The sequence below is a fragment of the Solanum dulcamara genome, chromosome 3 (assembly GCF_947179165.1).
Source record: "Solanum dulcamara chromosome 3, daSolDulc1.2, whole genome shotgun sequence".
NCBI classification, from domain to species: Eukaryota; Viridiplantae; Streptophyta; class Magnoliopsida; order Solanales; family Solanaceae; genus Solanum; species Solanum dulcamara.
The window spans coordinates 15,037,427-15,109,515 of NC_077239.1; the positions used below are offsets into that span (position 1 = coordinate 15,037,427).

The following is a 72,089-nucleotide window of genomic DNA, read 5'->3' on the forward strand; positions in this document are numbered from 1 at the left end:
ATAAGGTCACCATAAAGAACAAGTATCCAATTCCAAGGATAGATGACTTGTTTGATCAATTACAAAGAGCAAGCTACTTTTCTAAGATTGACCTCTATTTCGGTTATCATTAATTAAAGGTAAGGGAGTGTGATATTCCCAAAATGGCTTTTCGAACAAGGTATGGTCATTTTGAATTTTTAGTAATGTCGCTTAGTTTGACTAATGCTTCGGCGATATTCATGGATTAGATGAATCATTTTTTCAATCCATATTTAGACATATTTATAGTGGTGTTCATTGATGATATCTTGATTTATTCTCGGAATGAGAAAGATCATATGGGTTAGTTGAGGATTGTGTTATAAACATTGAGAAAGAAGCAATTATTTGCTAAATTTAGTAAGTGTGAAGTTTGGCTGAGGGAAGTTGCATTTCTTGGCCATGTGGTGTCGGTGATGGGATTAAAGTAGATCCAAGGAAAACGGAAGGGGTTAAGAATTAACCTAGACCATTATCCCCTTCGGACATTAGAAGATTTTTGGGCTTAGCCGGATACTATAGAATGTTTGTTGAAGGGTTTTATTCTATTGCTTTGCCTTTAACTAAGTTGACCCAAAAGAAGGTGAAATTATAATGGTCGGATGAATGTGAGAAAAATTTCCAAATATTGAAGGATCATCCCGCGTCGGCTCCTATTTTGATATTGCCTGAAGGTTCAGATAGGTTTGTTGTTTATTGTGATACTTCGTGTGTTGGTATGGGTTGTGTCTTGATGCAACATGGTAAGGTTATAGCCTATCCCTCCAGGAAACTTAAAGCGCATGAAAGGAACTACCCAACCCATGATCTTGAACTTGTGGCAGTTGTGTTTGCTTTAAAAATTTGGTGCCATTTTCTTTATGGGGTGCATGTTGATGTGTTTACCGACCACAAAAGCTTGCAATATGTGTTTAGTCAAATGGACTTGAACCTTAGGCAAAGAAGGTGGCTTTAACTCCTAAAAGACTATGATATGAGCATATTGTACCATCCGGGTAAGGCAAATGTTGTCCGATGCTCTTAGTCGGTTGTCTATGGATAGTGTTGCATATGTTGAGAAAGGTAAGAGGGAATTGGTTAAACAGGTCCATAGATTGACACGTTTAGGTGTGCATTTGGTTGATTCTAATGATGGAGGCATTCTTATACATAATGGTTTGGAATCATCTCTTGCTGCAAACGTTAAGGCAAAACAAGACAATGATTCGATTTTGGTCGAATTGAAGAAGTTGGTTGCAAAAAAGCCATTGAGACTTTCTTCTAGACGTCTCGAGTCCATTTTGGTATTTTGAAGGTCTAGGTTGGTTAATTGTGACTTTTCGAGTTTTGGGGTCAAGGAGACCTCGAATTCAAATTCTGATGGTTCCATCAACTTTAGAATGGACAAATTAGGCTAATAGCATTATTGGCATGACTATCGAGGCAATTGAGATGAGTTTTGGGCCATTCGACGCTTTTGACTTTGAAAGTTAGCCTATAGTTGACTTTGGTCAATATTCTTGAAAAACATTCTCGGATAAAAATTTTGACAACGCGGTTAGTTCTAGAATGTTGATTTTGTTCTAGAACAACCCTTCATTCACTTTTTGAGGCTTCCGATCAAATCCCGCGGTCCGTTGTGGAATGTGGATTAAAATGACACTTGAGTGTGGGATCCACCTTTTATTAAAATGACCTCGTATGATAATTGTTCATGCGCCATTGAGTCCAGAGCATCTAATTTAGTGGGGTAGCATATCTGGTTTATTTTTATCTGATGCAAAGGCAAGCCCTTTTTGTTTTTTTCACTCAACTTTAAAACCCATAACTTGAGTTCTAGAGCTTTATTTTAGGTGATTCGAAGACCAATGTGTTCGGTATGTTCGTGGATATGCATTAGAGTGCTTGGGGACTACTGGGTACTCTTCATTTGAGGTAATATTCATATTATAGCAGCTTCCCTTCCTTTTTTCAGAATTAATTTTTGAAGAATTTTGAGAATTTATTTCTTGGTCTACATAAATCCAATTTTGATGATTCAAGAGTTTAAGTTCAAGAAAATTTTGTGGGGAATCTGTTGGTGAGGTCAAAATCTCGAGGGAGGCTTAGTTTATGGTAAAAATTTGAATTTAGCAGTTGGTTGTTACATTTCTGAGTTAGAATTGTATTGATCTTTGAGGGGCTGGTTCTTGCTCGTTTTTACTCCCATTGTAGTGATTCTTTTGGCTAAATTGTGGTGTTTTCTGTAAGGATCATCGTGGTGCTATTAGTTTGGGTTGGGGGTTCATCATTAGTGGTAATTTTCTATTCCTAAAATGTTATCTTTTTCTATTGTCTTAGCTAGAACCCGAGTTTTGTTGCATGATAGTGTTGGGGCTATGATTATATGTGAATTATGTTCATGTTTTGAACACAAGCTGAGGATAGTAATTAGAACTTATTTTGGGGGTCAATTCTGGAATTTCGGATGTAGGTCTCACAATTCCCATTTTAGATGCCGAAATTGGTCCATCTCCAAAAATTATGAAATTAGTGTCTAAATGACTTTATTGATGTTGTGCTTATATTTTTGACAGTGTGGCAACATTCCGAGACCACTCGGAAAGGAAATGCTCCAGCACTGTGATTTGGACCTCACATGTTCAACCTGCAGTTAGGCTAGGACTTTCCTTTCTTTAGATTGAGATGGAATGTGTGAAAGCATGTTGAAATAGGTAGAATTTAGGTTGGGTAGTTTAATGGTATATCTTAGGTGTTAGAAATCATGCATTAGACTTGTTATCGGATTTTTTGGGTATTTAGAATCATGCGTGTCTTACCATTATTTGTTAGTATTATAAGAAGAGTTGAATGAGAATGTTTCTGATATTGTGGAGTATGTTGGCCTTAGTATATGTTGTAAACCTGCTTTAGTTGCCCCAGCGTCACTCCGATGAACTTAGATCCCTGTAGAATGATGTAGAGGGCTAGTGCTTGTAGTTGGCCTTATCTAGGCAATACTCTTGCTCTTAATAACACCCTCATCCATAACTCGGTATAACCATGACTTCGAGATGCATCGACAATAATAGATTTCATGACCATTTGGCTTCGGCTTCGGCTCAAGTTTTGGCGGAATATTAGTTGACACATTGGGGAGGAGATCCTCGGTACTGTTATAGCCTAGTGGGGAAGAAGATTATTTGGCACCATGGGATAAATTATCTATGAGTATCCGATTACCCAATCCCAGCCTCCGTTCTGACTTATCGGGGAGCATTCGGGTACTCAGCCCCGGCCTCTGTCGGCTTGCTTATATGACGAGCATCTAAGTACCAAGTCCTGGCCTCGATCATACTGATGCATTACAGTGAGGATCTGGGTACCCATTTCTGGCCTCGATTGCACTGATGTATTATAGTAAGCATCCGGGTACATAGTCCAGGCCTTGGCCATATTGGATATTCGGGCGAGCATCTGGGTCCCAGTCCCGACCTTGACTCCTAAGTCACCCCTTGTTCGTTGACTCTTGGAGATTCTAGGTTTGGAAATGATACAGTTCTTTGGTTTCTGACCTCGCAAATTCTTGGTTCCTAGCCTTGGTAGTTGTAGCTATTCTGTGTACTCGACGGGTTTATGAGGGTTCGTTTGGGTTTTCATTTAACTTGCACACGAGTGTCCTTTCTGGGCTTATGATGTCCCAGTTGGGCATAGTTAGCTGTAGCTCTAGTAGATTGTACTGTTTTCACTTTAGATGCTTATGTTGATTCCTATTTAGGCTTATTTATCTTTTTCATATTGTTTTCACCTTTTCTGCTCAGTTGACCTATGATTCCTACTGGGTACCTGTTGTCTTGGTACTCATACTACACTCTACATCTACTTTCGTGATGCAGGACTGAATACCAGCCACCGCCGTGGATAGATCAAGCCTGTTGAAGTTAACTTTAGAGACTAGGGTGAACACTTGGTGTTTTTGGATCATTTTTGTCTCCTACAGTATGGATGACCCATCTTTTGCCGTTTGAGACTAGCCAATTATTGTGTATATTTCTGATCCACTTTCGAGACTTGTACTCATCTCTTATTTTGTAGTAGCTCTATACTTGTGACTTCTAGGTTCTGGGAGGGATACTTAGTAGTTTATATCATATTTTGGTTTACTTCCTCTTATTCTTTTTGCTTATCTTTATAATTTGCAACTCTTGTTTAGTTTCTGCCCTCAAACTCATTACTTGATGTTCCGGGTTGACGGGTTGGCTTACCTATTGGTGGGTTATAGTAGGTGTCATCATGACCTAAGGAATCGAGTCATGACAAGTTGGTATTAGAGCCCCTGGTTCATTGGTCTCGCTTGTACAGAGCTAATGCCTAGTAGAGTCTCGTGGATGGGTGTGCAGACATCCATAAATTATCTTTGGGAGGCTACAAGATGTCATTAGGAACGTTCTCATAACCATTCTGACTCAATCTAGATCCACTTGTACCATCTGAGCCCTGGATAGTTGTCTGCACTAGTCTGCCTTCATAACCATGGGTATCTGAACCTGAATACTCTCTGCCCCTAGAGGGATGACCACTAAACTGACCCTGTCGACAGAACCTCTTGGCCCCGCCCTATTTAGAATGTCGAATGCTCTCTATCATCCTGGCGTGGTCAATAACACTCTAGAAGGTACCACCAAAAAGCACAAAAGAGGTTGTAGCCTCCTGAAGATAACCAATGAATCCATTCACTAGCTTGCGAATCCATTCAAACTCAGTGGGGATACTAGACAGAGCATAACCAGATAACTCATGAAAGCGAGCCTGATAATGGAGGCTATAAGGCACAAACCTCTTAAGAAATACCTTTGAAAACTTCTCCCAACTCATCATTTGGGAACCAGCATGCCGACGAGCAATAACCCATCTTCACTACTCTTTGGCGACCCTTTGTAAACTAATATGAAGTGTAAGCTACTCCATATGCCTCAAGAATGCCCTGGTTGAAAAACCTGTCCTGGCAATTAGTTAGAAAGTCACAGGCCTTCTCTCCGACTGTAACACCGAATTTGGGAGGTGCCAACCGAACAAATATCTCAAAGCTCTTCTACTCAGCTACCGACATGGAAGCACTAGCAAAAATTGGCAGGGCTATAAATCTAGGAGGTATGATAGAAGGAACAGAAGAAGAACTCAGAGTCTAAAATCCAACACTAAGCCCTGAACTGGTGGCATAATGCCAACTCTGATAGGAGATCCTGAAGTACTTGGGAGAACACCAGGAGTCGGAGCACTATCCAATCTATCCAACAGTCTCACTAGTAACTCCTGAAGCATCGTAGCTCTATTAGGAACCACAGGAGGCTGGGCTAGCCTATACTCCTCAGTCTGCAACTCATAATCATCCTTGTGCTAATACACCATCTTAGGTGATGACACTCTAGCTCGTCCACGAGTAGGTGGCGCTCCTCGCGCTCGGCCTCATCCGCTTACTCTACTACGTCCTCTACCTCAGCCGCAAACTAAGGCTCGGGCAGAATATGTAACATCACTCTCAATGACTCTGGCTCTAGTCCTAACAATCTGCACAGAAGGAATAGATTAGAAGTATACAACACTTGGTATGAATAATTCTCACAAAAAGAATCAAAAGAAGGATATTATCCTAATAAGTATCTTGTAGCCTCTCGAAGATAAGTACGAACATCTACGTACCGATCCGCAAAACTCTACTAGACACCCTGCACTTTAACTTATCTGACAGGTGAACCTAGCGCTCTAATACCAATTTTTCATGATCCAAAAATTGAGGTAATGATGGCACAAATCCCAATCCCATATCGATGTGTAACCCTAATAGTAAAACCATACAAGACTTCCAAAAGGAAGTCAGGCCACAAATAAACCTAATAAAAAGATAACAACAAAATTATCCCAAAACCTGGTATCATAAATTTAAGAGAATCTAAATACAAATCTAAGTCTGAATACATCATCTTTGATTATAGTAAAGACTGTGAATGAAAGAGGGACTAGCAGCGATCCGAATACAAAAATCTCACCACTCATCCGATGATGATGTATCAGCTAGAAATCAACAACTACACTGGACACCCTGGCTAGAATCTGTATCAAAAGGGACACAGAAGTAGAGGTGAGTACAATCCACATGTACTTAGTAGGTTTAACTGACTAAGTATAAGGAATTAATCAAAACAATGAAATAAATAAGGAAAGTTTCCACCTGTAAGCCGAAAAGTCCCACTCTAGATATACTCCTACAAATTTATATAGAACTACGCGATTAAAGTAAGCACATAAATATAATTCAATATCATAGTTAAACAGATATGTGAAGTATCACAAGTATAAATGCAATGGAATGCAATGCAATATGGTGATGCATTGATACGATGATACGGTGGGATCAAGGCTATCACACAACCTGTCGTATATACCTGCCAAGCTATGCTACCAAGCAAGACCTATGGGGTCTCATAGACAATATACCTCATCACAATCTTAATGTATAAACTACCTCACTACCTAGCTCGTGGCCAAGGACTCATGATACTTATGTGTCATTCGCTTGAAACCTATCTGGTGGTCAAGGATACAAAAGATGTCACATTTTCTTTCTCAAGAAAAATTCTCACAGTTCTCAACTTCCCAATGATCAATGATAATACGAATGAGATGAATGCATTCACTACATATAAGGCATGGAGGTAATATTCAACTCAACATATATTACAAGGTAAATTCTCAAAACTTAACCTAAATATGATATTAACCCTCAAAAAATAGTAATAGGAAGGAAATTCTTCAAATTAAGTGTTTACCCCTTTCTCAACAACATTTCAATATTTAGGCACACTCAAAACTCCAACTCAACCCCTCAAGTGGGCATTATAAGTCAAATAACCTCTTCACATCTCTAACTCAGTTTAGTCATACATTACACAGTCTTAATCACAGATAAAATATTCGTAAGGCCCCCACATGGGCTACACAGCATATATAAGCCACCATACGGGCATCAAAATATAAATGAACAGTCCCAAACTACACCACAACCCCATCCCAAAGTATACAACATAGAATTTGACTAATCACTCCAAATTAGCCCCAAGAAGGATAGCCAAACCTACCTCAATTGCCAAAACTGCACTCGAACGCTTTACTAGATGAACAACCTTTGAATTCAACACTCGAAATGACAACCCACTATCAAGAATGAAACATACGCATTATAAGAATTGCAATGACACCCATATTGATAGGTTTCAGAACCAGGGGTAAAATAATCCAAAAATTAATCATTTTTAAAAGGTTCGAATCAATAAATATCTTCCAAAAACATGTTCTACTCATTGAAAAGAGTTTGTGGGTGAAAACCCCATAAAAATAGGCCAAGAAACAAGGTAGCAATTAATGAAATCGAATTGAAATTTAAGTACTAAAACACCCAACAACTCTCACTTAAGACTACACTTTTTCAAGGATTTAAGAGAGGAAATTCATTGATAGATGGTGTGAAATTGAAAAGGAGACTTACCCACAAGATATTCCTCAAGAAATATACCCAAAATGGCCTTCTCCAAGCTCTAAATCGATAACAATGGTGGTTTTTTGAAAATGAGACTGATTGCACGACTTTACACTGTTCATGTCTTTTTTACACATCGTGATTGCGAGTCATTAATCCTCGCGAGTGCAAAGCACAAAGACATTCCCCTTCACGATCGCAAAGGCCCCCCTCGCGATATTGAAGCACACTGGGAAAAAAGACCCTTCGCAGTCGTGGTGCCCACCCTCATTATTACGGAGCCCATAAACCTAATACATCATGATCGCGTGATCCCACGTCACAATGTTTTGGACATTCTCTGGGCTCTAAGTCAATATTCAAATAGACCAAACACGATGTTTTGGACACAATGAAACTGACAAAATTCTCATCCGCCACTCGAATCTCAAATCAACTCATTTAAAACCACACTTTTCAACTTAAGACCTTAAATTCATATATCAACCTCAAATATGATTTCAATGACTTTTCGAGACCAATTTCCACATTTCAGAGCTGATGGAATTGACAAAATCCCATTCCGAGGCCCGTAGCTCTGATTGGTAGCAAAAACTATTTTTTAACATCTTAACTCTACAAAACTCAAGAACTTGCCCAAATCACAAACTATTAAGACTTTAACATATTCAACTGCACAAACTAATCAAATAACACCCGAGGGCACAAAAACAATATTTACTTTTTCTTTAAAAAATAGTTAAATTGAAATATTGATTGTCCAAAAAGTATAAGATAATAATTGTAAAAAAAAGTGGATCCTTCGAGGGAAATAGGGTAGTCTTTTTAGGATTTTTTCCTCTTTTTCTTATTATTTGTTTTTACACATTTGTTTGGTCTATAGGATATATTTTAAATTAATGTACAGATAGAAAATGCTTAAATAATCATTTATTTAATTTAAGTTCATGTATTTGCAGAATGTTTAAACTATTATTAAAAATATTATCAATTGCTTGAATTTATTATTATTCATACATATATTTAATTAGTAATTATCTACTTTTTTGACTAAAAATAAATATAAATATTTTAAATTTTAACTAAGAGTAGTCAATTGATTTTAAAAGATAAAGATTTAACATTTGAATTAATACTCACGTTGATGGTTACAACTTCCTCACTTAATTCCATTCTCACAAAATTTTGGATCCACCACAACTTCTATTGCATTCTTAGTTACCATTGAATTCTCATAGAGTAATTAGACAAGCTGAAGGCACAATTCATGTTCTCACAAACCTTTAAAGACATCTAATTATCCCAATAATTTTGACTAAATAACTTTGGCAAATAAATGTATCCTCAAACTGCACCAAACTAAGTATTTTTTTCATACAATCTATAATTTAAAATCCTGGTTACTCATTTTATTTAATCACTATTGCATCTTGATTGTGTAAAAAGATATAAGAATACAATTAGACTTTAAGAGCATTCATCCTATTATTTAATATAGTGAACAAAACACACAACTATGCTGGTTATTCTTTAAGGATGATCCTTAGCCAATATTTGTCTCCTAAGAACATAAATACAAGAAACACATAAGAAAACAAAAGAAATAACTCAAGAATATAAACCACGCTTATATATTTCTTCTTATAACCATATTGATAGGCAAAAGAGGACGGAAGTAAAATGCAAAGGAAAGATTTTTACCTTGTGTTGAACAACAAACTAGGGATTTGATATCCAAAAATCCCAATCAAGAACTCGAAATCAAACTTGAACTCACAACTTGAAAACAAGAGAAACAAGAAATGAATGAGATTAAATCTAAAACTTGTTATCAATTTTCTTTAATCAAGTTCCAGAATAAATTCTTAGATGTGAATCCTTGGTCCTTTTGGAGGTGAAAATCTTTGTTATTTATAGGCAAATTCGGACTTGAAAATCCGGATTTAAACTGAAATCAAAGGCATTTATGAGGACAATAGGGATACGGTGAGAAAATATTTCACAAATCTTACCTTTTTTCTTTGTCTTTGACTAATAGCTTGAGTTGAAATTTCACCGGTGATGGCAGACAGATTTTCTGAGAAGTGAAAGGAGTGGATGAAGGGGAAGGGGTATGGGTTCTTCTGAACTTTTCTAGAAAAATAGGAGAATAGTAATGGAAGATTAGGGGTATGGGTTTTTGGGAAAGAGAGAGGAAGACTATGGATTTTGGTAAAGAGAAAAAAAAATCTGATTTATTTTGAGTCGTCCGATTGTTTAATTGGGCGGTTAATATAAATCAAGAGTTAAAATAAATAAATTGATTTATATATATAAAGGCAAAAATAAAAGTTAAAAAGGCTAAATTATGAGGTCCATTAGATCAAATAGAAGGGATGATATTAAACTGAAGAAACACACAATCCATGTGCATCCTACGTGGCATAGATGATTTGTTGTTGTTGTTGTTATTGTTATTTACGGAAGCTTAATTACATATGGAGAGAAAAAATTGAGTGTCAGCAGCTTTCCCCTTTCTTTGTCCATGGAGAAGTGTAAAGAAGGGCGTGGATAAAGAAATATTGAAACAACCCACTTTTTGGTCGCCAACAAAAACATCTTCTAAGCAACAACTTGACATGAAGTTTATTTTTTATACCATTATAGCCGAACTCCATCTTCTGAGTTGCCTACATATCTCAGGTTTTTTGAGAAATGAGGACATATGTAGTTCGAGAGGGTAGAATCATAGAAAAATTTCATTGAATTTAAAATTTGCCCCAATATCAAATTATTGTAATACTGAGCTCTTTCGGGTGATGAGGTATGAAGATGATAGCATTAATCGAACGAACAAGGTAACGCTCAAGCTGAGGTTACCTATACATCCCAATATGTTGGGAATCTGGTGGATGTAATTCTAAAGGACAACTTGGTATGAGAAATGCTCCATAGCAATTTCTACTAAAGATATATGGTAGGAAAGTAGACATAAAATTTTAGAATATTGCTCCATCATCGAGTTATGGTGAAACTAAGACTTGAAAGAGTTATAAATAAGATTCAAATCCAAACTTCTGAAAATCAAGTCGAGTTGAATTCTGAAAGCGAATCTTTGACATAGCTAGGATGCTTGACATTCCACTAGCTTGCCCTAGTTTACTGCTTAGAAGGAGTTCCACGTTGTAATGCATTATCCTGCAAAATAGGTAAAAGAGTGAAAGTACCTTTTGTGGTTCAGAAATTATAATGTAAAGAGTAAAGTGTAGATGTTCAAATGATTGTTGATGTCTCTGATTTTTGGGATGAATGTGATGTAGTCAAAGTAAATTCTAATGTAGAGACCTCCGACTGAAGGGACAGTTGTAATTTAAAGTCTTCGTCTAGTGAGGAAAAACATGTATTGTAAAGCCTATATTGGCAAGTAGAGCTTGTTATGTAAAACCTCCGACTAATGGGCATATCTTGAAATATAAAGCCTCTGACTGGAGAGACATAGCTTGTAATGTAAAGCCTTCATCTGTCCAGGTAGAGCTTATAATAAAAAAAATAATTATCAATGTCTGACGATATTGCTAATATGCGTACCCTTGATCAATAGAGATTTGATGATGTTGCTATGGGGTGGTCACTAATTGCCGGAGTGTCGCTTGTTTTGCTTATATACAGGATCTCTTTGGCAGATTTTTGATGATGTTTGCTATGTAGAGCATCTGAATGGCATTGAATAATATTTTCTGTGAACAACCTCTGATTGATGGAGTTTTCTATATACAACCTCTGATTAATAGAGTTTGCTATATACAATGTTTGATTCATGGAGCTTGGTGTATACAACCTTCTTAGAATTCACTCTATACCCATATCCCTTGAAACGGGGCATGCTGCAAGAGTGTAGGTGAGTGATTAACATAAGAGATTACTCGACATGACTTACATCTAGTCTTAGGATTCTTGTCTAAGTCGCGTGGATCACAAAATGAATCCTGTCCAGAGTGAAGAGAGGGTGAAAGAGCGCCGCCGAAGAAACTCATAAGAAGTTAGATTCTAATCACAGTGAGTCACATCGAAGGCCGGATCAGGTTGGCAGGTTGGCTGGTAAATCCATAGTCTCTAGATAGCCCTAGCCAAAGTTCTAATTTTAATAGAGTGGCCTTACCTTCCCCAGCCATAAGCCGAACAGAATATAAACTTGCTTGTCGTAGGGGAAATTATGGCAAGATTGAATCTGCATGCTCTTTTTGATCGGGAGCAGGGTGGGAGAGGGGAAATATATCATGTCACAAGAGCAAGGACAGAGACACTTCCTAACCAAAAAGCCGTTTCCCATAGGCTATTTTATAGACAGAGAGTAAGGGGGCGGCACGGAAGATTGGTACGCTATGAAAAGCTTTCTTGTACTTCCGTTCTTTTTATTCTCATAGCTAGAACTGGAACAAGCTCGAGTTTGGATGATGTTTTCTCTATAAGGCCTCCGATTGGCGGAGTTTGGATGATTTTTGATATATACGACTTTCGATTTATGGGGTTTGGATGATGTTTTCTAAATAATGCATCTGATTGGTAGAGTTTGACATTGTTTGTTATATACAAACTTCGTTTGACAGAATTTGAACTTGTTAGAAGATATTTTCCAACTGATGGAGTTTATTCGACACAGTTAGATGCTAGTCTCTGAGGGCGGAGTTTTTTACGAGGTCAGATGACAAGCTCCAATTGGTGGAGCTATCTTTGACATAAAGCAAACTATCTTGTTTATCCTCTGGGTCTCATTTGTCTTCATTGTTTTGATCCGGATCTTGAATGTATATTCAAGGATTTAAAATAAATGTTTTTCGATATCAGATTCAGGTTTTAGTACATTCAATAAATAAAGTAGGGAGGAAATTTTTTGGCTCATGATTGTGGGAAGCTGAATGGCATCTCCGATCATGCCCTGAGACTTGATGATATATTTCTTGATTCTTGTCTTCCTCGGCTCAAGGAAAAATTTTAGTTCAGGAGGGAGTGTTGATTTGTATCGACTTGCGGATTCAGTCCTTGTCAATGGAATCCTTCATCACCTTCTTAGCTTGTACGCAGTTTCTTAACCTAAAGACTTGGTAGGTGGAATAGGAGAGAAGTATTTTCAAAATAATATTTTATTCTTATCAAGGGAGTATATTATATATATATATATGTATATATAGAGAGAGTAATCCTTTATCATTTTTAGATTATGACATGCTTCGAAGTCCATCAACCTTCTCCATATCCAAGTGTAATCTTTTTTGTAGTCTTATTTTCTGATAATGCTTTTATTGACTCGTTCGCGAGATCTTTCATGTTCTAATGATACCTAACTAAATGAGGGTTTCTTATAGGTATGACCAAACCTTTAAGATTGCCTACGTATCCCCAAATAGGAATCAAGTATGTGTGTAGTTCGAGGATAAAAAGTAAACATTATAAAATGCAATGATCGAGCCTAACTCAAGCTGCCTACGTATCCAAGTGGAATCAGTTTAGGACATAGTTCAATTACAGGGGAAAATATAAGAATAAAAATATGTGATGCAATGACCGAGCCTGACTCAGGCTGTCTATGTATCCAAGAAAAATTAGGTTGTAACATAATTCAAGTATAATAAAAAAGTAAAATAATACAATGATCGAAACACATCCAATTGGAATCAGCTCAGAACACAGTTCAAATACAATAAAAAAAGTGAAAATATGAAAGGAACGAATCTGAAAAGGATTTCCTACGTATCCCGTCGATGAAAGTCAGGTTGAGAGCAGTTCTAAATACATGGAAATGATGTTTTTTGGTTTTCTAAGGGACACCAAACCCGATATAGGTTGTCTACGTACCCCACCATGGGAAGTCAAGTTGATACGTAGTTCTGTTACATGGAATGCAAAAGTTCAAAAATAAATTAAAACTAGTCTTGGTGTCTTCAGATGTAGTACTTCTTGATGATGTCTAAATTGATTGTCTTCATGCTCACTGTGTCATCCATTTCTGCCAAGATAACTCCTCCTCTGGAGAGTACTCTATGAACCATGTAGGGACCCTACCAGTTTGGTGCAAATTTTCCTTTAGCTTCTCCTTGGCGAGGAAGTATCTTCTTCAATACTAATTGTCCCGGTGTGAACTATTGAGGATTGACTTTCTTGTTGAATACTTTGGTCATTTAGTTTTGATAAAGTTGACAGTGACAGACTGCACCCATCCTCCTTTTATCAATGAGCATCAATTTTCCATGCCTGCTACATATCTATTCTGCATCATCTAGACCAATATATTGAATAATCATTAAAGGTGGTATTTCCACGTCGGCAGGTATTACTGCTTCTGAACCATAAACATACATATAAGGAATTTCCCTAGTGAATGTCCTTATTGTGGTGCGATAAACGAGCAGAGCATATGGTAGCTTCTCATGCCATTTCATGTGGCTATCTACTATCTTTCTTAAAATCTTCTTGATATTCTTATTTGCGACCTCAATTGCTCTATTCATTTGTGGCCGATAAGCTGTGGAATTTCAATGAGCAATCTTAAATTATTCACAAATGTCCTTCATAGGATTGCTGTTGAGATTGATTGCATTATCTGTTATGATTGATTCTAGAATCCCAAACTGATAAACTATATTGTTGCGAACAAAGTCTACAACTACCTTCTTAGCTACTAGTATGAAATAATGTCCATTTGATGCAGAAGGCTCTATAGGTCCAATTACATCCATTCCCCAAGGGTCAAATGGCCAAGGGGAACCCATAACATTGAGCTCGTTCGGTGGACCTCATATAAAATCTCTATGCACTTGTCACTAATGACATTTCTACATGTGTCGAATGCTATCTCTCTCCATAATCATCCAAAAATATCCAGCTCTTAAAATCTTCTTTGCTAGAGTGAACCCATTTATGTGAGGTCCATATGTTCCTGCATGTATTTCTTATAAAAGACTCATCGCTTCTTCAGCATTGACATATCTCAGCAATCCTATATCTGGATTTCTCCTATATAAAATTTCTCCATTAAGAAATAAATGATTGTCTATTCTTCTTAAAGTCCATATTTGCTTGCTTGTGGCATTTTTAGGGTATTCTCGTGCTTCTATCAATCTCTTGATGTCATAGTAGCATGATCTTCCATCCAATTCCTCATCAATATGAAAACAATATACATGTTGATCATGTAAATCTACCTTAATAAGGTTGACATAATTCTTATCTACATGCTGAATCATCGAGGATAATGTTTTGAAAGCATGTGCAACCTCATTTTGAGCTAGAGGGACATGTTTGAATTTAATCCTTGTGAATCTCCTACCCAACTCCTTTATGCAATGCAAATAAGGAAGGATCTTCACATTCTTAGCTTTTCGTTCTTCTTGCACCTAATAAACTAATAAGTCAGAATCACCCATCACCAAGATCTCTTTTATATTCATGTCTATGGCCATCCTAAGTCCGCGAATACAAGCTTCATACTCTGCTAGTTATTTGTACAATCAAACCAAATCTTCACTGAGATTGGGTAATATAGACCTGTTTCTAAAATTATGACTACTCGTATTCCAAATCCTTTTAAATTTGATACTTCATCAAAAACCATCACCCATCCATCGTATGGCCCTGATATGTCTTATTCTACACACATCACCTCTTTATCAGGGAAGTAGGTTTTGAGCGGATCGTAATGTTGATCTACTGGATCTTCTGTGAGTGGTCATCCAAGGCTTGTCCTTTGCAAACTCGCTCAACAAAATTTGCCAGTTTGCCAATTTACCTGTAGGCATTATCTTCTGAAAGATGTACTTGATTGGATGCATTCTTGAGATCAAGTACGTGGTGTATGCGGATAGTTAATGTCTAAATTTCTGTGCAATCAAATTCAAAGTACAACACGTTCATTCCAATAAGGTATATCTTCTCTCATATGGTGTAAACTTCCTATTCAAGTATTAAATGGCTTTCTCTCTTCTACCTATCTTATCATATTCTCCCAACATGAATCCAAATACACTATCCATGATAGATAAATACAGTATCAAAGGTCTCTCAGTCTCAGGTGGGACCAATACTGGTAGATTTGATAGGTATTCTTTAGTTTTAGCAAAAGTCTTTTGACATTCCTCCATCCATTTTATGGTAATATCGTTCTTAAGTAATTTAAATATGGGTTCACAAATCACTGTGGATTGTGCTATGAATCAACTGGTGTAGTTAAGTCTTCCTAAGAAACTCATCACGTCCTTCTTGGTCTTAGGGGGAGGTAGTTCTTGGTTTTCCTTGATCTTTGATGGATCCAACTCTATTCCCTTCCTGCTAACGATGAATCCCAATAGTTTTCCCATTGGTAATCCAAATGCACACTTTGATGGATTTAATTTTAGATTGTACTTCCGCAACCTTTCAAATAACTTCCGTAAATCATCCAGGTGGTCCAAACTCTTCTTGGATTGATAATGACATCGTCCATATATAATTCAATCTCTCTGTGGATAATATCAAGATAAAGAGTAGAGATGGACTTCATGTAGGTTGCACTAGCATTTTTGAGACCAAATGGCATTACTCTATAGCAATAGACTCCCATGAAGAAATAACTATTTTCTTTTTTGCATCATCTTCATTCATCAGTATATGGTGATATCCCTTAAAGTAATAAACAAATGATTATAGTTCATGTTTGCCACAATTATCAATGAGTATATGAATATTTATGAGAAGGAAATCATCCTTAGGAATAGCTCTGTTGACATCTCTATAGTCCACACATATTCTGATTTTTCCCATCTTGTTTTGGCCCTATTACTATGTTGCCCAACCAAGTAAGGTAATTTGTAACCCTCACAACATATGCCTCCTTCTTCTTAGTTACCTCCTCCTTGATCCGTAGACTCAAATCTGGCTTTGACTTTCTTGTGTTTTGTTTAATAGGAAGGCAAGTGGGATCAATTGGTAGTCTTTGTGAGATGATATCAATGCCTAATCCTGACATATCATCGTAAGACCAAGAAGATATGTCAATATATTGCCTAAGCAATTCTATTAACTCTTTCTTTCTATCAGCCTCTAAATGTATGTTAATTCACGTTTCCTTCACAGTTTCCTCATCTCCTAAGTTGACAACCTCTATTTTATCCTTATTGGGGTTTTTCTAACTTTTAAGTTGCTCGATCTCATGTGGTAGGTTTTCAGGCATCATGCTTCATCATATTCTTCATAATCTTGTTCATGATTTTTACTTTGTTCCGTGGATTAGTTATAGTTCATAATCGTTGAACGGGGATTTTTATTAATATGAGCGCTGAAAAGTGTAAAAGGTAAGTAAAAAAATAAATATGTATTTCAAATAATGAGACAATTTGTGAGAAAAATAAAGATTTTTTATTTAAAAGCATTCTAGCTTTTTAGAAAAGGGAAACGACAAAAAGGATCAGGCATGATTGAAGCCTTAATTTTGATCATGCGAATTTTAAAAAAAAAACACAAAAACTACTTTCCACATTACCAGGATTCTTGCTTAAACAGGGACGGATTAATGGTCCAATTCTGCAAGGTTTCTCTAGGCTTGGCATCATAGAGGGTCAATTTGCTGAGATCTATCTGTTTCTCTTCTCCAATCATGACCACAACAAATTTCCCATTCCTTCTACGATGTTATCATTAACTGCTTGATCTAGAGTTGGAGCTTGTTTTGGCACAAATATTGTCTTGCTCGACTATGTTTTATGGACTCCATGCAATGTAGGTCATATCCAAGTCCAGTGGTATATTTTGAATGCTTCAGTTGGATTTACTCAACTATGCCATTGGACTTGGGTCAAATCCTTATCTTAGGATGATACCCATACTTCAACATCTCTAACGCGACCATCTTTTCTTCCCTCAACAAATTCACATCAACTGACTCTAGTTTCTTATCAACCCTTATAGTTTGCATGATTTCTAATGTGTGAAAAGTGGCTCCATGTAACTTATTAATGACTGGAACAGAACTGAGAGAATAGATGGGGGGATTGAGTTCCCCATGAATGGTAACTTCTGTGCAACAATAGTCAAACTTTACACATTAATGAAGAGTCAAAGGAACTATTTTTGCCATATGGACCCATGGTCTTCCCTGTAATAGGTTGCAGTTGGATGACACATCCATCACTTGAAATAGGATTCGGAATTTTGTTGGCCCCACTTGCAATGTGAGATAGATTTCTCTAATGACGCTTCTCTACTCTCCATGGAAAGCTCTGACTTTCAAATGACTTTTCTTTATCTCTCCCATATTCACACCTAAATATCTTAGAGTGGTAAAAGGGAAGATGTTGCATCTAGAACCGCCATTAATTAGATCTCAGGTCACAATCTTATCATAACATTTGACCACAATATGAAGTGATTTTTTGTGTTTAGTCCCTTCCTCTTGTTAGCTTCCACCATTCATCAAATTTTTGTAGAAAAGGTTTCAGTTGTGGTATCTTTTAGAATGCAGACTCCATTTAACATTTCAATCAAAGAATTTCTATGTGCCTCAAAACTCATAGAAAAAACATTATGGATATGTGGGCTGGCCTTTTCTTCAGGTGCTCTTCCACTGAATAGACTTAGGCTGCATGTTTTACCAAAATTCAACAATTTCAGCATCGGTAACATTTCTCTTTGGATTTTGTTCTTTCCTAGGAACTTCTCGATTTGGATCCTCTGGAATATAACACCTTCCCAACCTAGTCATTCCATGAGCCACAGTAGTGTCAATCATATTGCACTTGGCTTCTGTTTATAGTCCCAAGGGACTTCTTGGGAGTCATACTCAGGCTTTCTAGCAATTGTAGTGGTCATTACAACTCTAGGGAGATATGTTTGGATTGTCAAAGGTTTCCTCAATTGAACAATGATAATGGGTTACGCTGGATATGTAGTGGAAACTTCTTCAATATTTCAAACAGGCACGATGGTTCTGTTCCAGTTGTACTCTTCTTCTAAAGTAATCATGTTGATTTCTTGATTCTCAAGATTTGGAAATGGGTTGTTGTTTATATTTGGAGGTGTTGGAGTGCATTTTATTATTGTACTTTTGATCAGAGACTCGACCTGGTTCTTCATTCCATAATCATCATCTGTATCATGTCATGGGTTTCTTGAGTGATAAGCACATCGCTTGTTTCTATCAAAGTAGCGAGGGATTGGATTGGGGCGTTTTCCTTCAACTGGCTGTAACAATCCTATTTTGCTCAACTTTTCAAGTAATTGGGTTTAAGGTTTGGCAATAGGTGTATAGGTGCGAGTATTTTTGGCATTGAGATTTGGATGTCGTCTAGGCACAGATGCTGGCCTATTTTGGTGGATTGGTGCTTGGACTGGGACATGTGGTCTTGGTGAATTTTGGTGTGCTTGTGCTTGGGGTTGATTATAGTTTGGTTGGGCATTATATACTGGGGTATAAGATGCATGGACTATGTGCAACAATTTAGGGATTATTGTGGTATCGATGGGATGGTCCTCCTGTTGGTAAGTGATAGTTGAAACATCCTCTATTTTCTTCTTGGTGGCACCAATTGAGACTAATTTTATGGCCTTACTTGCGGATTTCAATGCGGCGATAGAGTGAATTTTACCAGATTTGATACTTTTCACAGTGATTTGAATATTAAATCTAAAGCGATTCATGAAATCCTCAGCCATTTCTTTCAAGTTATGTCATTTGCGAGGATCCTGGTGCGTATACCAGTTAATGCTTCTCTAAAAAGACTTCGAATGAACAACTTCATTCTTAACTTCTCATTTCTCAACAATGACTAACTTGTCACAATATGCCCTCAAATGTGTGTGAGGGTCTCCCTTTCCATCAAATATGTCAAACTTTAGGCACATTTGGTAAATCGGTAAAAGGAAAGTCAGTTCTTGGAAACTACATGGGTGTCTTGAAAGTTGGGAAAGTAGTAGCCGAAAGTTTGGCAAAGTCTTTTACTTGACACAATTATCTCAAGCTCCTGTGCCATATGATCCATTTTCTCATCATTTCAAATGTCAACCACATTTTGAGAACCCTCAAGATTTTCTATTGTATCATTATGTTTGTAGAAGCATTAAATTCTTCTCCATCTATCAACTTTCCCTTAGATCGAAGGTTGTACCATGAGTTAACCAGTTTGCAAGTCAACACAAATTAACGTTCTTTGGGGAATTAGCAAAAAGAAAAGAAAAGAAAGAAAAAAGGAAACTAAGTTAGGTTGGCAGATATTGAAAGGTACAAAAAATATATAAAACATATATACTCCAAGTTAGTAACATTCAAATGCGTCTTAATAAGGAGCCTTTTTTTTCTAGACGTTGGTCTACGTTGCAATCAGTTTGATGATAAATCATCCATTTAAACATGTTTTGAATTTGGAACAAACATAACATTCATTACTCAAAGGTAGCATGCATATTATAATGAACTAGGTGGGTGGAAGCCTAAGAAATTAAAGTACAGGGGTGGCCACAACACAAACAAAGGGATGAGATATACGACTTTTTGTGGAAATATAACAAAGTACAGCTAAGAAAATGAAAATATAAGGCCATGATAGAGCATCATCATCGCCGATGTAATTACTTATACCATAATATGGCCTTTAATGGTACTCTAGGGATTCATTAATATGGTTTGAACCTTCCCCTTTGTCAAACCCTATAGAACCATACTCAGAGAGAGTATCTTCTACTATTGGAACTCCTATATCCCTAGGGTCATTAGGGTCATGCTCATAAACTTCTTCGGGATCCTTTTACATCTCTTTAGTTGCCTTTATAGGATCCTCTTTTGGATCCTCTGGATCTTCATTTGGATCTTCTTCAGGGTCCTCTACTGGATCTTCTTCTACTATCTGTATCAAATGATCTATAGATCCTAGAACTATTTAATTATACATTGGTGTTGTGATTTCCATCCGATGGAGAACTTTTTTCTTGACCCAATCAACCCACTGGTTATTCAAAAAACCTCTAAGCCCCTCTGTACTTGGTCGAGCCATATGGTTCACAGTGGTAAGCCACATATAATACTCTGATGTACACCATCTTTTATCTCTTATATTCATTGTAATCATATAATCCCATGCCAGTTGCATGTTACTTATCTGTGCTACTGGGACTGAAGTGATAACATCCTCATGTAATGCCATGTTTTACCATAGTAGTATGTCTTGAAAAAGCCAAATTATTGCAAATCTTAGAGAGGAGCGTATGGTTGAATGCCTCCTAGCCCGATCAAATCAATGAAGTAGAGATGTCGACTCTTGACAAAAGCTGATCCTTCCATCCAAGAAAACTTCCAATGGATGGAATCTCCTATAAGGTTGGTTAGAAAGAAATGCCACTCTTCCTCTTCCCTGGCGCGTTCTAATATCTGAAACAATCCTCGTGATGTTGGATCCTCCTACGGGCATCTATATTGTAGTCCATATGTGGTTGTCAATGATAAAAGTGCTCTATATAGCATATCTATAATAACAAATTGTAACCTTCAAAGAAATTATGTCCCCTTATGCATGCTAACAACAATCAAAATAACTCGACAAAAATCATATGCAGTAAGGAATAGTTATGCGGTACAGTAAAGAGGTCTATCACTATCGATAAAATGTTGATGTTGATTGAGTAAAATCTCATTAGGAAGACCATGGCTCCCAAAAATTCCATCACAAAGATCTTTGGCCGCATGTGTAACCATTGCCTATGGGTGTAGGCAAATTCTTCTCGCTGTTCATCGAAGCTCTCAAGATGACCATATATTTTGAAGAGATATTCTAGTTTTACCTTTCCATTTTCCACATTCCTTAGTGATGGAAAAACATGGAACTCTAAGAGCCTCAGGAAATCTCATCTTCCTTATTAATTATTGATAAGGCACAGGGGAAGCATCATCCTTATAAGACTGTTGCTAAACAAAAGAAATTCTAAACTCTTTCAATGTAGGAGTAATCTCAAAATCCAAAAGTTTACAAGTCACTATGTTTGGATCCCATAACTCCATTAGTAGAGTAGTAAGGATTTTGTTGGCTCGGATCCCTATGAGTGATAATAATGCACCTAAATGTTCTCTAACTTCGGCTCCATGTGCCCCATGAATATTACGCCACCAATTTTATAAGATGTGGGGGCTGAAATTACCATCTGAATGTTTGGAAGGTTTTGGTTGATATTCATCTGAAAGAAAGGTAAAGGGTATGATAAGTATGTTTACTCCAAATCCTTCATGTGTTTTAGTTTGGATCATTCACATTATATTTCACTTAAAATATGTTCGATAGGTGTGTAACTTTTGATAAAGGGTGGCTTCCTAATTGCGAAGACGTTGCATTGGATCATTTCACCTAGGGTGTATGCAACATGACATATTTCTAGAGTAGGATTTTCCCCTAGATGTTTAAGTGTAGGACTGAATGTTTGCGAAAAGGTACACTAACCTATTGCACCAACTCTGAAACTAAGGAATTCAAAATAAGATTTGGGGGACTGTGAGACACTCCCCGCATGAACCACAGTGTGTGTATTGTATACGTCCAAGGATTCAATAGAAAGTGCAAATGACAGTGTAAGAAAACTAGTAAAATGTAGTGTTTTCAAATAAATAAGGAGCGCAGGTTTGGAATTGGCTTGCAACATTTCAAATAAAGAGTGATATAATAAATTATGATGAAACAATTAAAGAAAATAATGGACAGATAATAAACAAATTTCCCTTAGTTCTAAAATTCAATTCTACTAAGGTTAAAACCTAAAATACCAAGTAAATGGTGTCGTATTCCACAACAGAGTTGTCAAGCTGTCGCACCCCATTTTTCGAACTGGTCAAAATAGTTCGCAACATAAAGTTTCTATACCTCTGATTTTGAAATTTATTTAGAGTCGCCACCTAATTTTAAGGAGAAGATTAGAAAACACATTTTTTTGAAGAATATAAATGTAAACTCTGTTTTGGTTTGTGAAACCAGTGAGATTCTAGGTAAGGGTTTTGGTTACTCAGGGGAAGGTGTTAAGCACCCTTCAGAGCCTATCCGAGGATAGTCCTTAAATTCAGTTTTAGAAAAAAAAAATTAGGGAAAGGTTATTCATTTATTTGCTTAGAAAATGATGATAAGAAAAACTTCTATTTATTTGAGAAAAAAAGACTAAAAGTACAAGGTATGTCATATATACATCTATAATATCTACGATAAAATTTAATAGTAATACATCTATTATAAAAATAAATAAAACATTAAAATATATTTGAAATATGCAAAAATTATAATCTCTATATGTATATAAAAAATTAGTTTAAAGGGTATGCGAATTTGATATTTTATTTATGTATATAGAATTAAGATGTAAAAGAAAATAAGACACTAAATGGAGTGTAAATATATAGCAATACATGTAATTTATAGTAAATATAATTTGAACAAAAATTCAAAAGTGGAGTTTCATGAAAATACCTAGATAAAAGGAAAAAAGTGATATTAAACTATTAAAATATTATATAAAGTTTGTGATCTTATAACGTAAAATATATTGATGTATGTTGGTTAAAATATACAAGAGCTTATTATTTTATTTACATGTAAGAATAAAGTGGCAATAGATATATACATAGTAAAATAATGTTTATGTTGAAGTATAGGGATTTATAGTTATTTATATAAAAAAAGAATAAGATTTATAAAAGGAGGCAAATAGATATAAAAAATAATATGGTGTGTATAACAAAACAATACATTATATGATCTATAGGGTGCAGAAGTGTAGTATGTATACCAACAAGTGGCACTCAGCAAGCATCGACCTACTGAGCTTCAAAGATAAACCAAGTAAAAAGAACATGTAAGCAAATAATATATATCACAAGTAACTAACAAGAATAAAATGGAATCCTGCAATAAGAATATTTGATATAAGAAAGCAAGAAGATAGGAAACAAGCAAGGAAACCAAGAACGTACCTAGTGGCGCCCTCCCAAATCCTAAACACAACAACATACTATGAAGGAGGACGACTAAGTGACTACCTACTAACTGAAGTAAACACAGATATCATATAAAGGCCCAAAGGACCGCATCAACTAAATCCCTGCACAAAATGTTAGATAAATAAGAATAAGGAAAATAACTACCTTCAAACAAGAGACCGCCTTTTATACAACCAGTTTGCAAGTTGTCAGACAATACCTCTAGAGCCCCTGTGTGCCCAGGAGGTTCACTCACAAACAGGTAAACCCGCATGGCATTCCATACTACCGACAAGTACAAATAATTATGTTGGTTATAGGAAATGCATATGAATGAGAGTTATGCAATAAAACCAGTAGTACTATTAGTTCCAAATGCCTCATACCAAGATATATCCACCTACTTCCAGTCCCAGCGAGGAAGTAGGACCCATGCGCCTCTCTGGGATTGTCATGAAGGGCTTGAGAACGCCCATATATACCTGCCTGGTCCCGATCCAGGTCTTATATCAATATATATATATATATATATATATATATATATATATATATATATATATATATATATATGAATTTGTATATCTGATCATCAAAAATCTGCTCCGTCGCGATGACCGGAGATAAATAGTCAAATCAGTATAGAAAGGGTCGGGAACTCTCTTCGACCGAATCAATATCATAAAATAAGTGCATCCTCGATGCCTTGAACCAATATCATAAAATGAGCGCAACCTCGATGCCTCCAGTCCACTGTAAATAATAATAGTAAAGGTAGTACAACCCCCATTAAGAAAATCAGTATAAAATAATTTATGTTACAACCCAGCTTTCTCAAATCAATGCCAAGAACCAATGCATGCACCGGGGTTGATTACATCTATGAGAAAATAAGGATCCAATGCAATGTATGCCAACACTAGCACCAAAACAACACGCACAATCACATATAATAATGATGCCACAAGCACCTTACCCTCTAGAGCATAAAAATAGGGATAAAAAATGCAACTGACCTCTAACCAATGCCTAAATTTCAAATCTACTTCTCTAACTAAATCACAAGGCCCAAAAGAGAACTCAACCCTAACTAGGTAGCAAAGAGGAGGATGTGAGAAAACAGGTGGTCAACTAGTCAATCAATACCTCCATATCCATCTGGGAATACAAATCCAAAAATACAAACACAGCTAGTCCCGCCAAACGGCGAAAGAAAGCATAGAGGATTCTGAATACAAACCCTATAATACAAACACAGCTAGTCCCGCCAAACATAGAAAGAAAGCATTGTCAACCTATTGATACACTGATTGAAAAAAATCATAGATTAGAGGAACTTTCTAATCAAGTTCCTACTAACAAAGTGAGATATCAAAGATTAGTGGGATGTTTGATATACTTATCACATACACGATCAGATATTGCTTATGTGGTTAGTGTGGTAAATCACTTTATGCAGAATCCAAGTGAAGTTCATATGAATGCAGCCATTAGAGTTTTGAGGTACTTGGAGTCAGCATCAAAAAGCGGCCTCATGTTCTCTAAGAATCACCATACAAAAATAATGGGTTATTGTGATTCAGATAGGGGTGCAAAAGGAGAGACAACACTCAACAATTGGGTATTTCACTTTTGTTGGAGGAAACCTGGCTACTTGGAAAAGTTAAAAGGTTGTCTCATTGTCTAGTGCAGAAGCTGAATATAGAGCAATGGTTAAAGGTATCCAAGAATTACTATGGTTGAAACTACTTAAGGGAGAATTCAATTTTTCACTCGATAAACCTATGAAGTTATTTTGCGACAAAGGATTCTAACTCTAAATTCAGATATAGGGCCTAACAGTAATTCACAATCCTAACTGGGTGAAAACTACTATACCAAGGTTCCAAATAAGTGCTACATTAGTAAAGAACACTAAATCCCATAAATTCCCGCCAACAACGACTAGATCAACTAAGGATCAATCCAAAACTCAATTTTAAGGCACAAATATGCCAACCACCACAAACATGGAATATAACCAATAATCTTACCAACTACATTGAAAGTCTCATCAAGGAAACCTAGTCTAAGGCTCACACCGGGACAAAGAACCAAGAAACTAGAAATCGAGACTAACCCGTGATATACAATCAAAACCACCACTAATTTATACTATACAATACCTCAAAAATCTCAATGAAAAAAACAAATTGTAGCCTACCGCAAAGTCGAACGTGCGGGCTCTAAGTCTACATCCCAGTAGCTTTTCACTCCAAAATAAATCCAATTTCCTCCACGCCATCAAAATATTGATCACCTCATCAATACAAATATTGTGACCCCAAAATTATATTTTTCGAAGATGGACCCAAAATTATGTCAAATACGGGATTGTGGGACTCATGATGGGAATTTTAAAATCAACTTTGTAAAAAGGTTCTAAATGCATTATTGAGCTTGTACCCCAAAATGGGGCACAAATTGATGCCCAAAATGAGAGAAATCAGCCGAATAAGTTAATCACCATTAAATCTTGAAACTAAGTTAGGGCATCAGCTATTTTACAAATTTTACCTCAAACGAAGGTTCTTCAGCACTTTTCAATCAAACCACTATATTCCCATGGAAAAACCACACAATTTAGAGATTTGATAACTCAAAATGGACCAAAAATGATCAAGAAACAATTTTCCAAAATTCACCACAATTCCTTTCCGAAAATAGCTCCAGAAAATAGCTAAATGAACGAAATTACCTCAAACAGAGAGTACCCAGCAGTCCCTAACACTTCAATGCATAGCCACGAACTTCCTGAACACGCTGGGCTTTGAATCACATAAAATAGAGTTCTAGAACTCAAGTTATGTGATTTTGAAGTTGGAGAAAAAGACCAAAAGCGGGTTGCACCAGCACTACTGCAACACCACTTTTTGGCAATGTCCAAAAACTCCAACAGAGTGCTCGGAATTCGTTCGAAATGCCATGCATGCAAATGAGATATGCTACCACACCAAATTTGATGTTTTAGACTCAAAAATGCAGTTAAAATTCCCATTCGAGGTCATATTGACAAAATATAGGTCCCAAACTCAAGCGCCATTTTGGCCACTTCTACAAGGAAGCTCGAAATGAGACTGGAAGCCTCGGGAACCATACAAAGGATTGTTCTAAACTAAATTCCACATTTTGAAGCTAACTGTACTGACGAAATTTTAATTTGAGCATGTTTACCAAGAATATTGACCAAAGTCAACCTTAAGCTAAAGCTTGAAGGCTAAAATGCCTAATGACTCAAACTCGCACTGAAAGGCTCGGTACGTGAGACGAGTATGTTACTAGTCTAACATGACTATTCTGGAGCTGATGGATCCATTAAAATTCCCTTCTAAGGTTGTCTTTCTAGGGTTTTGATCGAAGTCAACCATTCACTGCAGTTATTCAGAAGGTCATTTTTGAAATTTTTATCAAATGACCATTTTACCCTCCATATAATTACCCCGTGTTGTTTTTATTGGTACCAGATGTTGGTTTTAAGAAAATGTTATGCAAAAAGATGAGTTTTGAAAAGTTTTGAGTTTAGAAGGCTTTAAGTGTTCAAAAGTGGTATTTAGAGTCAACCGGAGCTACGGGTCTCGGAAAGGAATTCCGTCAATTCCAACAGCTCCAAAATGTGGAAATTGGTCTAGGGGAGTTTACAGAATCAATTTTGATGTTGTAATAAAGATTTGAGGTTTTGAGGAATTTTAGGCCAAGATTTGAGGAATTCATCGATTCTTGGGGCTAAGTTGTAGGGGTTTTGGCAAGAAATATCATGGTATGATTAGTTTCATCCGTTGAAGTATCGTTCGAGGTAAATTCCATCCCTACGGGACTGCCCTCCTTCTTGAATTCTCCATTAATGGTGAAAATTATGCATGAGTTATTTTTCTTGATTTTGAGCATTGGAATGTGTTGTAATTTGGAACACAAGTTCATTATGCTCAAATGCACCTTTTCAAGAAGTCATTTTGGGATTTCTGGTGCAGGCCCTTCAACCCCGTTTTAGACCCGATTTTGGGTCCGTATCCGAAAAATGCAAACTTGGTGTCAAAATATTTGTATTGATGAGGTGATAAACATTTTGATAGCGTGGAGGCATTTGGAGTCGTATTTGGAACAAAAGGTTACTGGGAAGTGGACTTGGAGTGCACGTGTTTGGCTTCGAGGTAGGCTATGGTCTCCCCCTTTTGACTGAACTCTATTAGATATCTTGTAGTGTATTTTATATGTGACTTAGGTGAGTATTTGCCGAGATTAACATTCTCCTTATCCGATTCCATTTTCTTGTTCCCGGGTGAGCTTTAGGCTAGAATAGTCCTGTTATATCCTTAGATTAGGTTGTAGGCCTTGGTTGTGGTGTTGACTTAACATTCTTATCATGTTTAGGGCTGATATTGATGGACTTAGGCTAGGTTTGAACCTTAGGTTCTTTATCAGGTGTTTATTTCCCTCTTATTTAGTTGTAGCTTCCGATAAAGCTTATTATGGATAGGATACCCTTTATGCTAGTGCCGGATACCTCTGGGCTCATCGTAGCCACAGGTTTTCTTAGCAGTGCTCGTTGGGAGTTGAGGTGGCATATTTAGGGGTAAAGGGTCGACCCTGGAGATATTTCTTCCCCTTCTTATTTTAAGCCATGTCTCGATTATTTGCTTTTGTTTAGCGGTAGGCTTAAGATGCCTCTTTGTCTATTACCTTTTGATTGGGCCCGAGGCCATGCTCGAGAAGCAACTGGATCCTAGGTTAGTCTCTTTTTTCCATGACAATATGGTTTAGCTCGATGTTACTATTTGCATTATGTGTTTCTTGTTTGGATGCTGGTCACGGCATTCTTGCATTGATTGAGCATATTTACTTATTTTATCGTACAATCCTAGTTATTCATTGGTTTGTAACTATTGTTTTGAGAAGGATTCCATACACTTTTACTACTTTTAAACTGTTTTTAAAGGGAGTCATACCACTTGGGACATTGGATACTAGTTTTGAGATGTACGAGGCATCGAGGACGTGCTCTTTTATACTGATAGTTCCAGAGGTATCGAGGATGCACTCAGTTTTATTGATTATCCAGCGTGGTATCTCCCTTTTATACATTGGTTGCATCTGGGATTCCTTAACCTATACTTGATTATCCAGTGCGGCGTCTCTCTTTCTACATCAGTTTGGCTACTTTCTCTCCAATACTACTACGGAGGTTCTATATGTCTATGTAAGACCAGGTTCGGGCCCAGGCAGTGTATATGGACTTCCCGCGTCCCCTCTATTCAGTACACCATTGAACTAGATAAAGGTGCCACATGGGTCCCACCTAGTAGGCCAGGGTGGGTCTATACACTTGTTGTTGTCGTTGTTGATTGCCGAGAGCCACCGATGATGTTACTGATTTTTACTACAAACTTGCATTTATTAGCATTGCCTATCACCAATATGGGTGTTGGGGGTATGTTTAACATTGTTTGTACCTTTCAGGGGTATAGGCGTCTAGTCGGTTATTGTCTGATTATATTTGTTCTTATCTCTTGTCGTACTTGTATTGGGTTTGTAGGGTGTCGTAGTCTAAGTTGTTGTTGTTGAGGTTTTCTTGTTAGCATCAGATGGTTTGGTTCGTAGTTGATATGTGGTTAGTTGTGATAGAAAATGCTCCCATCCTAGATTAGTTGGCTCCTATAGTGCTCTTTTCCATAAATAGACTATGGCTTACGCGGGCAAGTGATATATATATCCCACCTCTTTACTCTCATTTCCTGCTTTGCTTTGTGTTCGATCTTAATTGTTTACTTGTGCTATATTTACCTACTTACTTGTGAATTATACTTCCTTTATCTGTGGAGCTCAGTCGGACTATGCCTACTGAGTACCATTCTTTTAGTACTCATACTACACATCTTCCCCCGAACATCATAGTATGCGTTATCGTGGTTGATTTGGACTGATGCGAAGCGGCTTCTAATTCAGAGATTTGGTGAGCTCCTGACATTCGGAGTTGCCGATTTCCATCCATGCAAGATTAGAACTTATTTTTACTTGTTTTCGAAGACTTTCTGTACTCATATTGTATTTACAAAAGCCTTGTATTCCCATTTTGATTTAATTTCTCAATTACTGACTGATGCTAGTTTTGGGGGTAGTTTCTTGTGTTGTTCAGTTATTCTCTTTCTCCTCATTATTACTTACTTTTCACTTTATTTATTCATCTTCCGTTTGATAGTCGTTGCCTTTGGTTTTGAGCTAAGGATTAAGGGTTAGGTTTTCTTGCTAGTGGGTTTTAGCAGGATCCATCACGACCTAAGGAATTGGGTAGTGACATTCAAACTCCAAGAGCTCCAAATCAGGAAATCAAGCATAAAACCCAAAGAACGACCAGGTGATTGAACTGTCAGTGCCAGTAAGTCGTAAAAGACTTGGGGTCGCTACAAAAAATCTCTATATGCTACAAAGATTTTAAAGGATGAAAATGACCTGGAGGGTCATTACAACATCCACTACTAAAAGGATTTTTGTCCTAAAAAGTCAAAGGATGGAAAAGAACCCAAAGTCACGAAAAGACTAGAAATCTAGGCCCACAAACTCCACTAGACCTACAAGTACCTTCTCGGGTCGGGCAACTCCAACCCAGAACTCAAGCCAAAGGAAAACTCTCAAATTCACTTCTCTTCTTCATAACTTAACCCAATAACCAATTCCTCATTTTTGATGCTGACTCTACTCAATAAGAGCAAACTCAATTGAGCGCAACAGACTGACCCGAGATAAACCAAAATCACACCGATACCTCATATTTGGCGACTAGATATCAACTTTTTAGCTGATATTCTCCAAGTTCAAAAACTCTGATGAGGGGTTCAGGATTATTTTGAAACCCATACATGCAATCGGACTATGCCACCCAACAAAATTTGATATTTTGGATTCAACGACATAGTCAAAATTTCCATATGAGGTCATTACGATTGAATGTGGGTCGTACTCCCAATGCCATTTTTACCCAAATTCCACCAAGGGGCTTGAAATGAGTCCAGATGCATTGGAAGTCAAATGCAAGTCATTTTAGAAAAAACTTGAAATTTCAGAGCTAATTGCGCTGTCAGAATTTTCATCTGAGTGTACTTTTCAAGAATGTTGACCAGTCAATCGTTGGCCAGTTTTCAAAGCTAAAATGCTAAAAACTATTTCAACTCGCACTGAAAATCCCAGAAATTGAGTCAGCCACGTTTCCAACCTAATTTGACCATTCTAGAATTGATAGAATAGTCAAAAATCTTTTTCAAGGCCATTTTCCTGTACATTAACTCAAAAATCACTTTTTAAGTTATAAAGGCCTTCTAACATGGAACTTGCACAAAGTCCAAATAAACGAACAGGCAACCAAACTACTAGGGACAGTAGATGATAAATGACTAGTGGTTGCTATAGGAATGCTCTAAATGATGAAATGAAAGTAGTATAAGGAAAATGACTTGGAGGGTCATTATAATAGCTACCTCGAAGCCTATCACTTACGCTTCGAATCCTCCAATTTGAAGATCTGTCTTTAGGAATCACCTCCTATCTCCTTCAAGATCTTCAAAATATTGACTGTGACAGAAATACAAATATTTTCACACCAAATTCACATTTTTTGGAGACAGACCCAAAATCGAGTCTAAATCAGGATTTTGGGACCCACATCAGGAATTCTGAGTTTGACTACATGAAAAGTTTGACCTCCACAAACTTGTGTTCTAAAATGGAGCTCAATTCAGGGCTTGAAATAGCCCAAACTTAGTTCATGCAACAAAACCCCAATAAAATAAAATAAAAGAGGGTTGGCAATATTTACCTAAAACGATGATCCTTCGATAATCCCCTATCTCTCCAATGTGTAGACACAAACTATCCTGAGCATGATGAACTTCGAATCACCCAAAACAGAGGTCTAGAGCTCTCATAGTTGCATTTTAAAAATGGGGAATACAGCTAAAAATCGCAGGGGACTGATCTTAAAAGGCATGAAATTGTTCATCGCTATCGCGAGCCCAATAGGTCGCGACCGCGATGAATAAAAAGTGATTTGTTTACAGAATTTGTTCATTGTTATCTTAAGTCAAAGGTTGGCAATCGCGATTAAAAATTCTAGGCATCAGCAAATCCCAAAAAACCAACAAAGGCTCTAATGTCCGATTAGGTGCTCTTGATCCATTCGGGACCCTGTGAACACAAACCATATATGAAATCTAATTGTAAATGACATCTTAGACTCAATGGAATTGATGAAACAACAATCAAACGTCTTTTACTAAAGGTCCTGCTAGACCAAATTCAATATTCTAGAGCTAACGGCACTGACAAAATTCTCACACAACAATCAATTTTCCGAATGTTGACCAAAGTCAACTCTATACCTTTAAGCTTTCCAATATCTCATCTAAGTATTCAAACTCACATCAAAAGCCTCAGGACTGAAACTAAAGGTTCTCCTAGATCAAACTTGATTTTTCTAAGCTAATCGTGTTGTCGAAATTCTAATATGAGAAGGTTCCCAAAGAATGTTGACAAAACTAAAACTTAGGCTAAATCTTAAAGGATAAAACACCAAAAGGATCAAACTCTCACCAAAAGGATTGGGACTCATGCCGAACATGCCATTAGCCTAAAATTACCATTCTGAAGCTATTGGAACTGTTAGAATTCAATTCTAAGCTCTTTTTCTTGGAGTTTCGATCATAGTCAATTGTTCAAGCTCCAAGAGCCTCAAAACAGGAAAACGAGCATAAGACCTGAATGAACAACTAGGAGACCAAACTATCAGTACCAGCAAGTCATAAATGACTTGGGATCGCTATAGAAAAGCTTTAAATGCTGAAAAAGTCAGAAAATGGAGGAAATGACCTAGAGGGTTATTACAGTTGTACTCTTTAGAAGCTCCTCTACCTCTTTAGGCTAGTTTCTTGGGGGAGGGATCAATGTGTTTTCTTTATAAAGGTATTTTGATTTGACAAATTATAAGTATTTCAATATGAAAATTGGTTGTTTCGTTTAATTTTCATTTATTTTCATGTCTGATTTAAATTGGGTGAAAAGGTTTTCCTATCTTGGTATTAGAGTAGGTGCTCGCACGGTCCGGTGGATTAGGTCTTGCACTTACCTACTGGTGGGTTTTAATATGTGTCATTATAACGTGAGATTTTTGGTTATGAAATGGGAGAGAAAGTTTATTCATTCTAAGAAAAGCATTCAAGAAGATCATGAATTAACTATAGATTGTTTTACTAATTTTTTATTAAATAAAAATATATATTTTACTTTGGTTCGATCTATTCCAATTATGGTAACTAAGTAAAGTTCAAAACATTTTGTAATTCATATCTAAGTTTATCCGATCCTTTCTACCTGATGTCTATTCATATAAATCAGAGAAGAAAAAAAAGTCTAGGCATTTAGGTAAAGCTAGTTGTTGTTGTCTGTTTCTTCTCCTATGAATTGACTCTTATTTTTAGGAAAACATTATATTTTGTAAAATTTTGGATAGTTTAATTTAGAAGATTCTTAATTGTTAGCAGTGACTAATCCGGAATGAAACTAATTGAGGGTGAATTATTTACCAAATTAGATGATATTACTTTGACATATATGTAGTTTATGGATCCACCCTCACACATTCAATTTTTTTTAGTCAAAGTATTTCTTATTAGGAAAATAATTTAGTGTTATTTAAAATTTAATTGTATCCATAAAAAGATGTGACAAAAATAATAACAAATGTGTTTCCTACACACAAGATTATTACAAATATGAATTATACATACCCAAAGGCTTAGAACATTGGATGAATATTACTATTACCATTGGATTCAGCACAGATTGAATCAAAGTGGGATTCTGTTTCTTTCCACTGTAAAATACAAGGAGTGAATTATGGACCAATTCAATGCCAAAAGAAATGGGAAAACTTGGATGGGAATTTTAAGAACATTGATTTCACGACTCGATTTCCCAGATCATGATGACACCTGTAAGGGGGTCAACTCACGATGATCTAACCTACTTCGGCAGCCTAACACATTATACTAAACCTTTCTTTCTTTTCCCTCAATTTTGTTTCACACCTAAACAATGCCTATGAATATCGAAACACACCAGCACATACAAGAACAAGTCACAACTTTGTATTAAACTTGTGCCACAAAGAAGCACACAAAACCAGTCTTCTAAAAATCTGACCCAATGATTCTCTCTACCTACGACTAGTTTACGTGTGCCAAAAAATAGGCCACACCACCCAGTAACATTCCAGTTATGTACCTTACACAGTTATTTGACATCCCCAACTGATAAGCTTATTCAAATCCGAATTTACAAGCTTATCTAAAATGCTGACAAAGGCTAAAATGGCTAAAACTATCCATCCGTCGAACTTCCCATGCATGTGTGAGGCACAAATGGCACCCTTCAATTCTGGTGCCAAAATCTATCTTTGGCCTCCCAATCTCGCACCGGTCCTGCCTCGCATAGCTTGCCGTTGTGATCCAGTCTCCTTAGCTTTTACCCCTTTATCTAGCACTTAGCACACATTTATTTAGCCACAACCTTGTCATGACCTTTCCACGATCATAGCCTTGCCTTCCTTAGCTTTGCCCAGCATTTGTCATGCCTTAGCTACGACATTGCCAAGGTCTTGACAATTGAACTTAATCTTGACTGATTGCATTGGAACTTGACTAGGTTCATCTTGTAAATCCCTAGCCATTCCTGAGCTACTCGAACTATCAAGTTGATTTTCTAACAAACTTCCCCCACCAGATGAGCTCATCGTCCTCGATTAGGAAGAATCTGAGTACGCCTCTATCTCATTCTCAAACTGCAACAAAGATGAACCTTTCTCCCATGTAGCATCACACACTGGCTTGCCTCTCCATTGAACCAGAAATTCTGTTTGCCAATTCATCTTTCTTTGACCCAAAATCTTATGATCCAAAATCCTCTCAAATTATTCTTCAAACTACTTTCTTATAACAAGAGGAGCATGTTGGGTTGCTGACCTTGTTGGATTATCAACATCTTTATGAAAAGGCTTCAGAAAACTCACATGGAATATAGGGTGAATTTTTAATATTTTTGGCAAGTTCAACCGATAAGAAACTTCACCCATATTCTCTATAACTTCAAAAGGCCCATCATATTTCGAAATCAATCCACGATGAATCATATTGCTACCGATTTTCTTTTAGATTTATGGAATAAGTTTTAGCAACACCTTATCCCCAACCTAAAATTCTAAAGCACGCTGATGTTTCTCAGCATACTTCTTCATTCCTTTTGCTTCCTTCCTCAGGCTGTCTTATGCCTCATCTAGCAACTCTTGCTTTTGTCACGCATACCTGTAAGCAGCTGGGCAACTGCATTGTGATTTAGATTTAGAAAATTCCAATGGTATGTTAGGATTAATGCCCAATACCAACTCAAATGGACTATTCTCTGTTGTTGATGACCTATGTAGGTTGTAACAGAACTATGCACTATCTTGCAACTCAACCCAATTCCGCTGACTTGCAGTTACATAGTGTCTGAGATATTCTTCAAGCAGATGATTGATTTTTTTAGTTTTTTCATTAGTTTGTGGGTGGTTTGTTGTTGAGAATTTCAAATTAGTACCCATCATCTTGAACAAAGTAGTCCAAAACCGGCCAGTAAACCTAGCATCACGATCACTTACAATATTGAATGGAACACAAAAATTCTTCACAACATTCTTATAGAATAACACAATATCTATTTAAGAATAACATAAAGTAGGGGCAGTAATAAAGATACCGTATTTTGAGAACCTATCAACCACAACCATGATTGATGCTTTGTCATTCACTCTTGGAAATCTACTAATGAAATCCATTAAAATAAAAGCCCATGAACGCTTCGCAATAGGTAGAGGCTGAAGTAACCCAGCTTCCTTCCTTCTTTCTATTTTATCTAGTTGACACACTAGACATGATTTTACATAGGCCTTAATTTTATCTTCAAGAAATAATTTCGGAACAACAATGCCATCATCCTTTCAACACTTGGATGCCCAGCATAAACAATATCATCTATCTATTTTAGGAGTTTCCTTCACAGCCCATCACCTTGAGGAATAATGATTCTCCCCCCTATCAAATATAGCAGATCGCCCTCAATCCAATACTGTCTAACTGTACCCTCCTTCACTTGATTTATTAACTTAACATATAATGAATCATATGTAATAATAACTTTGATCTTATTATGAAAATTAGCTTCAAGTCTATTAAAGCCATAAACATCAGCAAATATCTCTTTGCGACTTACTGCATCAACTACTTGGTTTTGCTTACTTGGTTTATCTACCCACACGAAGTCATATTCAGCCAATATCTCCTGCTATCGGTCCTATATTAAACTCGATTACTTTTGAGTTTTGAAGTATGTATTAGCCACAATGTTTATCTTGACAACAAACTTCATCCCAAGTAGATACACCCTCTATATTTGAAGACAATGAAGTACTGCCACCATTTCCTTTTCATGAGCACAATACCTTTGCTCCATAGGATTTAATTTTCTACTCTCAAATACAATAGGATGTTCACCCTGCACCAGCACATCACCAACAGTATAATTAGAGGCGTTAGTGTGTACCTTAAATGAAAGATCAAATTCAGGCAGTCGTAATATTGGTTCTAATGCGATGGCCTTCTTTAACGAATTAAAAGCCTTCTCCCTTGATTCTGACCAAGCCCATTTCACATTATTCTTTAGCAAATCCCTCAATAGGGCAACCTTCTTTGAAAAGCCTGCTATGAACTTCCTATAGTAGTTTGCAAGTCCTAAAAATAATCTTAGTTCTTTAATCTCACTGGGTGCTTGCCATTTTATAATTGCCTGCACATTCTTAGGGTCCATACGCACTTGGTTTTTGCTTACCAAATGGTCCAAAAACTTTATTTTGCGACTAGCAAACTCACATTTTTCCATCGTAACATAGAGTTGGTATTCTCTAAGTCGTTGTAGCACCTTTCTCAAATGCAGCAGATGATCTTCTAGTGTCCTACTATATATGACTATATCATCTAAGTAGACTACTACAAATTCATCAAGATACTTATAAAGTACATTGTTCATCAAATTGCAAAAAGTAGCCAGGGCATTAATTAACCCAAATGACATTACAAGGAATTCATAGCTACCATATCTAGTGAAATAAATAGTCTTTGGGGCATCCACCATAGTAATACATACTTGCCAATAGCCAGACCTCAAATCTAACTTAGAAAAGAAACTAGCCTTAGACAACCAATCCAGCAAGTCTAGAATCAGTGGCACCGGATACTTGTTCTTCATAGTTACTTTGTTCAATGCCCTGCAATCAAAACACATCCTAAGATTGTCGTCTTGCTTTTTTTGGAATAGTATAGATGCACCAAATAGAGCCTTCGAAGGCCGAATCATTCCAGAATCAAGAAAATCTGACAATTGATTGCGAAGTTCAGTCAACTCCAATAGAGACATGCGGTAAGGAGGTCATGCCGGTGGCACTAATCTAGGAATTAGTTCAGTTCTGTGATCTATTTCCCTCCTTGGAGGCAACTCTTTAGGAAGTTCTAGAGGCATCACATCCTTGTACTCAGTCTATAACTTAGCAACAACATCTAGAACTTAATCTGCACATCAGACTTCACTTCCACCAAGGCAACAAGATAAGTCGGTTCAACCTTCTTAAAGCCCTTCTTAAAAGCCATAGCAGATAGTAGTGCAGTAATTTTAGTATTCTTCTTACTTTCCTCGTCAAGATATGGATTCCTTTCATAAATCCACGGTCCTTCTCACTCATAAACATCAGAACCTCTAAATGAGGAATAGGAAAAACTTTGAATTTCCTCATAAAGTCGATTCCCAGCAACAGGTTGAAATCATCTAGTGGTATAATAGTCAGATTATACACACCAGACCAGTGCCCTATTGTCAAAGGCATGTCTAGAGCCATGCCATAGCCTAGTTGTGTGGCAGAATTGACTACCTTCATCCTCGTTGTACAATCAGTCACCTTCAAACCATTCTCTTTGATAATTTTTGAGGCAACAAAAGTATGAGTCGCACCAGTATCCACCATCATAATCACACTCTTATCCCCAATCTTCACACACTTCCTTTCCAAAAAAAATCAATACACCAAGCACTAAACTTAGATTTATTAGTACTCTTATGTAAGAAAAAATAAAAAATAAAAATGGAAGATCGATCGCACTGATCCTTTGTTGGTGCGAAGCTCAGCACATTCCTGAAGAAAATAGCAAAGATTATCATGAAATGGACCCATTAGTATAATTGGACATCCAAGGTATGATAAATCATCCACCGTTTCAGTCGCATTTATGTAGGCAACATCATCAACAACATTTTCGTTTGTATCCATTGTACTAACACTAGTCAAAGTGTTCAGCAAACGTAAAGGATTAACATAAGCAATAATTTCCTACCCCTTACCCTTTACTTGTTTCTCCTGTTCGGCCAGTAGAGCATTTATTTTGCCCTGTTTAGGATAATTCCTTGCCTGATAGCCTGGTTTCTGAAAAGTCCAACAAATGTTTTCACCAGTGAGCTTTCTTTGACTGGACGATGCAACATCCATCTTCCCCTTTCCTTTGTCATTTCCTTATTGCCTTTAGTTCTCTTTCTTCCGGTCTTTACCCTTTTCCTTCCTTTTAGCCTTAGATGAAGGAGATGGGTCAGTAGTGGCACTGTTAGAGGGAAAATTAGTTAAGGCATCCACTGCAACAATTGCACTTGGAAGATTTAGGACTTTCTGCCTACACAATTCATTTTGTGACCACCCCTACATGGAAGAAATGGAATTGTGCATCTTATCTTCCCTGGACATGTTCAGAATATCCAACAATAGTGATGAAAATTCCTTCACATACTCCCAAATAGATCCCACTTGTTTCAAATATTTCAACATATCCCTAGCAACCCATGATGAGTTACTTGGTAGGTATTTCTCATGAAGTGTTTCCCTTACTTTTTTGCATGTATCAACCTTGGGCCTATTTGCACTCTCATCATCAACATTCTTTGTTCGCCACCAAAAAACGACATCACCATAAAAGTAACAAACTGCAATAGTCAATTTTTCATTTGTAGGGATATGAGCACTAGAAAAGTAATGCTCCAGATCCCATAAAAATAATCTAGTTCTTTGGCACCACAACCACCATCAAATGACTTAGGTTTATGAAATTTGATCTTGGTATGTTCGTCGCCTCCTCTGGGCAGATTTGTAATAGCCAGACAAAGGACTGTTACCTCTGTCTTCAAATCTTCATTTTCCTTCTTAAGACCCTCAATTTGTGTACCCACAGACTCATGAAAAGCCTACAATTTAGTCAACTGGCCATCAACACTCCCACGATAAGTCTGCATCACTACAATGGTGCCCTGAATTTGTGTCAGAACATCAGTTATGCCTTCGTCGCTTGTTTTCATGCCCAGAATGGCCTCCAATCATGCAACCTTTAATTAAATGTCATTTAATTATTTCTTTCAGCCATTGTTAGTGTTGAAACCCTTTTCTCTGATACAAGTTGTAAGGGGGTCAACTTACAATAATCTAACCCACTTCGGCAGCCTCACACTTTAGACTCAACTTTTCTTTCTTTTTTGTTAATTGTTTTTCACACATAGAAAATTCTTACAAATATATAAACATACCAGCACGTACAGGAATAAGTACCAACTTTGTATTAAACTTGTGTCACAAAGAAGCACACAAAATCAGCCTTACAAAAATCTGACCAAATGACTCTCTCTATCTGTGATTGGTCTGCCTGTGCCAATAAATAGGCCACAACACTCAGTCACATGCCAGTCATGTACCTTACAAAGTCAGTTGACATCCCTAATTGATAGGCCAATTCAAATTCAAATTTACAAGCTTATCTAAAATGCTAACAAAGGCCAAAATGGCTAAAAACTGTTCAACTGCCCATGCATGTGTGAGGCACACGTGGGAAGCCTTCAACTCTAGTGCCAAAATCTGTCTCTAGCTACCAAATCTCATGTGTTCCCACGTGCCTGCACTATGCCCAGGTCCTGCCTCACACAGCTTATCGTTGTGGTCTAGTCTCCTCAGCATTTTCCCTTACATCCAGCACTTACCCCACTCTTTTTAAGTCATGACCTTGCCACGACCTTGTAACTATCATAGCCTTGACTTTCCTTAGCTTTTCCTAGCCTTTATCATTCCTTAGCCACGTCTTGCCTTGCATGCCTTAGCCACGGCATTGCTAAGATCTTGTTAATTGAACTTAATCTTGACTGATTGCATTGGGACTTCACTAGATTCATCATGTAAATCCCTAGGCATGCCCGAGCCACTCGAACCATCAAGCTGAGGGTTTAACTACACCTACTATAACCTTCCAGTAGGCAAGACGGCTCTTATCCTAGAACTGTAAGTAATGGGATATAAGGTGTCACGACCCACGCCTAGGGCCTAGACATGACATGGCGAATGAGGAACCCAAAAGTACCTCAAACAAGCATCTTGGCATTCTTTTAGCCTTTCATAGGTAATCATGATAAACAAGCGGAAATCATAATAGTAAATCTTCAACTTACATATGTCCAACAATACCTCTAACTTTTAGATTTAACGGGGCTAAGACAAGTCTCTAGCTCACCCTCAATCATAATAAAAGAAATGCCATAGTAAAATATCTCAACATATCATAAGCTAAAAAGATAAAAGGAGTATTATTCCCGGAACATGGGAACTCACCAATAGTAGTCTTCAACGAAATCTCAACTAGCCATGTGGAGGAGAACGAGGAGGAGCACAGGTCCCTACATAGTGATATCATGTAGGAAAAAGAGTATGCGCTAGTACTTTGAATGTACTAAGTATGTAAGGATGCATGAACATTGAGGAAACATTAAAACATTTATGTAATATGGAACATAATGTAATGCATGCATAATAAATTATATAGATATCTTTTAAAACATTCATTTTGTGGAAAAATAACTATAACCAATAATTAAGACCATGCGAGCTATTATATGGAATCCAACATAACCTCCTACGTTGGCCAGGGAGACTACTTGCTAGGTAGAACTCTGTCAACTTCATTCATTTCTTTAACTTTAACTTTAAGGCTTTCAGGGATCCATTAGCCTAAGCCTACAAGGGCTCTTGTGTTGGCACATAGTGAATGAGACAAGGGGTTTCTACTAGGATTTCCTTACTGAATCCCACTTTATGACCCATTCGGTGCTAAGTCAACCCCACGAAATAGTTTAATACTTCAAAATAGTCATAGCATATAGCTTGAGAATTCAAATATCATATTCGGTAGAATAGCTTATTAAAATATTTGGTAATTCAAATATAAAAGAATTGTCCTTATTGCATAAAGAATCCATCATTCATATCATTTCATAAGACTCCCTTTTGATCATAGATATTGCTTTCATAAACATTTATTTGGAGTTAAAGCTTTTAAGCCAAACTTTATTAAAAACATAGTAAAACTAGGTGGGTTCAAATCACTTTAACTTGCAAACATATATGTAAATAAATATACATAAATACTTTGAAATCCATTAATTAAAAATCATGTTTTAAACAACCCACCATGAATTTCAAGAACCTTTAAATAGATAAATAGAGGAATTACTTGCAAACCATCAATTCATACATATGAAATTATGTTGCATCAAAATAGATCAATAATCATTAGTTTAATCATGATTCATACTATTAAGTAAAAATAAGAATTAACATAACAAAATATTATTTGAAATTAAGAGACTTAATTAAAAGAGTTTTTGGACTACATGGGTGGAAGAACCCATGAATAAACACTCACATAACTTAGAGTAAAGCTTAAAGAAAATAAATATTATTTATCATAAAATCAAAATAATTTAGACATGAGAGTGGAAGGAATACTCTCATTGAAGCCTTACATACCTGGAATTCGAAGCTTTAGTCGGAACCGAAGGACTTAATGAACACTCTTAAGTCCTAGCTTTTCTCCTTGCCGGAACGTTTTATGTACTACTCGGAGTATATGAATCACCAGAATAGTATTTCTTCACTACTAAGAACTAAAACTATATTTAAGAATGAGTAAAAAAGTGTATAGAGAGAAGAGTTGCTTGAGAAATCTTGATGAATAAAATAAGGAAATAAGGTGGGTATTTACAGGAGTAGAAGAGGGACCTAACAATAAATAAAATAATTATAAAGAAAAAATCTGAAAATTTAATGGAAAATTGTGATGTCATGGGTGATGTTAAATGGAGGACAATTGATGTCAGGAGTGATGTCAAATATATCTAGATTTTTCCATTGTAGGTGAGATGAGTTCTTTTTAACAGAATACTCTTTTTCGGAGTTGCGTTTGAATACGATAAATTCCTTATTAGGATTTGGTGTCTTCATAAGAATTGTAGATATGGAAGTCTAGTTTCATATCATTTAAGAATCAACTAATTTAGATAATCCTAAAGTGAGATATGATTTTTCTTCTATAAATACTTTATTCCATCACAGCATCCTTTCTTACAATAATTAATTTATTGGACCTACTTAACCTCCAAAACTTTAAATATAGTTCACAAAAGTTGTAGGTAATGATCTTGTGGTTACACAAAAATTTGAAAAATCCAATTTGGACAATCCTATGAAAAGTTATGCCCAAAATACAGATGATGTATTATTTTTAGGCGAGAATTGAAACATCGTATACAACATTTTTAGGGGATGTTACATAAGGGTAGAAGATCAACAATACAACTAAAAATAATAAAGAAATAACAGGAACATAAATAAATGTCGGAAGCACAAAGAAATATATACAAACCAAAAGATCCCTCCCAGAACATAAAAGTTACATGTACAGAGCTACTACAAAATGAGTACAAGTCCAAAAAGTGGACCAGAAAAACAAGGTTGTCTCCAAAGCAAAAGACACACAAAATATATGTATAGAGGGAGACGGTAAATCCAGGACGCTATGTGCTCACCCTCACCTTCGATCAAGACTACAGCGGGCTCAAATCAACATCGATAGCTAGTACTTGGACTTGTATCATGAAAACAGATGTAGAGTCTAGTATTAGTACCATACAAAAGGTACCTAGTAGGCATCATAGACCGATTAAGCAAGATAAGTAAATTTAAACAGAAATGCAAGAAGCTAAAACAAAACAAGGGATAGAACAAGGAAACAAGGTAGGTATGTACACGAGTGTATAAACTAGCTAAATACATCGGGCTCCCATAAACCTGACGGGTACACTCGTGCACAAGTCAAAAAGTAACCACCTGAACGAATTCCCATAAGCCCGACAGGAGCAAAGATATTTGAAGTAAAATGAGATAATCTAATAAAGTTCCAACAATGCCATAATTTTCCACAGTCTTGAACCAAACCATTCGTAAGCCTGAAGCTTTAACCCAAAGTTGAAAAAAGTTAAGGACTTGAACCGAAGAATCATAAGAGTATTAGGTTCTTGAACTGAGATTTGATAATAACCAAGAACTTGAACCAAGGTGTAGATAATCATGGACTCAAACCACGTGCAAAGGAGACCAAGGACTTGAACAAAGGTAATAAATCATTGTGAACTCGAACCACGTAATAAAGATACCAAGGACTCGAACCAAGGTAATGGTAGCAAAGAACTCAAACCAATGCTAGTAAGGAGTGATGGACTTGAACCAAGGTTGATAAAGATGGTGGACTTGAACCACGGCGAAGTAAGGATAGGGACTCGAACCGAGGCAATAATACCAAGGCAATGACTTGAACCTCACCGGTGGACTAAATTAGGGACTTGAACCACAAATAGAGGCAAATCAGTCAGAATTAGGATCGGCAGCCAATCGAGCATTACAGGGAGTGCCTCTAATCCGAGTGCTATCAATAAATCACTCCAGCCTGAACCATATCCAACCAGAATTGACAAATAGACTCCCGGAACTAAGAACCAAGTGATGCAAAACTGATAGAAGAATAAGACATTATGGAGATAGGGTTCCAAAGATATATTACTACCTAGATAAAGCTCAGACTATCAGAGTCAAGTCTACTATATCAGTCTACAAGGAGCTAAGTTGTTTGAAATGACATTAGAGAAGTTCGAAGACACAACGGCACCAAAATCATGCAAGTCTAAGGCAACACTAGTCTAAGCCTACACTAAGGTCAAACATGCTTCCAAAGACATAAACCAAAGGCACAACACACACCACAAGGTATGGATGATCTATATTAACAGGAGGCATGCTTTAACCGTCCTAAAATACCCAAAAATAACTCGTAGGGCATGAAATCTAGGAATTTAGCATGCTCGACTCCCAAACCCCTCAAAGATAATACAATTTAGTACACAAATGTCTAAGTATGCTCAATCCAAAACGGAAAAAACCATAGCCTCTATAGGCCGACCGCGCGCAATCCCACTCAAGGAACTAGAGCTTTTTCCTTTTGAATGGTTTCCAAATGCTTCCACGCTACCAACAATAGAATCATAACATCAATACAATTGTTATGACATTAAAATTATCAAATTCAAAGATGGGTCAATTTGAAATTAAAATCGGAAATTTATGGGACCCACTTTGTAACTTACAAAATTTACTTTGAGAATAGGTCCCAAATGTTAAACCTACCTTGTGTTTAAAAAGGGAACACAATTCATACAACCAAACAACTACAAAACCAACAAGTACCGAAATTCTCATCTAAGCACAAAACCCACTAAAGTGCAGGGGCAAAAGGGAAATTTACCTCAAATGAAGCCTTTACTCCTAATTTTGAACACACTACTGGATTCCCCTAAAAAATTCACGAACTTAGCCTTTTGAATCACCCAAATCACCCAAATATAGAGAGAAATTGATTTCCAAAGCTAGGGCAAAAAACTGAAAAAGAGACAAAAAATAGGCCTTCGATGTCGCAAAAGCCAACCCCCGATGATCGCTTAAGGGACCACCTCAAAGAAGTGGGCATCGCTTTAGTGACATCAGGTCGCTTAAATGACCGGTCACTTTAGTGACAAGTCTATCGGTTAAGTGACACCCGCGCGAGAGGACTTGGTCACTTTAGCGATGGCACCAGACCCAGTTGGTGTAATATGAACTTTGGCATGTCTAAATCTCTGACAGGGTTTTCGAATTTGTTCAAAACCCTATGCGTACAAATGAGATATGCTACCCCACAAAATTCGATGTTTCAAAATTAATGGCGCATTTGACCTTTCCATATGAGTTCATTTTAATAAAAAGTGGGTTCCACACTTAGGTGTCATTTTGAGCCTAATTCCACAATGGGCCTCGGGATTAGACTGAAAGCCTCGAGAAGCGAACGAAGGATCATTGTAGACCAAACTTAACATTATGAAATTAACTACACTATTAGAATTTTCATCCGAGTGTGTTTTCCTAGAATTTTGATTAAACTCAACCATAGGCTAACTTTCAAAGGCAAAAGTATCAAATGACCTCAAACCCGTATCGATTGCCTCAATACTCATGCCGACTATGCTATTAGCCTAATTTGGCCATTTCAGAGTTGATGGAACAGTCAAAATTCCATTCCAGGTTGCTTACATGAATTTATTATCGAAATCAACTTTTCAAGTTTTTTTTTTTTAATAAAATTTTCATCTTATATATATAAAAGTAAACTGACGAGTACAAGGAGGGGGACGTGAAAGGCCTTACCTCCAAAAATAAAATGGAAGATATGTAATGAGAGGACTCCTCTCGACTAGGAAGATCAAGTATAGAAAACTAGTTCTATTCAACTAAGGTACAGAACCTAGCTAAATTGAAGAAAATCAAGTATACCCAATTTCCTTTGCATGGGTCGAGATCGGTCATATCTTCTATGATGCTCGACTACCGTTTCCGAGAATACATTCGGGCTTTACATTCTTGGGTCCATATAATAGCTAGCATACAAGTTGTTGAAAGTTGTTAAAATTCAGATTTTGCCAAAGAAGAAGAAACAAAGGGGTTCCATGACAATCGGCTATCTTTTTCAAGGTCGCTCGACTAACATCTCCGATTCTCCGTTCGGGCTGAAATTTCTTGGGCTCTACAATTGTTGTAGTTGCTGTATTCCTGCAAAATTTGGAGCATTTTTGATGATGTATACTGTTGCTCCTCTTGAGAGTTACTGTTCTGCGTGCAACATCGGTTGTCTTTTTCAATGTCACTCGACTAACGTCTCCGGTTATCCGTTCGAGCTGAAATTTCTTGGGCTCAACCATCTTTGGGGATGCTAATATCCTGCAAAAGTTGGAGGATTTTGGATGTTGCATAATGCATGTTGTTGAGGGCTGATTGCTGCTGCTGAGGTTTGTTTTTAGCATCTGTTTCTCCTTAGTTTTGACAAACTTGTTGCAAGGAACAGCTCCTCTTGTTTTTGATCCTAGGATCTTGCTGAATCTGTAGAGCTGCATGTTTGTAAGTTGTTCAAATTATCATAGCTGGAGTGTGTAGTGAATCTGTAATGATAAACAGACAAACACAGATGGCTCAAGAGGTGCAATTTCAGGTTGGTAGGAGTTGTTGAGAGGTGTTCCTGATGAATGCTTTTGTATTGTTGTAACTACTGTAATCTTGGAAGAGGCTGGAATATTGTTCCTGCTGTAGTTTGTAACCTGCACAGAAACAGAAACAAAAGGCAAAATCTGGAAACAATTATGTTACCCCAAAAAGAAGCACTTCCCTTATGGCTCCTCTTGTTGTTACTGATGTAGAAAAATTCCAGGATGTATAATGTGATTTATCTGCACAGACCAGCAAACAAAAACATAAACAAGAACTTGAATGTGTCCCATGTGTGTTGCAAGGAAACCAGCCTGGGCTTCAATTCAAGATTCCTATACCTGTTAAGCCAAGAAGGAAGAGAAGACAAAATATAAACTACTCTACTCCTTACCTCTAAAGTTAGACTGGTTATTCTAAGAAAATAATAAAGATAGTAATAAGGAAGGGAGATTTTCCTTTTGCCAGGAGTTCTAACTGTGAGATCTTCAAGGTATTTATAGCTATGCATAGACAAAACCATGTTGAAGTTTGAGTTAGAACCAAAATGGAATGAGTTAGGGAGGTTTCTTGATTCTCCTGAGTTTCTTTCTTCTGAAAGAAGGCATTTCCAGCTTGTCCATCTCTAGGTATACCTTAGCTTGTTTGGGGAGATCATGCACAGTGATATAGAGTTCAGGAGATTTGCATTTGTGGCTATGTTTGGATAAGACATCAGCTGTGTAGTTTGCTTCTCTAAGGATGTGTTTACAGCTGAAAGTTTGGAATTGGTTGATGATGTTGTTTAAATTGTCCAGCAGCTCCTTTATTAACCAAGGGGGTCTTGCTTCTTGTTGTAACCACCTAATTAGGAGTTGAGAATCTACCTCTAACTCTACTTGTAAATAACCAAGATGAATACACCAAGATAGACCAAAGATAGCAGCCCTGATTTCTGCTTGGTTGTTAGTTCCTTCCCCCAATGGAACTGCATAGGCAAATATAAGGTCACTATGAGTATTTCTAAGTATTCCCCCTCCACCAATGTTGCCTGGGTTGTTAAGGGCACTACCATCTGTATTTAGCTTTACCATGTGATCACCTGGTTTGATCCAGCATACAGGGGTAATTTTGGTGTCATAGTAGCATTGTTCCACTGAAATAACTAGGTGCTTCCAGTTATTTGGCCATTCAATATAAGGAAAAGCTGTGATGAGCAGGTTAGAGATGTCTTTGTAGACAGAAAATTTGACTCTTGAAAGGTTAGATTTCTTCCCACCATATTTGGAAGCACATCTATTCTTCCATAAGTTCCAACAAATGAAGACAGGGATTGCTTGTAACAGGAGTTTATGTGCTTCATTCTTGTATTTAGATGCCCACCATCTCATAAACATATTTCTAAGAGGTGTGTAATCCTTTTTTATGCCCAAAGAATCAGCAAACACCCTCTAAGTATTCTTGGCAAAGGTTCCTGCAACAAAGGTGTGATCAATGGTGTCTTGGCCAGGTCTATCACAACAATGGCACTGAGAGGGGGCTTTGCCAAAGCTGGTTATTTTCTCATTGGTAGGTAATTTCCTTCTAAGAGCTCTCCAAACAAGAAAGGAGCATTTGAAAGGTATTAGTTGGTGCCAAGTACATGCATTCAGCATAGTATTTGTCCTCTTGTCTCTAATGAGCTCCCAGGCAAAAGAACAACTGAACTCCCCATTGGTATTAGGAATCCAGCATGGATGGTCCTGTTTGAGAGGATGGTAGCTGAATTGAGTTGCTAAAATGTTAGGAAGAAACTGAGGAGGGGCTTTTTGGATAATGAGATCAACATTCCATTGGCCATTAGTTAGAAAAGATGAAACTTGGGTGTGGTTAAACCTACAGCTTTTAGCAGAAAAGTGAGCTAAAGGGCCAACACCTAGCTAGTTGTCCCACCAAAAAAGGCAAGAGCCAGACTTAATTTGCCACTGAATGTGAGGCTCAATGTTGTGTTTGTTGTTCATGAGGTGCTTCCAAATTAAGGACTGACCAGTGTCCCACTTTTTTGTAATAATATTGGCCCTCTGACAGTATTTGGATTTAAGGAATTCTCCCCACAAGGTGTTCTTGGTTCTAAGGGTCCACCACTGCTTGTATTGAAAAGATTTAACCACATCAGTGATTTGTCTAAACCCTATGCCCCCTTCATCATAAGGATAGCTAAGGTTCTTCCATGAGGATCAGTGGTACTTCCTCTTGTCATTTTTCCATCCCCAAAAGAAGTTAGCAGTGATGCTCTGAATCTGCTTGATGATGGTTGAGGGAGGGATGCTGGCTGAAAGCAAATGTATTGGCATGGCTTGAATAACATGGTTCACAAGAATAGCTCTACCCCCATAGCTCAAGATTTTAGCATGCCAACCAGTGATCCTGCTTACAACTTTTGCAATAAGATCAGAGTAGTAAATAACTCTTTGCCTACCAATATAAATAGGACATCCCAAGTATGTTATAGGACTACTCTTTTGGTTGAAACCAGTGATACTCTTGATTCTCAGTACAGTAGACTTGAAAGCATTGGAGGGAACCATAAAATGACTTTTTTGCTTGTTAATCAATTGTCCAGAAACTCTTTCATAGGTAGTTAACGTCTCCATAATGAGAGCTAAGGTGTGCCTTCTTCCAGAAGTAAAGATGATGATATCATCTGCAAAACTCAGATGATTGATCTGAGGTCCTTTTTTTGCCATAAAGAAACCATGGAATTGGGGATGCTGATGAAGATTATTCAGTAGTCTGGACAGCACTTCAGCACCTAGGACAAATAAAGCAGGGGAGAGAGGATCACCTTGTTTGAGACCCCTTGTGGAGTGAAAGAAACCATGTCTTGAACCATTGACTACAACAGAGTACCAGTTATCAGCCATGATTCTCCAAACCATGTCAATAAAAGTTTCTTTAAACCTCATTCTTCTCATCACAAGACAAGTGTAATTCCAAGAGACCCTATCATAAGCCTTGATCATGTCAAGTTTTATCACAATATTGCCTCCAATATTTGGTTTTTTGATCTGGTGGATTATTTCCTGGGCAAGCATTATATTTTCAGAGATGTTTCTATTCTTGACAAAGCCAGATTGGTTCAAGGAAATGAGGTTGGGGAGAATAGGAGCAAGTCTTAGGTAGAGGAGTTTGGAAATGATTTTGTTAGTGAAGTAGCTAAGGCTTATGGGTCTGAACTCAGAGATTTTTGTAGGATGGTTTACTTTTGGGAGTAGAACCAAACAAGTATGGGTGAAATATTTAGGCATAGTTTGTCCACAAAAGAAGGATGTGATCACTTTAAGGAGGTCTTCTTTGATGATGTCCCAGCACACCTGAAAGAAAGTTCCATTCATCCCATCAGGGCCAGCAGCAGAGTGAGGATTCATAGTAAAAACAACAGTTTTTACTTCTTCCATAGTAGGCATGGCTTGTAAATCTTCATTGTCTTTGTCAGTCACCATTGTAGGGATGCAATGTAGTGTCTGCTGTTGGATGTGCTCCTCCTTTCTAGTAAAAATTTGTTGGAAATATTCACAAGCAGCATCAGCTATCTCTTTATCACCTTGCACCTAAGAGCCTTCTTCATTTTGGATCCTGTGGATGTAAAGCTTTCTTCTTCTGCCTCTAATGAGAGCATGAAAGTAGCTAGAGTTCCTGTCACCTTCTTTGAACCAGTGAAGTTGAGACTTTTGTCTGAGGATAGAATCCTTCATCTTCATGTATCTAATGTACTCAGCATTGATAGCATGCAGTTAAGACCTATTTTCATTGGTGTTTATACTGATCAGATTCTCTTCAGCTTGTCTAGCCTTCTCCTCATATTCTTTGACTTTAGCATAGATGTCTCCAAATTGATTTCTTGACCAGCAGTTAAGAGTAGCAGTAAGTCTTTTTATTTTCTGATGAAAAATCCACATTGGATTTCCTTCAGAAGGTCTGCTCAAGCAATTCTTGACAGTATCCATGAAAAAAGGTTGCTCAGGCCAGCAGTTCAGGAATTTGAAAAACTTGATGGGGTTGTGTTGTTGGTCAATCATTTCCAAGAGCAAAGGGCAGTGATCAGAACCCACAGAAGGAAGATGAGTAATGCTGGTATGGGGCATGGTCTCTAGCCAGTTATCATTAACCATCCCTCTATCAAGTCTCTTCCAAATTCTAAAGTTGATACCCCTCAGGTTGGACCAGGTGTATTTTTGACCTGAGAAACCAAGGTCTTGAAGACCTGAAGCCTCAATAATGCTAATGAACTCAAAACTCTTTCTCATATTATAGGGGACACCCCCTAATTTTTCTTCAGGGTCTACAATAACATTAAAGTCTCCTATAGTGCACCATGAATTGGAAGTAGTAGACTGTTGTAGAAGGCTATCCCATAAAGGTCTTCTGAGATGATCTTTACATTTAGCATTGACAAAGGTAGTGATAAATTGATTTGGGATCATGGCATGATTGAGCTCACAAGTGATTAGTTGCTCATCATTCTCCAAAATCTTGCAATTCACATCTTTGGTCCAGAAAATCCAAATCTTACCATTGGGATTGTGGATGGCATGGTCCATATTGAGCTGGTTTCTGAAGTATTGTAACTGAGAGTTATCAGAAAAAGGTTCCATTAGAGCTTTAAGAGAAATTTGATGGATATTTTTGAGAAGTTTTATTCTATCCATGGCTCCTTGGGTATTAATACCCCTTACATTCCAGCTAAGGGTACTAATCATTGAGAAATTCTTGAAGTATGGGACCTGGTACTTGGTCTGCCTGTGGGGGCAGTTTTTGTAGAAATTTTTGCCTTGTTGCTAAATCTGGTCATATGTATCCCTCTAGGAGATAGACCCTGTGAACTAGCCACCTATTGTATGTCTTCCTTATATATATTCTCAGAAGAGGGGTTGATGGTTTTGATTAAATGCTCACTTATAATATCATCTTTCTCCTGATCATGCAAGGGCTGATAATTATTATCTTCTTCATTTTCTGAATCACATACAGCATACTCATCAATAGGGTCCTGTATGTTGGTGTTGAAGGTGAAGTGATCTATAGCTACCTCTGGAGTTTGAAAATGGGTGATATTTATACCCACCTGATCATCATCAAGTACAAATTATTGACATCCCTGTTCACTTTGTTGCATTGCAACACTGTCAGTTAAAGGAGTTTGGCATTTCTCAGAAAGGTTTGTTTTCTTTTTGATGGCCTCTCTCCTTTTCTTGCTTAACTTGTTCTTTTTAGCATTAGAGTCTTTGCCACTACTGCTTGCAATGGATCCCAAATCCTTGGCCATAGAGCCTAAGATGTTTTGCATGGTAGAATCATCAGTAGGGGGATCTCTTCTGATCGATTCAATATTTGGTATGTCATTTTGAGCCTTGTGTGCAGGGGTAGCAGGGGCTGTAAGGGCACTCCTAAGGTCAGTGATATTCTCAAGCAAAACATGAGACAGGATCCCTCCCCTTTTGGGTTCCCCATCCTGCAGATTAGTGGGATTCTCCATTACTCCTCCAACCCTTCCTCCATCAACTACACAGCCAACAACAGCAGAGATATGATGTGGGGGTGTAAGGGGTATGGGGAGTAATAAGTCAATACCTGCATTCCTTGTTACATTGCTCCCTTGAGTAGTACCTTGTGAATTATGGTGTTTTCCTATATTTTTGCTGAATTCTTCAAAGTGGAATTCCTTTGGTTACTTGGTTCTCCTGCATCTTGGTTATTGGTTTGATCCTTGGTAACAAGATCAACATTATTATTGGAAGTATAAATAAGAGTAGAGGGCTTACCTGGACTTGTGATGTTTTGCTGAGGTTTATCAACTCCCCTGTTCTGCTGTGGTTGAATAGAGCTGATCACATTTGTTTGTTGGGGCTTGTTTTGTCCCTTAGACTGTTTCTTCCTCTGAACTTGCCACAATATTTCTTTTGCATTGTCAAGTGTTTGTTGTGGCTGAGCAGGAGCATCTTTTATAGATGTATTGATATTTGTGTCATCATGATCCTTGGTTAGCATGCCCTCCTTGTTTTTGTTCATTTTTGTTGTTTCTTCTTCTTTTCTTTTTTTTTGTTCTTCATCCCTTCTTTGAATATTACAAACATGTATCAAGTGACCCTGATGTTTGCAATACATGCAGTAATCAGTTACATTTTCATATAAAATAGCTTGCCACCTCCCTAGAGTTTTATCAGTTTTGTCATATCCCAGCCAAACATGGGGAGGTCTTTTATTGGTGAGGTTCACTTGAAGTCTCACCTTGGCTATGCTTCCCCTTGTTTTTTGTATGGAAGCAGTGTCTAGATAAAGTGCCTTCCGTACAGAGGCTAGCAGGGCAGTGGTGAACTCCATGTTATAATAATGCCAAGGTAGTTCTGGTAAGGCTACCCAGATTGGCACTATTGGGGTTTCTTCATCCGGTTTAAAAGTAGGTGTCCATGTCTAAATCCTCATGAGTTGGCCTTCTATTGTCATTCTCTGTTTTGTCCAGACAGTATTGTAATCCAACTCATTGTCCAAGTCAATGTAGACATGTCTAGTATTGAAATGAGCAATTTTTACACCTCCTGAGAGCTGAGTTTGAATGATAAAGCTCCTTCTTATCAACTCTATCTTTGGCATGGTGTGGGTAAATTTGCCAACCAAGGTGTATTTGCATCTTTGAGCTAGTTTGTGCATAAAGTCTTCTTTTTCAAAAAACACAGCAGGCAGGCCCTGTTTGGTTGTGTATTCAGGGGTGGCTAATTCAATAGGAGCCTCATTCTTTGCTTGATTATTTCTGAGTTTGGTAGCAAAGGTCTGAACTACAGTGTAAGGGGCAGGCTGAAGGACCTGGTCCTTTAAGTTGGGAAAAATATATTTTTGGGGGTTTTGGTTAGTGGGATTTGGTTGAGGTTGGGTATTGACTGATTTAGTTCCAACATATCTAGGACCAATATTAGCATAGCTGGTGGGCACCTTAGGTTGGCTAGTTTGAACCTGGATGTCAAAATTACTAGACACCTTAGGGAAGCTATTGTGGGTGGTGGTAGGCTGTTAAGTGTGTAGCTGGTTGCTAGTTTGAGGAATAGAATTGTTAGGTATTTTGGTAGGAATTCCAGGGCTGCTTTTAGAATTGATTTTGGTATGATCAGTGCCCTGCAAGGAGTTACCTACAGCATTACTAGGGATTACATTTGCATTAGGTTGCAAAAGAACTCCACTGGATTTCAAATTGGCAGTCTCAGAGTATATCAAGTTGGAAGGATTGGTCTTACCTTGAAGGTCTGTAACATTAGCACTGTTACATTGTTGTGAAGTTCCTGAGGCATGTTTATCATTTTTGGAAAAAGGATGCATCGACTTTGCATTATCAATTGTGTGCATATTATCCTTTAGTTAATTGAATTGAACATATTGTTGATATTGGTCTTGAACCAATGTGTGTTCTTCAGCTTGATTATCTGTGAAAATGTGCATATCACCTTGACGAGTGTCTCGACGACTTTTTAAATTTGAATTTGTTGTTGATGATTCGAGATACCTCTTGTGGATGGGAAGTTGCGCATTGCTCTTAGGGATATTTTGGATTTGATCTTGTGACAAATGGTTCGCCGGAGCTCCGGCGCCGGCACTCTGACAGTGACCCTGTTGATTTGGCAAATTCGAGCTAATTTGAGAGGATTTGATTCCTTCTCTAGTGTTTGTGAGTTGCTAGTGGGGTGTATTTGTATCAATGAAACTCCCCGTTTTGCATTGGTTTCCACCTGAAAATGTCGCCTGAGCTCCGGCAACCTCACCGGTACCATCGTCCCCAACGATTTCACCATCCATTTGGGTTGATATTTTGGTGGTAGGAGCGCCATGAGGTGGGGAACAAACCCCAGGGGGTCCGCCGTCTCGAATGTCGCCGGAGCCCCTTCGAATATGAAGGCGCAACTCCGGCGACTCTGCGATGTTTCTCTCAAGCGTCGCCTGATCAGTGATCTCAAATGGTGCGGTGGTTTGATCCAATTTTTGGACTGTATGTAGTCCAAAAGATAAGGAATCATCTACCACAGTTCTTGATACTCGAATCAAACCATGTTTCTGAAAATTGATGATCTTGTGTGCAATTCTCAACTCCTCTTCAGAGACAGTGATTGCATCAGTATTTTGTTGACCGATCGATTGTTGTTGATTCAAACTAGCTTCACTTGAAATTGCAATATTATTTTTCAGATTCAGAGTGTCATTAGCTGGTGATATTTGATGATCTATATTTGGTGGCCACGGGAGCTTCACCGGCGGTGGTGAAGCCATTCAGAACTGACCGGAGATGAACAGTGTGAGATAGAGAGGGAGGAGATGAACGTTAGAGATGAACGTTAGAGATGAATGTCCCTATTTGCTTATCTAGTCAGTGTATTTAGTTTCCCTGATACTAGTTTTTGTTTCTCTCATTGCAGAGATGAAGTTGAACAGAAGGACTATCAGGAAAAAATTGCTTTCATGTACTTTCTAAGTTATAAAAGCTTCAAAATAGGGAAATGATCCTAAAACCCAAACGAATGACAAGGCGACCGAACAGTCAGTGCCAGCAAGTCATAAATGACTTAGGTTCACCACAAGAATGCTCTAAATGATGAAATGAATGCTTTATTTTAAAAATGACCTGGAGGGTCATCACAATTAAAGAGTGGGAGTCTCAGATAAAAGAAGAAACAGAGTCCTTCTGGATGATGAGGAATGATTTTAAGAGTGGGAGTCTCAGATAAATGACTTAGGTTCACCACAAGTGTTTGATATACTTGATCGTGAAAATGGCAATGAAGAAGCGATGGTTTTTGCTTTCGGATCAGAAGTTTTGTTTGATAGAGGAAAAAGTGTTGTTGTAGGGGATGATGGGTTGTTTTCAGATTTACCACCAACGAATGAGGCTCTTATTCCTATGCTAATTTCAGAGCAACAACCTCAACTACTCTCTCAAGTTTCCCTTACACAAGCAGGTACAAGACAACCTAACACTCGGGGGCCTGATATAGGGAGAGGTCAGGAAGGAAGTAAAAGAAAGCAAAACGACTCATAGACAAATGAAGAAAAAACAAGGAATGTCCAGCATCATTTAGTGAGAGCACTGGAGAGGAATAGCAAAATGGTGACTTCCCAACTTGAAGCACAAAATATGCATTTTTGATCAGGATAGGGAGCAAAGAAAGGACTGCATTGATAACTTAGTAGGTGTGGTTGACAAGCTTGCAGATGCTTTGGGAAGAATTGCAGATAAGTTGTAGTGCCTAGTCAGTTAATTATAATGCAAAACATGTCATCTTCATACACAATGTTGAGATAACATGTTCTTTTAGTCTTTCAAAGTCTTAGCCTTGGCACAACACAACATGAGTACATAAAAAAAGGACAGGACAGTGCACTAAAGCTCCCGCTATGAGGCTAGCGTCTTTTTGCTTTATCTTAATTCTTGTTTATGCACAAGTATCTCGTTGTTTTGTCACAATTGTCAGTCAGGCAGGCTCCTCTGTTTATCTAACTACTTGGGATTGGTTACTCGATTTGCAGACACATTGTATACAAATCATAATATCTCAATTCTAGTCGTCATTGTATTACCAGGAATTTCTTTAATCTATGGCATCTAATATTAAAGGTTTTTGTTATTTTTATTTTTATTTTTGAAAAATGTGTTTTCTTACTCATCTAAGTCATCAATAAAGTTTTAAAAATTGAATATTTTAATTTATAAAAGAAATCATATTTAGTATAAATTTTATTATGCTTTTAAATATATTAAAAACTACATCAAAAAGCAGATTGTCTTCTTATTTTTTTATAAAATGAAATTATACATTTTGCTTTGATGGGATCTCTTCCCTTTATGGTAAAAGAATTATATTTGAATCATTTTGAGATCCACATCTAAGTTTATCCAATCCTTTCAAGCTAATATCGATCTGTTTAAATCAGAGAGGAAGAAGGAAGGACTAATTCATTGAGTTTATGTCATACATTATAATTTTTTTGAAGCAAGTTTAATGATTAAAATGCCACTATTTCAATATAAGTTCATGAAGTTTCCATATCCCAATAAATACATAGTGATAATTAATCAAGTTTTACTATCAAGAATAGAAAAGTCTCGATTTTTAGCTTAAGCTAGTTCATTCACCAGTTTTCATGTCCATTATCATATAGTCTTCACATTATAAACACTATATAAAGTAATATAGAATTGGAAAAAAATGGAAGAACGATCAACAACCACATACAAAATTTGATTATTACAATTATTTTTGAGAGTTAAATTTAGTGTCCAAATAAGTTCACAATTTATACCTAAAGTTGAATCTTCTATCCTTTCATATACACTCTACAATTATGAAAAAGTCTTTGCCATATTATAGTATATGTGAATTACGCTTAACGGCCAAAACGTATTAGTTTAAACCTAGTTGAATCTTCCATCTTCGTTTATTAATCCTACTAGTTTTAAAACACACACGATGTGAAGTTCATATAAGAAAATTTTACCGTAAAAAAATATTTTCTTGTCCTTTTGAACACATCAAATTGAATTGTTTCAACAAATTGCAACAATTATTTTACTTCTACCTCCAATGAACAAAATGTATTTTATTACATCCTAAGTTATCTTTTTTTCTGTTATTGTTATACTTTTGACATTTTTATGTAGTAAACCGTAGAATTTTTAAAAAGAATTCATGAATATTTTGTTTTTACCTTAAAATATGATAAAGAGAAAACTTACGAGAAATCATTTTTCTTTTAATTTAAATTTTAATGAATAAGCTAGTGACTTTTAAATAGTGAGGTAGTTATCCCTTTCTACTCATGGTTATTTTAATACAGAAAAATAAAACACAAAAGAGATTAAAAAGGATTAGGCTAAAAAATAAAATGATTCTCTATCACCTTCAATAGTTGTATATTAATTTAATCTTCTTGATAATCTTTTTAATAGTTAAATTCATTTTAATTTTAGATGAATTATTATTATACACTAAAAGGTTCGAAATGAAATATGCCCAACACATAAACTGTTTTGTTAAATTTTTATAGTGTAAGAGGTCATTATTTTTTGAAATCATACTAACAAAAATATTTTCAATAACAACAATGATAAATATTCAAATAAATATATGAGTATCTAGTAAAAAATTAAAAAAATTGATCATGTATTCAATAAATGAAAGAAACAACATACTTTGAAAAAAACATAACGAAGGATGACAAACTGCATTTCAAATGAGGAGAAAGGGAAAGAGGTTTGAAGATTCTAATGACAAAACTTAGACTGGCAAAATAATAAGTGTCACAAATAGTCCATACGTTAAAATGGGAGTATATAATAATATTAATTAACAGGCACACAAATTCATCCTAGGTACTTCGAAATTGTCAATATGATTTGGTTCATATAAATTAATGATATTAGTTTGTATCCCCACCCCCAAACACTATTGTAATTATTTAAAATTTATTAAATATAAATTTATAGAATGATTCAATTTATATTAAATTCAAGATATATTAATCCAAACAAATATTTTGGATTAATAAAATTGGGTCAATTATTTAAGTTCAATAAATGTGGATTTAATTAAAAATTCAAATCTATTGATTTGGGCTATAAAGATGACCCCACTTTGTTAAGCCCGATATCATCTCATCCTAGAGGCCCACTTTCATGTCACGTGTCAAAGTTATGTGGCAATCCAAGTTAAATTAAATAAGTCACTAGAATTATGTCATGTGCCAAAGTTATGTGGCGATCCAAGTCAAATTAAATAAGCCACTAGAACTATGACATATGCCAAAGTTATGTGGCAATCCAAGTCAAATTAAATAAGCCACTAAAATCATTCCACATGTCAAAGTTATGTGGCAAACTAAGTCAAATTAAATGAGCCACTAGAATAATGTCACATGTATATGTGACATGTTCTGACCAATCAAATTAAAACTCTTCAACAAAGAAATCTGATTGGTCAGTTCAAACCAACCAATCAAATCGCACCCTCATACCACTCTCTACAACTATAAATAGGGATCCTCATTATTCTCAGAGAGGGGGGGTTTCAAGAACAAGAAGCAAGAAGAGAGCTCGTGGATTAAAGACCGCAAATTCTCTACAAAGCTACAAAGTTCAAGTAATCAAATTCAAGTTCAAGTTCAAGATCAAGTTCAAGATCAAGAAGATCAAGATCAAGTTACTTGTTAATATTTACTATTCGTCATACCATACAAGTGTTCGTGACGAATAATTTAAATCCAAATTTGAGGACGAAGATTCAAGATCAAGCTATTCAAGCCCTTGACTCTAAATCAAATTCAAGTTCAACGTGTTTCATATTATTTGAAGAATCAGAGGATTATCATAGAGATTGTAACACGCACTACATTTTGAAATCAAATATTACAATTTGTTACTGCAATTTTCCAGTCTTGATTATTTATTTTTCTCGGCTCAAAAATTTATTGTTTATAAATTTTGGCACGTCCAGTGGGACAATCTCTACCTCTCATCTCTTTACATCGATCATCAAACTTCAAGAATACTTAAAATGGCATCTAAGAAGTTTGACTCTAGGGCTATTATTGCTAAGGCTACTGATTCCAAGTTCTCCTCTGAGATGGAGAACATACTGGATGCGACTATGAGAAGTTTGGGACCCATCACTAGGAACAGAGCAAACTTGCTAGGACAACAAGCACTCCAAGTGTCATCCGCATCGGTTCCTATTTTTGATCCTTCATCTTTAAAGGGGGCAAGATTCTTTCTGAATGAATTAGAAGGAGAGAATATAGCTGATATTGTTGAAAAGACGTTGGCTCGACTTAGTCCTTTTAACACAAGAAATTTCACTATTCAAGATGAAGATGATGTCTTGATCACTAGATCTGCCCCAGTCACTCCACGTAACTTGTTTCAGACAAGTTTCAGTTTAAGGGAAAATCCATGCTTTGCTCCATCATCTATAACGGCTATCCAAGCGATGATGACTAACGCCTCAACTGTTGTAGAACAACTGGCAAGTTTGACAAAGGCAATTGAAGGTCTAACAAAATATGTGCAAGATTAGGATAATCGAATTGTCAAGTTGACGGACAGAGTTGAGAATGTTATAGAGGGGGACTCAAGTCATGCACCTGGAAAACGTCTGATGATATAAGAAAAGGGAGATTCAGTCACAAAGCAAATAAATATGGGTGATGAACTACAAGTATCTGCTGAAGGAGGACTTCCCATTCATCAACTGAAGGACTTCATTATGGGAACCATCAAAGATAAGTATGATGTGTTTTTAAAGTCATCATTTACGTATGCAAATCCATACACTTCAAGAATCGATGTTTTGAAGATGCCTACAGGTTATCAACCTCCAAAATTTCAACAATTTGACGAAAAAGGGAAATCCAAAGCAACACATTGCCCATTTTGTTGAAACTTGCAATAATGCTGGAACATATAGAGATTATATGGTCAAGCAATTTGTGTGCTCCTTACAAGAAAATGCCTTTGACTGGTATACATATCTCGAGGCAGGCTCTATTGATAGTTGGAAACAACCTGAGCATGAATTTCTCAATCATTTCTATAGCGCAAGGCGTACTGTGAGCATGGTTGAACTCACAGATACACGTCAATAGGAAGATGAACCTGTCATTGAGTTCATCAACCGATGGAGAAATATAAGCCTCAATTATAAGGATAGGCTTAGTGAAACTTCCGGAATAGAAATGTGTATTCAAGGAATGCGTTGGGGACTTCGTTATATCCTACAGGGTATTAAACCCAAATTATTTGAGGAACTAGCCACACGTGCTCATGATATAGAGTTAAGCATGTCTGCAAGCGGGATTGAAGGACCACTTATTTATGGGCCTCGCAAGGGAAAAGACAAAATGGAGGTAAAGAAAGGAGAAAAATCGGCACCTAATCTTGGAAATAAGGAGTCGATGAATGTTAATGTTGTACCTTTGAAAGTGGCTACAAATCTAAGCAAGAATCAAATAGTGAAGACCACGACTTTTCAGAATAACACTGGTAGAAAGTTGACTTTGAAGGAAATGCACGCAAAAGAGTATCATTTCTTGGACTCAGATGTTCCAGCAATTTTTAAAGATCTTCTAACATTAAAACTCTTTGAGCTACCTGAAATGAAGCATCTAGATGAGGCTGGGAGGACTAATGATCCAAATTACTGCAAATATCACCGTTTGATAGGCCATCCTATCGAAAAGTATTTTATCTTTAAGGAAAAGATCATGGACTTGGCCCGTGAAGGAAAGATATTGCTTGAAGACGAGAAAGAAAGTTCAAATCAAGTCTCTGACACTTTTGGTTCACTCGACCCTATAGTTCTTTGCAAATTTATCGAAATACATGATAGTGGTGATGACCTAGCCACATAACCACCAAAAATGATTAAATTTGGTGACTTTAAACCAATAGATGTTAACGCATCATTGCTTGTTCCTTTGATGAATAAAGTAATAAGGAAAGATAAACCTCTAGAGGAAAACCAATCTTGCGGTGCTTATACTGATAATGAAGGATGGATTTTAGTGACAGATGAAGACGTTGTAAAATAAGCTTACAAAGAGAACCAAATAAGCAAGTGACAAGATCAAAGATGAAGAAACTACCTAAAACTCAAAGGGTAAAAAAGAATGTGAAGAAGTCAAGAGTTGGGGGAAATTACTATCAAAAGAAACGTCCTCCGGTGACATTAGAGGAATTCTTGTCAAGTTGGTTTCGTGAAAAGATTTCTCATTGTGATACCAAGGCTTCGTGTTGTAACATTGATAAAGAAGAGACAATGGGAGAAAGCTCATCTCCATCATTACCTCCATCACATGAAGGCCCTATAAAGCCTCACTCTGAAAAAGTGGACACTTGTGATGCGAAGTTTACATTCACTAATGATGATCTTTTATTGGGTGAAGTATTGCATAATCATCCTTTATATATAGTAGGTTTTATGTGTGGATATAAAGTAAATAGGATCATGGTGGATGATGGATATGGGGTCAATATTCTCCCTATTTGTACTGTGAAGGAACTTGGAATCCCGATAAATGAACTGTCTGGAAGTCGTCTAATGATTCAAGGATTTAACCAAGGGGAGCAGAGAGCCATTGGTGCTGTCAAATTAGATATAATGATGGGAGATATGTGTTTGAGTGCATAGATGCATGTTATTGACTCAAAGACCTCGTATAATATCTTGTTAGGAAGGCCATGGATACATGAGAACAAAGTGGTGTCGTCCACCTACCATCAATGTTTCAAATACTTTGAAGATGGGGTTCAAAAGAAGGTAGTTGTTGATGATGAACCTTTCACCGAGACAGAAGCGCACTTTGCTGATGCAAAATTTTACTTAAAGAATCATGTTTCAAAAGAAGTCAAAGTTGATAATGCGATACCTACTGACATTACAAAAAAGGTTGATGTAGCACCTGATAATGCGAGGGTCATGATTGAAAAGAGTAAAACGCTTTCGGACATGAGTAAAGTACTTAAGATAAGTGAGGCATCTTCAAGTAAGAGAATGATTCCTATTTCTCATTATGTCCCAAAGACAAATAAGTCAAGATCTCACCCTCTGAGTTGCAGAGTAGCAAGTTGACATTCCCTATCAAGCAAATTGATACAATTAAATCACCTTAAAAAATAATACAAGGATTTGTCAGACCATAGAATAATGATTCACATGAATCACTTCCTAAAAAGCGTACAAATGAGGGTTTTGACCCTAATGCATATAAATTATTGGTGAAAGCGGGATACAATCCCAATGAAGCTTCTAAAGTAGGGAAGCTTCCAAATGAAGTTATTGAAAGGGCAAATCATAGCCTAAATCCAACTCAAAAGATGATGATAGAGAGAGGGTATGATGTCAGGCAATCGCATGAAGACTTGGATTACAAACAACCATCACCAGTCCGAATCTCTATAAAAAGGATGAGCATCAACTACATTACCCTTGTGGAAGAACCGATGATGTTCAACAAGAAGCCTTTTGTGTTTGATCAACTTAGTGGCATGACTCCTAACATTTCTGCATCTGATCGTCTAATAGAATCAACTCTAAAAACTTCAGTGTTTGATTGATTGGGACCAATGAAGAAGAAATACAAGCGCCAAGAAAATTATAGAACAATAGAAGAATGGGTACATGCTCGGGAGCATAATTCACCTAAGAATTGGCCCAGTTTGATCCCTTCTAGAATGAGACGAGAAACAAAACTTATAGTTTCATGTGGAGATGTCCTGAGAGCAAGAACTCATACTATAGTTCACACTAGGGAGCGAGATAAAGATGAAGAAAGTATGGGATCATCAAATCACATCACAATTTGTGATGAAGAAAGTACTCCACTATATGCAAAAATTGATGATGGGTTTATTGATATTCATTCATGCCATCACATATCTTTTAATGATGGTGATCCTCAAGAAGATGAGGATACTGAAGATGCACCACCAGAACTTGAGAAAGGGATAAAGAATATTGTTGATGCAGTGAAGGAAGTAAATCTTGGGGTTGATGATGATATAAGGCCTACATATGTAAGTGCTTCACTGGATGACGATGAAGAGAAGAAATATATTGAGGTACTTAGGGAATTTAGGGATGTATTTGCTTGGAGTTACAAAGAGATGCTAGGATTAGACCCTAAAGTTGCAGTTCATTGTCTTGCTGTGAAACGAGGCACTCGTCCTGTTAAACAAGTACAACGTCGCTTTAGACCTGAACGGGTTCCTTTGATCGAAACTGAAGTTAACAAGCTCATTGAAGCAGGTTTCATTCATGAAGTCAAATATCCTACATGGATTTCAAGCATTTTACCTGTAAGAAAGAAGAATGGCCAAATACGAGTTTGTGTTGACTTTAGAGATCTTAATAATGCATGCCCTAAGGATGAATTTCCTCTTCCAATCCCTAAGCTTATGATTGATGCTATAACTGGATACGAGGCAATGTCTTTTATGGATGGTTCATCTAGATACAATCAAATTCGCATGGCACCAAGGGATGAAGAACTTACTATATTTCGCTCTCCTAAAGGTATATATTGCTATAAAGTAATGTCTTTTGGTTTAAAAAATGTTGGAGCCACTTATCAATGAGCCATATAGAATATTTTTGATGACATACTTCATAAAAATGTTGAGTGTTATGTCGATGACTTATTGGTGAAATCAAATAAGAGTGATGACCACTTGCAAGATTTGAGAATGGTGTTTGAACGACTTCGAAGATATCAACTCAAAATAAACCCTCTAAAATATGCCTTTGGAGTTACCTTGGGAAAGTTTCTCGTTTTTATTGTTCGACATCGAGGAATTGAGATTGACCAAGATAAGATAGATGCTATTTTGAATATGCCTGAGCCAAAAAATATTCATGAGTTGAAAAGCTTACAAGGAAAATTAGCATATCTTAGGAGGTTTATCTCAAATCTGGTTGGAAGATGTCAACCATTCAGTCGCCTTATGAAGAAAGATGTTCCTTTTGAATGGGACCAAGCTTGTACCAATGCTTTTGAGAACATAAAGTCTTATCTGATGAAACATCCAGTAATTTTAGCTCTTATACCTGGAAAACCATTGATTTTATACATTGCAGCACAAGAAAGGTCAGTAAGAGCACTTCTCGCACAAGAAAATAATGAAGGGAAAGAAAATGCCCTATATTACTTGAGTAGGATGATGACACAAAACGAGATCAAGTATTCACCTATTGAGAAGTTATATCTAGCACTCGTATTCTTGATTCAGAAGATGAGGCATTACTTCCAAGCTCATATTGTGCAACTTATCTCTAAAGCGAATCCTATCAAGTTTGTCATGTCCAAGCCTGTCTTAAGTGATAGACTAGCAAGGTGGTACCTCCAGTTTCAACAATTTGAAATTGTGTATATATTTGAAAAGGCAGTAAAAGGACAAGTGCTAGCAGATTTCTTGGCTAATCATCCAATTCCGAATGATTGGGAGTTATCTGATGAATTACCTGATGAAGACGCAATGCTAGTAGAAATTCAGCCACCTTGGAAAATGTATTTTGATGGTGCTACACATCGTGAAGGAGCCGATGCTGGAGTGGTATTTGTCACTTCCCATGGAGAAGTTTTGCCATACTCCTTCACTCTAACACAACACTACTCCAATAATGTTGCTGAATATCAAGCACTCTTACTCGGGCTTGAGATGACCATTGATATGAAATAATTGCAACTATAAGTTTTTGGGGATTCCAAATTGGTGATCAATCAAGTCTTAGGTAATTATAAAGTAAAGAAGCCTGAGTTAATCCCATACTGCAATTACGCTCAAAAGATGATAGGGTGGCTTGGAGAGGTGACTATTCAACATGTCCCAAGAAAATAAAATAAAAAGGCCGATGCATTAGCAGCTCTAGCTTCTGCATTAGTATTCTCCTGATGAAATACAAGTTGTGGTTTTCCAAAGATGGAAAACTCTGCCTCCAGATAAGCATGAAGAAGAATTTCGACAAGTTATTGCCACTTCGAAAGCTGAAATTGACGATTGGAGACAACCAATAATAGATTATTTGTATTATGGAATATTGCCAGAAAACCTTTGAAGAAGAACAGAAATCCAACGACGAGCCCCTCATTTTTTTTATTATAAAAATACACTTTACAGGCAGTCATTTGATGGAGTTCTCTTATGATATTTGGGGGCAGATGAATCTACTCAAGCTATACAAGAAGCACATTCTGGAGTATGTGGAGCGCATCAATCTGGGCCAAAACTTCATTTTCACATAAAAAGGATGGGATATTACTGGCAAAGCATGGTGAAAGATTGCCTAGATTACGTCCGAAGATATAAAGCTTACCAATTCCATGCGAATTTTATACATCAACCCCCAGAAGTATTGCACCCAACTATTGCCTCATGGTCATTTGAAGCTTGGGGTTTGGATGTTGTTGGACCATTGCCTAAGTCCTCTGGTGGACATTTGTACATCCTGGCTGCAACTGACTACTTCTCAAAATGGGCAGAAGTTGTTTCTCTTAGAGAAGTAAAGAAAGAAAATGTCGCCAACTTTATTCGAGTCAATATTATCTATTGTTTTGGTATTCCTCGATACATATTGACAGATAATGGCAATCCATTTGATAACAAGTTAATGACAAAGATATGTGATCTTTTTGGCTTCAAGCAATGTAATTCCTCTATGTATTATGTGGCTGCTAATGGTCTCGTTGAAGCATTTAACAAGATACTCTGCAACTTGTTGAAAAATGTTGTTTCCAAGTCTAAGAGAGATTGGCATGAAAGAATAGAAAAGGCTCTTTGGGCATATAGGACTACGTATCGCACGCCAACACAAGCGACTCCTTATTCTCTTGTTTATGGAGTTGAAGCAGTTCTTCCACTTGAACGTCAAATCCCATCATTGCACCTTGCCATTCAAGAAGGGCTCACTGATGAAGTAAATGTTTGGTTATACCTTGAAGAATTGGAGGCTCTTGATGAAAAAAGACTAGAGGCCCAACAAAGTCTGGAATGTTATCAAGCTCGTCTAGCTAGATCTTTTAATAAGAAGGTTCGTCTTAGATGCTTTTAAGTGGGTGATCAAGTTCTTGTTGTAAGAAGGCCCATTATTACTTCTCGTCGGTCTGGAAGCAAGTTCTCCGCTAAATGGCATGGACCATATGTGGTACAAGAAGTATACTTAAGTGGCACTTACAAACTGGTTGACTCAAAAGGATTGCGCATTGGCCCTATTAATGGAAAGTTCATAAAGAGATACTATCCTTGAAGAAAAGAAACCCACTTATTAAGGTACAAGTATAAACTGCATGTTACTCCTGGCCCGCAAGAGTATAAACTGTACACGGCACCTAAAAAATAAAATAAAGTATCCGCTAGGTTGAAAATCTCGAAAGAGGCGGCCTAGGAAAAAGTTAGGAACCAAAAAAAAAGAAAAAGAAAAAATAAAAAATAAAAAAATCACTCTTTCAGAACTACGTTATGACTTGATCCTCTTCACTGAGGTATGTAGGCGCTTAGAATTACATTATGAGTTCAGTCGCATGAGTATCCAAAGAACTCATAGTCTCTCTTGACCCTCTTCATCGTAATCCGTGAGTTACATCCTAAGTTTAGTCTCATAAGTTCAAAAGAAATAGGGCACGCTATTATTTGAGCATCACATGTTCTTGTAGATTATCATATATAACGTGTGAATTAGAGAGGGCCAATCAAGACAGAATTTAAATTGACTTCAAAGAAATATTCGTACAAATCCTTAAAGCTATTAGCTGTGATTATTGTACATGTTTTAGTTCTATGAATCTTCTTTTCGGCTTCTCTACGCTAAGATATGAATATATATATTTTTAATAAGATCATGCGAATATGAATCTGTCATCTTTTCTGCATGTGAAATTCATTTTTGAAGTTTGTTTAGAACGATCCTGAGGGACTCGAGCTATAAATTTTGGATATGTTTCTAATTAAGAAGTTTGGTTTCTAATAAATTGAGTCTCTCTTGGCTTTGGTGCTCTCATACAATGATATATTTCTTGTACTATCAAAACAAACAAGATAATAAACAATGATGATTAGGAGTGCAAAGTATCCACGTCTTGGGAGGACGGTTGTTATATTCAAGAGTCCAATCCTCTAAACCAAGAAGTTCCCCCAAAGATGGCCATGGAGCAGCATATTGGCCAGGTAAGGGCGTACTTACAAGCAGTTTAGTCTCTACTTCACTGTCTTTATGATCTGATATCACAAGGTATCGCAACTCTGAAGAAGGGGAAGTCAAATCTCTAAAGTAAACCATGATTCAATCTGTAAAAAAAGTGTTTTATTAGCGCTTAAATTAGTAATTCAATAATCATGGTCATGAATATCAATAATGAACAATTATATTCTTTGAGCAAGACCTATGTCTAATCTAGATGGTGAAAAGTCTTTACCTTAGATAGTGTAAAGTCTTTGGCTTGGACTATGAGATGCCTTTGACTCAAATAGTGTAAAGTCTTTGCCACAAATTATGTAAAGTCTTTGCCTTAGACGGTGTAAAGTCTTTAGCTCGGACTATAGAATGTCTTTGACTCAAATGGTGTAAAGTCTTTGCCACAAACCATGTAAAGTCTTTGCCTTAGACAGAAGTCTTTGCCACAAATCATGTCAAGTCTTTGCCTTAGACGGTGTAAAGTCTTTAGCTCGGACTATGGAATACCTTTGATTCAGACAGTGTAAAGTCTTTGCCACAAATCATGTAAAGTCTTTGCCTTAGATGGTGTAAAGTCTTTAGCTCAGACTATGAAATGTCTTTGACTCAGACGGTGTAAAGTCTTTGCCATAAATCATGTAAAGTCTTTTCCTTAGATGGTGTAAAGTCTTTAGCTCGGACTATGGAATGCCTTTGACTCAGATCGTATAAAGTCTTTACCACAAATCATGTAAAGTCTTCGTATTAGATGGTGTAAAGTCTTTAGCTCGGACTATAGAATGCCTTTGACTCAGATGGTATAAAGTCTTTGCCACAAATCATGTAAAGTTTTTGCCTTAGATGGTGTAAAGTTTTTAGCTCGGACTATGAAATGCCTTTGACTCAGACGGTGTAAAGTCTTTGCCACAAATTATGTAAAGTCTTTGCCTTAGATGGTGTAAAGTCTTTAGCTTGGACTATTAAATGCCTTTGACTTAGACGTTGTAAAGTCTTTGCCATAAATCATATAAAGTCTTTATCTTAGATGGAGTAAAGTCTTTAGCTCGGACTATGGAATGCCTTTGACTCAGACGGTGTAAAGTCTTTGCCACAAATCAAGTAAAGTCTTTGCCTCAGATAGTGTAAAGTCTTTGGTTTGAACTATGGGATGCTTTTGCCTCAGATGGTGTAAAGTCTTTACCACAAATCAAGTAGAGTCTTTGCCTCAAACAGTGTAAAGTCTTTGGGTTGGACTATGGGATGCCTTTGCCTCAGATGGTATAAATATTTTGCCACAAATCATGTAAAGTAGTTGTCTTAGACAGTGTAAAGACTTTGGCTCAAATAATACGGCACCTTCAGGTCAAACGGTGTAAAGTCTTTGCCAATAATAATGTGAAATTATTTCCAACAATGCGACACCTTTGGTTCAAATGATAAAAAAAACTAATGCATGGATATGAAGTCAACAAAAATGAGCTTTTTCAACTGTATGATTAAAGTCTTTAAATCATACCAAATGTGCATGTTGAAGTCGTTAAATCGTCCAAATATGCAAGTAATAACAAAAAAAAACTACTACCTATCAAGTCGAGGAAGCCAGACTAGACTAACCAGGCTAGACTTGACACAAGATTTTCTTAGTGATAATAATGCCCTTGAATTCTAATTTTTAGCAATCCCAATCTTTTTTGGTAACGATGTTCCTACATCAAGATATAAAGTATTTTGTGAGGCGACAAAAAAAAACTAGAACGATATTGAAGGAGTTTAAATCTAAATTTTGGATATGTTGTAGTCGTTCTTATCTAGTTTATGAAAAATCGAGAGAATTATAATTTCGATACTTTTACATTGAGATAAAAAAAATTGGTGCCTTCACGCAAATCTGAAACTTTTGGTGCACCCAAAATCTGACTTCATAAAAATATCTAAAATAATTCTGAAGGTATTAAATTTTGAATTTCGGATATGTTGTATACCTTTGTGTCTAGATTCAAAAAAATTAAGTGGCTTGTGATTTTGTCATTCCTACATCAAGATATGAAAGTTCTAGTAAAGCCATACAAATCTGAAAATTTTAACATGGCAGAATCTAGAGGTAACTTCGAAAAATCATATAGAACGGTTACCAAGATATTAAATTCTAAATTTTGGATATATTATAGACTAAGAATACTAGTCTCTGGAAAATCAAACCGTTCATGATTTCAACGTTTCTACAATAAGATATGAATTTTCTATAACAGACATGTCAAGATGTGGAAAAGGTTGGTGAAAATCAAAGAAAAGAGAAGAAGAAAGTATCATGGCGTTGATTATCAAGCTACATTGATGCAAAACAAATTCCAATTAGTGGTGGAATCTTGCACAACAAGCAAATATTTTTTTTTATTTTTTTCCCTCTAGCCTAATTGGTCAAAAAAAGAGAGAGAAGGGCTGGTAACGTGCAAAAAAAGAAAAAAAAGTTAAAAAAAAACAAAAAAAACAAAAAAACGGCTGCTCGTTGACAAAAAAAATCAATTTTTTTCTTTCCTAATCCTAATTGGATAGAACTAATTTGCTACATCTCTACTCCAACAATGATGAAAGGGTGCATCAATATAGTATGAATTCACGGTGCATCTCAAAATACATGGCATGTCATTATCCTACAATTAATACTTCAAACCTAGTCGTCAAAAGATAAAATATCTCGACAAGACTTGAAGTAGGGGGCATTTGTAATCATTTAAAATTTATTAAATATAAATTTATAGAATAATCCAATTTATATTAAATTCAAGATATATTAGTCCAAACAAATATTTTGGATTAACAAAATTGGGTCAATTATTTAAGTCTAATAAATATGGATTTAATTAAAAATTCAAATCCATTGATTTGAGCTATAAAGATGACCCCACTTTGTTAAGACCGATATCATCTCATCCTAGAGGCCCACTTTCATGTCACGTGTCAAAGTTATGTGGCAATCCAAATCAAATTAAATAAGTCACTAGAATTATGCCATGTGCCAAAGTTATGTGGCGATCCAAGTCAAATTAAATAAGCCACTAGAATTATGTCATGTGCCAAAGTTAGGTGCCAATCCAAGTCAAATTAAATAAGCAACTAAAATTATTCCACATGTCAAAGTTATGTGGCAAACTAAGTCAAATTAAATGAGCCACTAGAATAATGCCACATGTATATGTGACATGTTCTGATCAATCAAATTAAAGTTCTTCACCAAAGAAATCTGATTGGTCAGTTCAAACCAACCAATAAAATCTCACCCTCATACTACTCCCTACAACTATAAATAGGGATCCTCATTATTCTAATAGGGGGGGTTTCAAGAACAAGAAGCAAGAAGAGAGCTCGTGGATCAAAGACCGCAAATTCTCTACAAAGCTACAAAGTTCAAGTAATCAAATTCAAGTTCAAGTTCAAGATCAAGAAGATCAAGATCAAGTTACTTGTTCATATTTACTATTCTTCATAACCATATAAGTGTTCGTGATGAATAATTCAAATCCAAATTTGAGGACGAAGATTCAAGATCAAGTTATTCAAGCCCTTGACTCTAAATCAAATTCAAGTTCAACGTGTTTCATATTATTTGAAGAATCAGAGGATTATCATAGAGATTGTAACACGCACTATATTTTGAAATCAAATATTACACTTTGTTACTTCAATTTTCCGGTCTTGATTATTTATTTTTTTGGCTCGAAAATTTATTATTTACAACTATCCATGTGTAACAGTGTTACAATCCAAACAAGGTCATGAGTGACACCCACACTAACCTTCCGGTGGGAGAATCAAAACTATACCCCCAACTGGAATCCTAACACAGAATAAGTATTTAAAAAGATGTAGAAGTACTTTTTATATAATTATTAGTCTAAATTCCCATTAACCCAGGAAATAAATTAAAACTACAATCATAAATACTCAAATATGCGGAAGTCAACCCACAGTAGAACCTAAAATCCATTATACCAAAACTACTAAGTAGTAAGTCTAAGAGAGTAAGGCGATGCAACCCCATAAACAACAATGTAAACTAAAGTCTGAAATATCTAAGTCTGAAAGGATTGGGACTGAGATCCCAGAATAATCCGCGGCAGCCTGAAAGAACTGCCTCACCCTTGAATTCAAACAATCATTAATCTCCGAGTTGAGATCTGGCAGCAGTTGCCTGAAGATGCCCTGTACTCAACAAGGAAAAAGCAAGTGCAGTATCAATACATATAATCAATGGTGCACTGGTAGGATGATGTGGCCAGCTTAGTAAGTGAAACATATACAAGTAACCACAACATAGTAAAGATAGGCATATACAGACATACATTACCAATTATCATTTCATAAGCAACATAGATTTTCATAGTTTCAATTCTCAATACAACGGTCAAAGATGGTCCTCTCATGGAACCCATACCCAAATCATTTATTTACACCGGCGTGGTATCCGATCCAATATGTGCCAGAATGACACCCAATCCAATACTTATCGGCGTAATACCCAATCTAATTAGGTATAGGTGCGACACCCAATTCAATATGTACCTGCATGGTCCCGATCCAACAATCATAATTACAGTCACAATCACAATCGCAATTACAATGAATAGTTCACAACTTGCAAAATCAAGTATTCGGTTCATTGCATGCAATTAACAACCATAGTCATTTCATTACGTTTATTATATTTTTCCTAGTCTTAGACATACAGGCAATACTATCAATTGCAGCAACAAGCACATGTAAAACAGATAGAAAATAACCATCACTTACCTCGAAACCAATTTTGAATGCAATTAAAGAATTAGAGCTTTCCCTTTTCAGAGTCTCTTGGCTTCTTCTTGGTCTAAGACAAAGAATTAATACATAGAATTCGTGATAATGGCCTAAATTATCTTGTTTATATAAATTTACAAACCCTTGGCCAAGTTCATGATCCTATCACCCTATTATGGCTATTTCCCACTTTTAAATTCCGGGTCAAGAACGCTTCCATAAGATATTTACCATGAATTCTAGGTTCTAAGAATCAAAATACAAGTTAGGAAAGTATTTAACTTACATTTGGTGCAAAAATGGGTGGAAAACTAAAAGGAATAGCCCTAGTCGTCCCTTTCCTCTCCAAAAAAGAGAATTGTAGAAAATAACATTTTTGATACTTTATTTTATTTAAATCCGCGTTTGTCCCACCATTGCACTACTTACCCTGCCATAGAGGGATATATCCCTCTGTGGTGGATTGTAAAGGAATAGAAACTCGATATTTGAGTCTCAAGTCCCCATTTTTCAACATACCTCTAATCTTTGACGTTCTAAAATCAACCATTCATGCTAAGATCAGTTATG

General features: G+C 36.7%; 1 pseudogene; it reads left to right on the forward strand.

The window, feature by feature from the left end:
* Positions 1-33,298: 33,298 nt before the first annotated feature.
* On the forward strand, positions 33,299-55,277 carry LOC129883476 (trihelix transcription factor ASR3-like; annotated as a pseudogene).
* The last annotated feature ends 16,812 nt before the right edge of the window (positions 55,278-72,089 follow it).